The sequence below is a fragment of the Lepidochelys kempii genome, chromosome 8, assembly GCF_965140265.1.
Source record: "Lepidochelys kempii isolate rLepKem1 chromosome 8, rLepKem1.hap2, whole genome shotgun sequence".
Classification (NCBI taxonomy): Eukaryota; Metazoa; Chordata; order Testudines; family Cheloniidae; genus Lepidochelys; species Lepidochelys kempii.
This window is the reverse complement of record NC_133263.1, coordinates 20423944-20495751: the sequence shown is the minus strand read 5'-3', so window position 1 is coordinate 20495751 and position 71808 is coordinate 20423944. Positions and strand designations below refer to the sequence as shown.

At 44.1% G+C, this 71808-nt stretch overlaps 2 protein-coding genes across 2 annotated transcripts; both read right to left on the bottom strand.

Annotated features, from left to right (window-relative positions):
* Nucleotides 1-10740: 10740 nt before the first annotated feature.
* Nucleotides 10741-13389, bottom strand: NKX2-5 (NK2 homeobox 5). Its single transcript, XM_073358159.1, has 2 exons — nt 13089-13389; nt 10741-11348 (listed from the first exon to the last, which is right to left on the bottom strand). The coding sequence occupies exons 1-2, from the start codon at nt 13387-13389 to the stop codon at nt 10741-10743; spliced, it is 909 nt and encodes a 302-aa protein (XP_073214260.1).
* A 41872-nt stretch (nt 13390-55261) lies between these two features.
* On the bottom strand, nt 55262-70682 carry STC2 (stanniocalcin 2). Its single transcript, XM_073355777.1, has 4 exons — nt 70279-70682; nt 67697-67839; nt 64466-64677; nt 55262-58924 (listed from the first exon to the last, which is right to left on the bottom strand). The coding sequence occupies exons 1-4, from the start codon at nt 70544-70546 to the stop codon at nt 58531-58533; spliced, it is 1017 nt and encodes a 338-aa protein (XP_073211878.1). The 5' UTR covers nt 70547-70682; the 3' UTR covers nt 55262-58530.
* Between the last annotated feature and the right edge of the window lie 1126 nt (nt 70683-71808).

Genomic DNA, 71808 nt, shown 5'->3' with positions numbered 1-71808 from the left:
TCAACAAACATCAAAATTAGTTTTCCATGCAGTGCAAGCTAGTTATAGTGAATCCAGTTTTTCCCAGAACAGCTTCACTCTTTGCAGTGACCACTAGAGCCAAGACTGTAGATTGCATGTTGGTGCAAAACTAGAGGTGGGCCCTGAATTAAAGTTCTGGGGCCAAACTTCCCTTGCTTTTGAAAAAGTCAGATCTGCATCTAAACTTCACTTCTCAGGACCACTTGATCTCTTTGTATCATAGATTCATAGATTATAAGGCCAGAAGAGACCATTATAATCATCTAGTCTGACCTCCTGTATATCACAGGCCAAACCATCTTTCCCCTTTCTGTTCTCTCGTCACTTACCTGTTTACAGGGGACTTGTAGTGTGACAATATAGAGGCCTACTGGTCCACATTTAGGACTGTCCTCACCACAACCTAGATTTGATTCCTGGCCTAACCTGAAACTAGGCAGGCTGGGTAAGAAGCCTTTTCTGTCAAATTATCTTATGTATTGTGATGGGGAGGGGCATCCACACTTGCCCAACATTAGTGTAACTAGATACAGAGCTTGAATGTGACCAAGTCCAACCTATTGGATGTTGTTGACAGCAGCACCAAAGAAATGTTATCATCCAAGAAAGCTTAAAGTGGCTGTGTGTATTCCACGTTTGCGTGTAAGGGGCAATGTAAGCTCCCCATTCTCACTTTTTTCCACATCACAGAGGTTTGTATTCAAAATTGTTACTTAAGCTGGGGTCCTGTAACCTGTATGTAAAATAAAAACGAGATCTGAAACAGACAAATATTCCCTCCTGAAATACACATGCTCAGTGGTTAATGCAGGAGCTTAGGAGCTAGGACTTCTGGGTTCTATTCTTGGCTCTCTTGCAGAGTAGCTTTGAGTAAGTCCCTTAGCTTCTCTGTGCCTCACTTTCCCCATGTGTAAAAGGGTGATAACAATAGTACTTCTCTACCTTGCACAGACGCTGGGGTGCTTCATAGTTCACTAATGTTTGTCTGGTGCTTTAAGATCCTAGAGTCAGAGGAGGGGGAGAAATGCAGAGTATTATTGTTTTCCATTTGGATCTGAAATACAGCGGTTAAACTGTTCTATGTTTGGTGGACATGGCCATGGGGAATTATGCATTTGCAGATGACCTTACAATGCACTACAGATTGCTGCCTTGTAGGCTGATTTCAGTATATGTAATCTGGACATGAAATGCCAAAAGTCATCCATCATCCCCTGTTTTGACCTTGTAACACTGCCTGTCCTGTGCAAGGCCAGCAGTTAGAATGTAAGCTAATGAAGACAGCAGGACATGAAAGGGCTTTTCATTAGCTGATCAAAGGGCAGAAAGTAGTGTTTTTATAGCCAGAATATTGAGACAAATAAGACCAAAAACTGTGATTGGGATTGAGGAAGAAAAATAGATCATTTGAAAACGAACCTAAAATTGTCGCTTTAGTTTGTATCCTACAGTGTGGTGTTTTTGTATTGTGTGTTGTTAAATAGTTGATGTGTTTCACCCAAGAAATGGCTGCATTCCATTGCTGGATGAAGTCATCCTTGTGTGTGTATATATATATATAGGGAGGCAGTTGTGCTTAGCAATTAAAGCAGGGAACTTCATTGGGAAACTAGCTCTATTCCTTACTGATTCTTTGTGTAACCTGAGGCAAGGCACTTAGGTCCAAATCTTCAAAAGGGGAAGATTTGGAAACCTCATTTTTTGGATGGACAAATGAAGACATCTTGGACTTGATTTTCTGTGGTTCTGAGCACCCATGGCTCCCACTGACTTAACTGAAAGCTGCGTACATGCATCTCAAGGCAGAATTTAGCCCATAGATCATAAATCAGTGTGTTGAATACCCTGTGATTGTTTGATGAAAGGAGCTGTAGAAATACCACTTTCAATTGTAGAAATTGGACACACATTTTCAAAGTTACAATTAGGCAAAACGGTTTGTTTTTATATGACTTTAAAAGGCCTGTCCAAATAGGTGTGTCTACCCCTCACATCTGCACACAGCTTAACTACTGAAGTCAACAGGGCTTCTGCACAAGGAATGGCTGCAGGGTTGGACCTTTTATTTACTGCCCTACCACTCGCAATTTTTATATATGAATTCAGACTTGAAACCCTCAGAGCACCTTCATAACTGGAAGACGAGTTTCAAACAGAGCTAGACAGACCCAAATAGATCCCAGAGGGACTGTAGAAAAATTCTCTCTTTGCCCAACAGCCAGAAATAAATAGTTAAAACCGAAAATAAAGCCTCACCCAGAAGGATTCCACAGACTGGTGTAAGCATGTCTGTCTGCTTGTCTTTCACTGACTTCCTCTCTGATCCAGAACACATTCTGTCCACTGTTGGTATGAGAATCTTCTCTGCAGCCCCTCCTACCTGGAACGACTCCCTATATATTTTCACTTCATCAGTTCTTCATCTTGTTTCAAATCTCAGATGAAATCTCGGCATCTCTTATTGCTCTGTAGCACTTCATTTTTCTTCCCCTCTTCTATCATATAATTGTCTGATGCTGTAAGCCTTCTATCTGTGGATTGATTCCAATGGGAGTTCTGGGTGCAAAGGGCTTTCAGGATCAGGAGCTAATTTCAGAACTATTATTTACCTCTGCAAACTATTTTGGGATCTTGTTTGTAAGAAAGCCAATATACAAAATAAGGCCCAGATCCTGCAGTTACTAACAAGCGTAATTTTATGCACATGAGTAGTCCCATTGACTTCAGTTGGACTACCCATGTGCATGCACAAAGTTAGGTGTTTGTATACCTCTGTGCAGGATCTGGGCCTAAGTGTGCATGTAAGGCCAGCAGCTGCACAATGTACTGACTAATCCACTGAACCCAAGTCAGGAAGAATCAAGTCCTGCTTTTGTTACTCACACAAGTAGTGTCACTGACATCAATCATAGGACTATCATCATAAGCTAGATGGTAGGATTTGGCTGTAATGTTTTGTTAGTATTTTACAGCTTTCTGGCAACTTATTTGACTGAAAGGTTTTGATAGCCTGTTTCTGAAACCTTCCTGATGACAGACTCACAGACTGGGCAGTGCACATGTTTGTACACTGCAGCCTCCTCAGACTGCAAAGGGCACTTTGAAAATTGCTGTTATCTTTTGCAGATAATAAGAGGTATATAAAATACTGGCCAGGAAGATGGGATTTGGGGCCAGTTTCTAGGAACTGGTACTGGTACTTCTTCAAAGCTAATGCTGAAACATACAAAGGATAATGCAATCTGTTTAGGAAACATCTGCTGTACTAAAATAAACCATGGTATATTCTTGGGGCAGCAGCATGCATTTCTAACTACTATTCCCAAATAGGTAGAAGGTCTAGAAAGAGTTTCTGAGCATCACATTTTAAAAATTTTATAAGTACTGTAAGTTGTTAAACTGATTAGTTGGATCTAGGACAAAAATCACTCAGATGTATTTCTAAATTCCATTTCTCTTAATAATTAATACTTAGCACTCACTGCACTTTTCTTCATTCAAAGCACTTTTCAAACATAGTTTCTTGTCCAGTTTGCTAGCATCTGCCTTTAGCAGTCTATAGCACCTTCCACCCAAAGATCTGAGTGTTTCACAGAAATTAATTCAACTTCACAACATCCCCATGAGATTAGTAAATATTATCCCCATAAATGAGGCCTCGAGTGCTGAAATGACTTAGGCCACACAGCAAGGTCTTGATCCTGACCACACTTGCACACATGTTTAACTTTACACTCATGGGCAGTTCTATTCAGCTCGATGGGACTTCTCAGATGTGTATGGTTAAGCAAATGAGTAAGTTTTGCAGAAGTCATGTGGATGAACCCCATGACCACAGAATTCAGTGGAGCTCCACCTGGAAGATACAAAGGTCTGCCCTCACTGATCCAATTGCAGGCTTGGGACCTATGTCTGTAGCAATGCTGGGAAAACTGCCCAGAGCTCCTGAATCCCAGTCCTGTGCTTTCGCCAATGCTCCTTTGGTGGAACCAAACAAATGTTACTTTAAGCAGGGATGGCTTAACAACTATTTCTCACTGGAGCTGGTGCATCAATTGCATCAATGTAGAGCTGTTTTGTTTCTCTGAAGTTTTGTTCTTTTTCTGGACCTCCATAGCTTTTCTCTTTACTCAGTGTCTTGGAAATAGTTTATTTTCTGTCTCATCCCCCTTCTTACTGTGTGTAAGTCCAAGACCCACCAACATAATTCCACTCACACATGGTTTTCAGTTCCAGGATCTCTTTTGGCATGCCAAAGATACACAGGTGGCCAAAATCAGGAAAAATGACCTAAAATTTGCCTTACCGGATTAGACCGTTGGTCCATCAAGTCTAGTACGCTGTCACTGACAACAGCCAATAGTAGGCAAACACCTGATAGAGTGAGACCAGCAAAAATTGGCCAGCTGCAGGGGCTGTTCTCACCTAAAAGTCAACCAAAAATGTGCTGGAAATGTCAGGGATATTTTAAAGCTGTCCCTTATGATAGGGGAGATGGTTCTTAGTGCAGCTTTCACCATATCTAGAATCAGCAGTAACAGTTTAATCTATTTTACAGTTGGTGCCTCTGATCTGTAAAATAAAATACATTTCCTTGTACTGCTGTCCGATTACATTTCTCAGGGCTAGTGCCGAAGCTGCAGTGCAAAAGAAAATAAATGAGTTTGGCTGATCCTCAGAGAGCTTCTTGGTGCATGGGAGGAGGGAACTGCATAGGACAACATGTCACCTATCAATTTGAACAAGCTGTAGCAATACTGTGATCTGCATGAGGACTGGAGCTGTTTGCAGTCAAACAATAAAGGATTTTTGACCGAAGATAATCGGTGAGGCTAGTTAACAATATTCAGATTCCTTTCCCTGTGGAAAAAGGAAGTGAGGTAGGAGAATGGATTGGAGATGCCCTTTGGATGATTGGTCCTGTACCTGATGAGTCTGTCATTCAATGGAGCCTGCTCTGATTGTGAGGATGCAGGACTTTACATTTTTATGAGAGGCTGCTAGTGGCTGCCAAATAGAATATACTGTTGCATTAAATAGTATTCAATGTTCTCATGCTGGGACACTTTGCAAAAATTTGGTTGACTTGATTAATTTTCACATATACACTACTAGTGTTCAGTCTCTGCTAGGAGGCCTCCATCTCCCTCTGTTTCTAAACTGAGCAGGAGAGAGAAAAGAAACACTGATATCTGAGTAACTGAGGGAGAATGTTCTGATTCTTGTTTGTGTTGGGGGAAACTGTTTTAATCCCTGGGGCCTGATTCTCCCTTGTCCTACACCTTGGTTAGTAATTTCCACGAGTAGAAACTTATTAGAAAATGCTACCCAGATCAAAATGGCAGCATTTCAGTTTATACTGGTGTACATGATTAACCAAGGTGTAAAACAATGGAGACTCTAGTCCCAGTCTGCAAGCACTTTGCCTTTCTCACTCAGAGATATTTGCAAGATTCTCTTAAAGATGTTACTCCTTTTAAACAATCCTGATTAGAATAATTGATTATATTCATTAGGCATTGCTTATTATCAGTACTGTTTGCTGTATTTTAGTTGGGGTGTTCAAGAACACTAAGCTATTTTACTTAATTTTTGCCAGGACCATGGCTCCTTGTATTGTGTTACAGGTATGCGGGGCAAAAAACCCAGGAATTACAGTTCTTCCAACAGAGTAACTTTCCACACAGGGTGCAGGGAGTTACAGGACTTAAGGAATAAAATCCTGATTTATAACACAGTTTGAAAACTGCATGGCTATTATTTGGGGAGAACTGCAAAAGGCAAGTGATTTGGTACCCTACAGAGTGTTTATAATGCAGCCTCCTGTCATTCCTTATTTAACATGTTACTTTAACAATTGGGTGAATTCCAGCTCTTTTATATAAAGCCCTCACCTTATAGCTCACTTGTCCTATGAAGTCAAGTAATGCTGAGCAATATTTACTCCAGTTGATTTCGAATTGAGAAGTGGATGCTCAGGGCCCCTGAAAATCTGGCCTAAAGTGTACAGTTAAGGAGGAGTGGGGATCTCAAATCCAAACTGCAGTCAGTATTCCTTTGCTGGACTCCCTGCCCTGCCTGGAGCCCACAGGATTACTATAGTATCTGGAGTGTGGAAGGTCTCAATGGAAACCCTATTGCCCCACACTCTACTCTAAAATAGTGTATTATAGGTACAGGTGACTGTTATAATATCCTATGGATGTAAAATGATGCTGGCTCTGACAGATAAATCAGTTTATCTACATAAATTCAGATTTTCAAAGCTGACAAGTCATTACAAGGAATGGGAATTGGGTGTCGAAATACCCTAATCAACTTTGAGAAATGCCACCATAGTCTTTGTAACAGTGCAGAGCCATCCAGTCAGATTGGTTCCCCGTGTCATTCCGCTGGCTGCAGAGGATTGATAGCAGAGATGAATTTGGCCTGGACCTACCCAAAATAGAAGCAAGGTGTCTTAGCCTCTGGGTAGGTGGTGGGGGCAGTGAACACTCTCTCCTGGTATTTTTCTCCTGGTCCCTGCAGTCTAAGAAGGAATTAAATTTAAGAAGGGATCCCCATAATCAAACCCTGCAGTTTAACAAGGAATCCCTGTTATCAAAGTCCCACACTATGCCTCACTCTGCGGATCCCTGATCTGCTGCCAGGTTTAGGCTGGAGTACAGGACGCTGTTCCAGCCAGCTGCAGTTGTGTCCTCTGCCTAAATCGCTTTCTGAACCAGCTCCAAGGCTCTGGTTGCTTTTCCAAGTCCCTGTCTTATCCTGCTCTGCATCTGTTTGTGATGCAATTCCCACAGGAACTGGGAAGTATGGAGAGGAGGGGAGAATGTGAGAGGCCTCCTAGGCAGAGCCTCTAGTAATACATGGCACGCTGGCTCCTGCATTGATCCCTCTGAGCCATGAGCTGAGTGTAGCGCAAGAAATCAGTCCCAAACACTGGGCCGAGAGTCGACTTTGTACTGTAGAGTTGGAGACGGGGTTTAACTAGGTAGTAGTAGACATCTGCCCCTGAAAAATTCACATGGGATTACAAGCGCTGCCAAGAAAGCATGAGACAGGAGCAATCCCACCACAGCCCCAATGTATGTGAAGGACATTACTGCCAAGAGCACTGCTGCAGTGAGAATCCCATCATGACCTGTTGCTCTGGGAAGCCTCTTCTTCCCCTTACTCTTTTTGGACCATTTTTCTTGCCCTCAGATATTAGTGTGCTGGATCCTGAGAGACCAGTGTCAGATTCTGTGGGCATGGCTCAGTCTTCACTTGGCCGAATTTCCACTGCCTTTCCCCTGGGTTAAGCAGCTCACCACTTGCCCTTAATATAAATGTTGAGGATTTCCCTGTCTAAATGGGACTCCGATCCTGGGCAAATTCTGCCTTGGCTGCAGAAGGCGCAGAGGCCCTGGGTTCGCTGCATGTGTGTATTCACACACTCCTGGAAGTAAAGCAGGGAGCATGTGTTTGACTGGGGATACACAAAGGAAGCACCCAGTGACCTCTTTGCAATGTAATCCTCTTTCATTAAACTACTGCTCCTTACTGGAGAAAACTCGCTTGAAGTTCACAGGAGTTTTGCCAGGGTAAAGACCTCAGGAGTTGTAACCCTGATCAAACGCTCTGATGTGAATGTTCAGGGTTAGCGAACTGCAGCAAGGGGGATCCTTGTCCCTGCCCGGAGAGAAGCATCATTTGCTTTTTCCAACCAGAAGTATAGGAATTGTATTGTGCCGATCAGCTCCCGAATAAGCCAGTCATTCTTAGCTTCTCCGCACTGCCTCCTCTTTACAGGATATTTTAAAGATGATGGCTCTCAGCTTTTTCTGTGCGGGATTCCGAAATCATTGTGCCTCCGTCTGGGTCAATCCCTCCAAAATATGTAAACAGAATTATGTTTTAAAGATCGAGTGAGTCCGACAGACGGTTTCCAACGGGGAGAAACCCCCTGGGGCCTAGACAGGTGAATGCACTGTAGACCACCAGGGGCTCGAGCTGCAGCCCTGATTGCAAATAGAAACCATCCCCCGACCTCCTTATCTCTGCAATCCTACCTGCTGAGGTGTGGGTGGGGGGAGGGTCGGTCCCGTTCTGGGGGTGAGGGGAATTAGTGACGGCAGAAGATCTCCATGTATTGGCAGCCTTTCATCCTGTGTCCCAGGGCCACAGCCACCCTGTCTCCATCCCTGTTTACTGATGGGGCAGATATGGTGAGCCCGGGAGAGAGGCTGCAGGTTCCCCTAATTGCCTTATCGACAACCAGCACAATCTCAGACACTTAGAGGATGTTTTGACTGCGCTGAATTACAAGGTTTGTTGTTTCTCACTCCAATAATTGACATTTGATAGCGACTACTGTAAAAACGCCCGGTTGGATCGAGCATCTGCTCGTCCGATACGTGTGGCCCGCGCTCACCTCCACAGCTGGGGGAAGAAGCCTCCCTACTGGGAAGACTTCTGCTCGCTGGCCACGGAAGTCAAAGGCGAGCGAACTGCTGGGATCCGTTCTTTAATGCTTGTTTTAACAAGACAGCGCTTTTAATGCACAATCGATAGCTGCTGCTGGGACCCACTCCTGATGTTAACCCAGTGTGAATTTTTGTGCCGTCCCCACCCCTTCTGTAAAGCTCACGTCCGTGTCCTGAAAAGAAATTGAGTTTCAACTAGGAGAGAGAGGGGTGAAAAAGCGGAATTGGCAGTGAATGGAAACGGACTAGACGACAAGAATGGAAACATTACTAGGGATTGTGTCAGTGTCTAATTTAGATACTATTAAAATCTCACTGGGACTTGCTGCGTATTATTTTTAATTCGTGTCTTCGCTGAATACCATACCCCGAGCTGTCTGCTCTGGTCATATTTTATAAAACAGACGTTTTGACTTAAAATCTCTCTCTCATTCCCGCGTGCATAAACCATGTTTCGGAACTCCAAACGGCTTCACCTAGAGATCGTCTGCGGGCCAAAGATACAATCATGACAATCGTCAAACAGTGATTAGAACTAGAAAGCCACCTACGTAAATGCGGAAGCTGTTAGCACTTTGGATAGAGTCAATCGCCCCGGAATGAGAAGGGTTTTTAAATGTTGATATAAATAAGTCTGAGGTGTGATTTCTCCCAGAATGGGTATTGTATATAACGAGTTCTTGTTTCAAACGGAGACTTAAAAATTGAATAGTGAAGTTAGCGGAATTTCTGCAGGTCCGGGAATTTATACGAAGCAAAAATGTAACTGTTTTGGTTTTCACGCGGAACAAGTTACAAATGACAGACTTTTTTTAAATATTCCCATCTGATGAAATCAGGGAGTAAAATGCGAGAGACCCAAAGCAAGTGAAATACAATCTTTCACCCCAGCCCCCAAATAATGAGCATGAACCCCTCTACTGGTATTGTCTCCTGTGTCGCTGTAAACCTAGACGCAGACTTAAGACGGGTAAAGTAAAAATGCTGCAAGGGGGATGCTGCCCGGGATACTACTGCGCTATGAGCTGAATCCGGCTGGCTTCACTCATCTATTTACTTTACTGAGATATTCCCGAGAGCTTCACTGGGCGAATCTGACCCAGTGAATTAACTGAGGGCAAATAGGCATCAGTCTCCTGCACCGGTGTGGCCCTGCCCGGGCGCAGTGTAGAGAAATGCCTTTTCCCTCTGCACACCCCAGAAGCACTAGGCTAGCAAAGGGAGTAATAATGGCTAGAATGAAAGCAAAGAAGCCGCAGCAACATTAAGCCACTCTCTTTAATGACAAGTCACCGAGTTCCATCAGCTTGCACAGCAAAGGGAGACATACAAACTGGCGGCTGGACAAGGAACAGACAGTGCATTTAAATACTAAATCACGTTTTAGTGCATAACCCTAGGGGGATCTGGCATGTAACAGCATCAGAATTCCTTCATTTCGGGGCTTTGTCTTTAGCCTTTGTGTGCTGGTGAGATCTATATACACGATATACTCTCCCACCCTGTCTCTGGGGCAAGGAAAGTTACATCTTAAATAAAATAGCAGACCCGCATGGCTTTCACCAAAAGGCAGCGTTTGAAGATCTAGGACTAACGATACACTTAGCTTTAAGGACTCTTCAAAATCTAGTGTCCATACAGGAAGTGCAAAATGAAACATGACTTCTGATTTTTAAAATAAACCGAAGAGTTTGCAGCGGCGGTATTGTTCTAACTCTTCTTGAAGGAGCCATTTCTGTAGCGTAAAACGGCCCAATGTTGGGTAGGCGATCGGAACTCAGCTCTTAGGGCTTCCTTTTCTGAGAAGCTAGGAGGGAGCTGTGTGTAGCTTTACATGGGACAGGTAATGTGCTCTCCAAAGCACCTGGGTCTGGTAATTTTAATATAAACCCCCACATCTAATAGAGTGTGTGTGTGCTTTAATTTACATGGGGTAGAATAATCTGTACAAAGAACTTTCAAAACTTCCAACTGGAGATGTTGACAAGCATGCTGGTGAATTTGAGGAGGACGCTACATTAACCTTCAAGAGGCCCATTCCCTTCCAGTCCTCCCAGCAGTTTGAAAATATATCGAGACACTTGCTTGTTTGCTTCTCGGAGGGGTCCCAGGCAGGGGTGAAGCCTGTCCTTTCCCTTAGCCTCAAGTCCAACATCTTGATGTTCCGTCCATTGATCAGTTTACAGTCCATGTGAAACGTTGTCCCCATTTTAGTGTTGCACTGAGGCCTAGAATAGGGATGGGTGAAGTAAGTCTACCAGGCTCTGATCCCATGCAACGTGGAAATCCCTGCGTTACCCTGCGGAATCGGTGTTTGCACTGAATTCAAGTCCCCTACGCTGAAGTTCATGAAATTGTTGCCGGCTGCAGCAGGCTGCATGGTCTGCATGGAAGGGTAGTTGCAATTGTAGTTGGCATTGCAGGCTGAGCTGTTGTAATTAGTGTAAGCAGGGTAGGCGTTGTAGCTATAGGGGTTAATGCTGACATTGTAGGGTGAACTGTAGGGGGAAGATTCCCCTAAGCAGGGCTTCCCATCTCTCACCAGAACAGGCACTGCTATCCTCCTCGGTGGAGGGATCCCGACCATTTCTAGGGTCTGATCCTGTCTCTGCCTTTTGCATTTATACCTTCTATTCTGGAACCAAATTTTAACCTGGGTGGAGGTGAGCTTTAGGACGTTCGCTAAATGGTCTCTCTCGGGGGCTGAGAGATACTTCTGTTGCTTGAACCTTCTCTCCAGTTCATAGACTTGAGCTTGAGAGAAGAGGACGCGAGGTTTTCTCCTCTTCCTTTGTCTGGGGCGCTCTGGATCCTCCAAACCCCCTTTCTCCTGTTCCAGGGTCTTGTGAAGGGAGCACAGTTCTGAAGCAAAACAAAGAAACCAGCACACAATAATCAGTGTATGTGAATCATTGTAAGCCGTGTAAATGAGTGTCACAGACTTTCCACTAAACTAAACTCTGCTTCTGTTTGAGCTACAGACTCCAATTAGCTTTCAACCCCGTTCGTTGCGCTGGAGTTTCTCCAGGATGTTACTTCCATTGTAAAGTTCTTAAACTATATTATTAAATGTTACTACATTTACTAAAGCTCCATAGTAAATGAAAAATTAGATTAATGCGTAATTACTTTAAAAAAAACAAGGAGTCCGGTGGCACCTAACAGATCTGAATAAGTGTTTGTTTGTTTTTTACTCACGAAAGCTTGTGCCCAAATAGATCTGTTAGTCTTTAAAATGCCACCGGACTCCTTGTTGTTTTTGTGGATACAGACTAACACGGCTACCCCCTAAGACTTAAAAATCGGAAGGACGATTTCAATCTTTAATCTCTTTAGTACAAAGAGTCGATTCGTTTTGTACTGTATTTGTAGCGAGTATCCACCGACCGCATTGAAATCGGCTCAGCTGTTTGTTAATTGCAGTCAAAATCCTACGGGCCTTAAATGTAAACCGTGTAACTATGGGTGTCTCTTACGGATACTGTGAACATTAAAGAGCGGGGAATGGCTATGATTCTTTCAGCAGAAATTTTTTTGGGGTGAGTGATAGATTTTGGAATTATTCTCCTGAATTAGTTGCCAGTTTGCAATTCACTTGGAGTCCACTGGCTGATCGTTGTTTTCCGTTTGCCAGATAGTTCACTTTCGCTCGCAATTTATAACATAGTTTCATTTTTGCTGTTGTACCAAAATTCTTCCTGTAAACGAGTTTGGAAACAAGTTACAGGTAATAGGAAACTTCTCTCCTCTTCGCTCCTCTTCCTGCTCCCCCACCCCAAAACCACAACCCTCTCCAGTCCCCGGGGTGCTCGAAGGATTCAGCTAGCCTGCAAACAGGAGATGCTGAGCTCCTGGAGATCATAGTCTGGAAGGCTCTATAGAGATGAAAAGGGGGATAATATTTGTCGTGTACTATCTCCTAGTCTCTCCTTCCAGTAACATTCCCTGTAAACAAGTGACCATCTTACAAGCAGCAAGACACTGCCCAGAGTTCGGTCAAAATGGCCTTTCCACGGGGATGGGTCTGGAATCGCTGAAATAACCGGTCCTGTTTCTCGGAAAGATCAAAACGATAGAGTATTTTCTCGGGTACTATTTAATAATTGCTCTACCTACTTGTACGTCTCTATTTCCGTTCTTGGAGCTATTATGTAAGTAACCTGCTTTAATTTAATTCAAACAGAATCACTAACAAACATTGCTATCAGCTGGGTTGATAAAGGAGACAACTCCCCCCCCCCATCACTCTGGGCTGAGGGGCGTCCAGGGGTCTGGCCTTTTTCCTCAGTTACAGGGAGTGGAAGCCGTTGAGTGATCTCTTTCCCTCCCGTAACTTTCCTCTCCTTTTTAGCAGCTTGGGTCTGATGACCGGTAAGGATGGCGGGGAAAGAAAAGTAGACAGAGATTGTTTCGAGGCACGGGGAAGACGATCTTCCCCCTTTATCTTATCAGTGCATCTAAAAATCCTCCAGCGCCCCAAGAAACGGGCTCACCTCTAGATAACAAACCCCAACCAGCTGCCACTGAAGGCCTGGGGTTGTACTTTCCAAAGAGACCCCCTCGGTGGTTTTTAAAACACTCCTCGGAGTGCTGCCCTTTTACCTTTCTTGTCCACTTTAGGGTCCTTGGCCGAGTCCACTTCCATGTAGGGTTTAACATAGAAGGAGCTGGGGAAGGTGGTGGAGTTTTTGGAAGGGTGAGTCTGAGTCAGCTCCTCACTGAGTTCAGGAAGGGCTGTTGCCTCTGCAGTGTAAGTCTCCTGTTTGAAGGTTGACAGCATGCAGGAGGAGGAGGAGGAGGACAGAGTGGAGAGCTCCATCGAAGCCAGGCCAGTCTGATGCTGTTCCAGATTCAAAATATCCTTGACAGAAAAGGGCGTAGTAGTCACGGGACTAGGAAACATTGTGGGGGCAAGTGAGGCAGCGACCAGAGCCCAGCTTCATGTAAAGGTGAATTGGAAACAACCAACCTGCTGCGGTAGAGACCCCTGAGCTCTCCAAAGGGGCGCATAGCATTCCAGCATTAGCCTTGACGTGTGGACTGGAGTCAGGTAGAACCAGACCATAAAGGAAAAGAAGGAGGGACTAGGCAGTTTTTGGGTGACTTTAGCTTTCTATTGGCTAACTGAGCAGTGATGGAATGAAAGATGCAAAGTTCCATGTCACCTAATATAGTAATACAACTCAAAAACATCCCCAGGCATTTAAAGGGGCGGCATTGTATTTACCCAGCTTTCCCCCGCAGGGTTTGTTGATCTTAAAAAAAAAAAAAAATCCGAAAGGCCTCATGTGGACAAACCCCCTATTTGATGCCATCTATCATACAGTCAGATTAAATAAACAGGCCTGGAGGAAACCATCAAGCAAATATGTGCTGGATTCAATTTTAAAAAATGGAAGTTTCTCTTTTAGTATCCTGCACTGTGTGATCCAAATGATAACGGAGGAGCCCATTCATTGGGGCACATTTAAGGGGAGATTTACGTCTGTGATTGAAGAAGAAATCGATGAGATTCTGATGAGGCATAATATCTACAACGCCAATGTATGGTGTATAGCAAAGTAGTCAAATAGCCCACACGTGGTTCTTTTTCATCTGTTTGATTGTAACTCTGTTCAGGACAAAAAACTATCAAGACTCTGTTCTTCCTGTAAAAATTATCGCTTTTAATAGATCTCTTTCAAGGTTTGTCACCCAGCGTCCTGCAATGCAGCGGACTCGGGGTCAATATTAGTAACCTAGCGCATTTAAAGAGAGGGTTAAGAAATAAATAAGCAATAATGTGCAAGTTTGGGGTGATTGTAGAGATCAGAGGCAAGATATATGTGATGCAAAAGCACTAAATACAGCAGCAGTTAAGGAAAACGCTCTGTTCGCTAAAACAAACAACAGCTCAGTAGCGAAAAAGTGAAGTACGGGCTCTTTGCAAATACAAATTGGAAAATTAATCTCTATTATCTGCCTCAGAGAGTAAATATCTGAATCCCAGTCTCGGGGCCTGGCTTTCGATAAGTGGAAGGCTATGACTGTGAATAACTGCAGCTCCTTGTATTCAAGGACCAGAAGTGGGAGCTCATTAATTTCATGCACTTATGGCAACTAAAATAAACCGCAGCAGCAAATCCCTCCGAAGGACTCGGCTGTGGGAGGGGGCGTTGCGATGCTTTCAGTTAAAAACAACAACAAAACAAAAACACCCCCCCCCACACACACACACAACCCAAAAACATTTAAGTAACTTCTTGGGGAAAGTAGTTGGTGTGTGGAATCCCCAGCCTTGCGTGGGGAGAAGAGCAGGCTCTAAAAGGCAACTGGAAAGCAGCTCTTCCCAGGCACATCTCCCTAATGATCTCTTAAGTCAACCCAGGGTGATAAGAGATAAGGAAAGGGACTCGTGGCTCCATGTGGAAAAGTGGAGCGGAAAAGAGTCTTCGGGTGATACGGTGAGTTCGCCTGGCCTTTGACATGTCCTTCCTGGGCAGGGATACTAGTGAAGGGGGGTGGCCAGTCTTTTTTTTTTTTTTTCCTAAGGCAGGGTCAGGATTTTTGGGAGGCGGAGAGGGGTAATGCATGAGATCTTGTGCAGCAGGAGAGCCATTTTGAATATGTCCATCTATGCCTTCGTGCCAGGGCGCCGATTGCAGCCATGTGTAAGAGGGGAGCAGGGCCGGGTTTTTATTCCGATTGGCAGTAGAAAGAGAAGAGGCGTTTGTTTGGGGCGTATGGAAGCCTAGCTCCCCGGCCTGACATAGCGTCGCCCCTTCTCCAGTAATGGCCCCTCGGCAGCGCTAATTCGCCTGGCACTGCTTGTCGCGGAACTGCCCCGCATGGCCCACCCGGTGCTAAGATGGACTTCCCCGGCGCTTCAGGCTTTGCCTTGGAATTGAGCGCTACTGGGCGGGCCCTTTGGGTTGGGCAGCGGGTGCTTGGCCATGGGGGAAAGGCGGGCTCTGATCAGAGCCAGAAAGAAAGAGCAGCACGACGAACCAGCCCCAGTTGCACGCGAACACGTGCGGCCTAACAGCCTTACCCAGAAGCACCTGCCCCTGTTTAAAAAATGAATTCCCCCTCTTGCGAACTAGACTCCGGGGCAAGGAGCATATTGTTGCTCTCTTGTGTGAACTGCCACCTTTATCCGAAGAGCCTAATTTCTTCTCTTTCCCACTGGGGATCTGAATTCTGACATTTACCTATCATTTACCAGCCCCTCCGCCCTTTCCCCTTGTCTCTAGTGGCTTCAGATGGGTTTGTATTTTCCAAGGCGGAAATGTAATTTTCTCTCGAATGAGAAAAACAATTAACTCGCTCTGGCCTGCAGTGAGTGTATCGACTCTCCCAGGCTGGGGAGAAGCTCCCAGAGCGTGGAGTTCGCTTTATCTCCTAAGTCGCTGCTATCCGAGGAAGTTGCAACATCCGATTCAATTAAAATTCTTGCTGCAAACGATTGCTAGTGTCCTGGTACCTTTTCGTTGGTGAATCCGAGTTGGAGTTTGCGATGACAGAGTAAGAGATTAGAGTGTACAGAGAGGCCCGAAATATTGCATTTTAATGGAGGGAAACGCAGCCATTACAGCTCGCTTATTTTCAGCTATTCTTTTCAGACAATGGTGGGCGCTTCTCTAGTAAATCAATGTAGAAGGAATTAAGAGCAACTCTAGACGCCTACATAGGTTGGTTGCATCTAGAATTTCTAAACTCCACTCTTCAGGCTGCCCTGGCCTCTCTAGTCCATCTGATGTGGCGTGTGGGTGTGTAAAATAAATGCTACTTCGTTGGATAGCAGTGTGGGAGAGAATGCAAACTCCGCATTTAGGGAGCTTCTACCCAAACATATGTACATACACCTGACTAACATTTAAAAATATGTAGAGGGACATAAAGTATAGGAACACAGGAATTGTCATGACTAGTCTAGTATCCTGTCCTATGTCTGTACAGTTTAGCGGGGGGGAAATATCGAAGTTTCCCTGCCTCTCTCTCTCTCTCTCTTTCTTATGCTTCTTAGCTTCAGAATACAGGATGCTAGGTCAGTGCAAAGTTCCCCTCCCGCACTGTCCCATGTCAGGATGAAACATTTTGTCTTTGCTGGCGCTTCCGTTTCCTTTTCCATGTATAGAATGCTCTTCAAGGGAGATTTCTCTCTGTGTCCAGCTCCCCAGCTCTACGTGGGGTATGTTCATGCCCCCTTTCTCCCCCCTTTCTAGGCCTTATTTGTTTAGATTGCAAGATCTTTGGGGCAGGGACTGTCTCTTGCAGTGTGTTCCTGCAGTGCCTAGCCCAATGGCGCTCTGATCTCGGCTAGGCTCAGCTGGGTGCTACCACCGTCTTTTCAGGGCCAGAGGTTCGCTGAACAAACTTTTCCCTAGCATCGGAGCGCATGTTGTCCTTGCTATGAGCTTGCAGCCTCCGTCGGTCTTCACTTCATGCCGAGTCTGTATCTAGTGCGGCCTGTGTGTACATTGAGATGAAAGCTGCCTGCATATAAATATTATTAATTGGAAACCGTAGGGTTCCTAGCGGGACCGAATCACACCCTCCCTCCCAATCGATAGGGCCCCGGCTGCAGAGGTAGATGTGATTAATTGAAAGATAAGCCGGAGCTCTCATTTGGAATGTCATTAATGCTTTACGGAGACATTGGCTGGAGACAGACAGCGTTATCCTCCGCTTTATCTTCAACAATGCATCCCTTTTAATACTGCAGTTTAGAAACAAATGGGGGCTTTCGGCTCAGCCCTTCCCTGCCTGTTTATATTTTTGGAAGAATCACAAAGAGTGGGAGTCCCGGGCTCGGCCCCCTGATAAATGAACATTAGCACTTTTTAAAACTACTGTATCAACAAAAAGAGCTGCAGGGCCGCAATAATTGGTGAAAAAGCAAACACTCCGTAAAGAGAGGCCGGGTCTGCTCTGTGTCCGGCTGATTGATGAATAAGCCACTGACATACAGCAGCTCATGGACTTTCCGGGTCGGGGCTCATCACCCTCTTCCCCTATATTCCCCCATCCCGCTGAAATAATTACCCTCAGTCCACTCAACATGCAAGAGGCAGAATGGGAGGGGTGTGTTGCGGGGGCATAAGGGAGAAGGGGAGCCAACGCACCCAGCCTTGTTCCCGAGTCCCAGGAGAGCTCCCCTCATGTAGATGGGAAGCAAAGCCGAGTTAGTGGCTTAGCCGTGATCTCAACCTGGCAAGCGGGGCTGGACCTTCTGCTAGCCTCCTGGCAATCAGTCCTTCAGTAAGAAAACATTTCAGAGCCACTCTGCCTTAGCAAAAGAAGCTCTGATACAGTATCGTGTAGAACAGGCGGTGACCTATGCCAAACAGGAACCCCTGCCTCAAGGCAAGGCCTTAACAGGATAAACCTGGCATAAGCAAGTACAATGCGGAACACAGAAGTGGGTATGCCATTGGGGTTTCTGCAGTATTCTCTTTTAGCGATATCTGCTGTGTCCATCCGCCCAGTATTTAGGCACCAAACAGCATTGGAAGTGGCATTAATATACCCATAAGAGTTCCTATTCTCTAGCACTCAGCTGCTTTTTACCCTGATTCTGGTTCTGGTCTTTCTTCACTTTCGGCCAATATTTCAGACATTATCTTTGTTGTTGTTCCACTTGAAGGATCAGGTCCTGAGTTACCTATCTCTGCTTTCAGTAGGAGTTAGGGGGCTTAAGGAATGCAGGCTGTGATTCAAAAATGATTGATCTAAAATCAGTTTCCTTATTCACAGGGGTATTCAGTTCAGCCTAAGGAGATGGCACTAATTGCCACAGACCCCAATGTTTTTACTGCATCCTCCTTATTTCGCACAAATTAGCTTTGTTTTTACTCTTGTTCAGCTTTATGGCATCTGCTTACTCTGTAAAAAGCAGACAATGGACAACATCAGGGCAGTCACCCTGATTATACCTAATCCAGATTCCTTAATAGGGAAGTCAGGGCCTGATTCTGATCTCAAGTATACAGGTTTTATCACTGTCACTATTAACTTCAATTGAGTTACTTCTGATACAGGCTGGTAAACATGCCAACAGAATCAGGCCCTATATATGTATATACAAAGAGAATAACTAAAAACACAGAATCTCATAAATATCCTGTAGCAACTTCTCATTCCAAGTCCAGCAGAAAGCAGCCATACAGAATCAACTCTTTAACATTGGGGGCGGGGGGGGGGAATGAGTAAAACAAAAAACAAAAAAATACCAAACCAAAACCCAACATAATATATGGGCACTCCTTGATGAGTCAAAGCTGCCCTTTATCCGGACCTTGATATAAACAGGAGTCAGACCTTCATTCCTTATAGTACATATAGGTAACGTTCACACTTGTTCATTTGCAGACCGTCTGTTTGCGGCATAGAACGATTTCTAGGTTTGATTTTAAATACAATCGATTTTTAAAAGCTTTGCTTTTAACTTTTTTTACTTCAGTCAGTTTAGGAAATAAACATTTCTCTCACTCTTTTAAGGTGTTGAAACCTCTCATTTTAGACAGTTGATTTTATTTTGTTTTTAATCCCAACAGGTGAAAATGTCTAACTCACACCCCCCCCCCCCGCCTTTGGATTTGCTGCTATCTGTTGGAGGACTCTGTTTAAACGCTGCGGGTTTGACACCTTGTCAATAATTGAGTGCTAACACTTAAGGTGCGGTACATTTATTAAGAGCTAGTATTCCAGAAATAGGCTATTAGGGTTTCCTTGAGTAAACTTTTGCAAATCTCCTAGTTACCCCCTTGTTGGCTGCAGAAGCTACTGGATAAGTTGTCCTGGGGTCTGTATAGATCACTTCTGGCTTCCTGACTTTGTCATTAGTTCTCTGCTTTATACAGTTAAAGAGATTTTTAAACATAACTCCCCAGGGGAACAAACATTGTAAAGAGCTTGATATAAAATAATAATAGTTTTACAATTCTAACTTAAATTATCATGTATGTGTGTCTTTCATTACTATTAGTTTAATATTCAATTGGCAACTGAGACAGATAGGTGGGGTGGTCTGAAGTCTGATCAGGGACTGGGAATTAGGAGCACTTGGGGTCTGTTACCAGCTGACTCTAGGCAAGACTCTTAACTTCTCTGCCTCTGTAAAATGAGGATATTGTAATTTCATTATGAGGATTTATTGGTGAATGTGTCTACAATTTTGTGAATATGTGAAGTGCTATATGTGTTAATTTTAGTGTCTAGAAGCCCAATTCTACAAACTCAAACGGTGAGGGTAGGACCCATTAAAGGGAGCGGTGGAAGTTCAGCCCCTTTGCAGAGCAGACCACTTATCTAGGCATCTAAATCTGAAGTTAGGTGTTTAGCTTTAAGCAGCTGATCTTGAAAAGTTGGCCTTGAATCTTAGAACCAGGGAAGAGAGAGATTTGGGGAGGGCATTTTTGGGCTTCCAATGCAGGCTTACAACAGAGATATTAACATGTATAAATCCTTAAGCTTTATGTTGCTAACTTTCTGTTCTTGACACTAAGACAGTGGTGGTTTCTTGCCTGCTTCTAGATCTCTGTAGAGGAAAATGGAGCTGTCCAAGCAGGTCATCCTTGCAGCCTGTCTAGGAGAGACTCCTTTCCTTCTACATTTTTAAACTATCCATTTTGCTTTAATGTTTTCTAATAAGATACCCTTTTCTGGGATGACCAGCTCACTACTTTTAGTGAGGGCTTGTGAATGGTTGTGAATTCTAAAGGCTCTTTCCCTTTAGGGTCTTATCCAGCTTCTATTCAAGAAAATTGGAACATTGTCATTGTCTTCAAAGGCAGCAGGATCCCTCCTCTGATTATGAGCTGTGGTGTGGATCCCTTTGTCCAGGGCTGCCACCTCCCATTCACTTTTGCACATGCTACAATAGTGCACACTCTGGAATTCTTCCATGGACTTATCTGCACCAGGGGTTAGATCACCTAACTACATGACCCAGGTGGGAAATTTTTCACATCAGCCCCTAGCAACAACTAGGTCTGTCTAATTTTTAAGTGTAGACCAGGCTTAAGCCACAATAGAGCTGTAATCTCCTTAGCTACAAACTACAGGGCTTGCACAATTAATTCGGACAGCTACTGGCTGGGGTAGCTGATGGCTTAGTCAGCTGATGGTTTAATTATAAAAGAGTAAAAATCATTATCATCAGACATCATCATTACTAAGTATTATTTAGATTGTAAGGTCCATGGGTCAGGAATGGTCTCCTTGATCTGTGTTTGTACAGAGCCTAGCACAGTGGCATCTGGGTCCATGACCAGGGCTCCCAGGCCTACCACAATATTACATTGTGAACACTCATAATCATTGGATCTCAGAATCCCTATGTAGAAACACATTTCACAGCTGCACCATGACAGACTAGTTAATGGTAATGATTCATCCCCCATCCATGTGCTCTCATCTGCAAATTATAATCTACAAATAATAGAGGTCAGGCCCTCCATTCAAGGCACAACATGAAAACATACAAAACAGCAATGTGCATGTGGTGCATCTGGACAGCTGAAGCAGAACATAAAATAGGGAACTTTGTAGGTCCCCAGGGCCCTATCCTTACAGTATGGATAGAGCACAAAAGTGGCCATGAGATTCCTTGGTATGTTTTTTTTCTCTCAGTGGCTTCATCAGACTTACTAGGTTAATAAATCCCATTGTGATTGTTACTAACTGGGTACTCAACCTGGGATCAGATCATCATGTTGCCCTGTCCTGCTTTGTGCATCACTGTGGTGCTGAAGTTGACCACAGTGCCCGTGATAGGTGAGGCAGGAAGGGGCCAGCTCACCCTCCCATAGCTGTGTGCATTGCATTGCATTGCAAACAGTAACAGAAACTTATTTTTCTTGGTGAAAGGAAATACAGCTGGGAGTGGGTCAGTTGAGCTAAAGGCCTCGTTTTTAAATGCCATTCTTCTGACTGTATTTGCACTTCAGTGGCCTGTTGTGTTGAGAATGAGGGTGGGGACGGAAGGGTCTTTTAAACATGTCTTCCTGCATTTTTTTCCAGTGAAGACCCAATATGGCACTTGCCCATCCCTGTGTTTAACAATTATTTCAATGCACCCTTTATTTCTGCTTTTTCCTCCTTGACCATTGGCAGCTTATTAAAAAGTAATTATCAGCCATGTTTCACATGGAAACACACAAAGGAGAGAAGAAATAGTTATTCCTGGGACCAATAAAATCCAATAAAGGAGGTGACTTTCATAATAACTGAATTAAAATGGGAAGGGCTGCAACGGTTTGAAAGAAAAGTTCAACTTCTAGGATACACCTGTTTCTATGGATGCACAGGAAAAATGGTTGGAAATAAAATACCTCACAAAGCCCCTTAGAGGAGAAAGCTATAGATCCAGCAGGCTGTAGGGTTATGAGGAGGTTTGCAAGACAAACTCCTCCCCTCCTCTCCCCTTCCCTTCCTAAGGGGCCTGATCTAACTCCCATGCCATGGAAAGATTCCCATTAGGCTTCAGTGAGAATTGGTTCAGGCGCTTGGCTGGGAAGCCTGACGTCTGTGCAAGGATTTCAGGGTGTTTGCAGCTTGTCTGTCCACACGATGTTTTCCAGAGGAGATAAAGGTTTGACTTTTTGGATACTTCCTTCTGGCCGTGCAAATCCGATCAGCCTTGCGATGTCACAGTGTGTGCTTTCCACTGTGACGAGACAAGGGAGGGGCTGAGCTCAGCTCCAGACGCAGGGGTCAGTGCGATGAGTTTACAGTTATTAGCACAAGAAACAGCTGGTGGGTTCGAGGCCACCGGCCGCCCAAACCCAGGGGAACAGCCCAGGTAGATAAGTAAGATGGCTCAGGGTCCCCCATCCGCTGGACCCACATGATTAACAACAACAGAAACAAGATCTGCAAACAACACACTTGTAGGGCAGGGAAACCAACCCGCGCAGGGACAAGTGTGAGGTTTATAGCCACGTCGAACACAAACTGTCGATTAGTCTCTGTTAATCCAGATCTGTTCTCCTCCTAAAAGTTACTTCCCACCCGGGAAGATAAAGCACCCGATACCATTTCTTAAATAACTACCTCTCCCCACCCCCCCTTCCCGGAGTTATCAGTGCCAGGGAGTGAGATCCGCTGGGGTAGGTCATGTTATCTCTTGTCTTCGCTGCTGTCCCCGGACGCTGCCCTGTCACGGGAGACGCCACCCGCATTAGGACCCAGACTGGAACCTTTCTGTCCTCAGTCACTCACAAAATCCCACGCCCGCCACCAGGAGAGCCCTCTCCCGAGGGTATTAGCTAGGCTGGGGCTGAGAGGGGAGGGGGGAAATCCGGGCGGACAGTTACACGGATGTCTATCCTTCGAAATATTTTTGCCTGGGTTGGGGTCTCTCTCCACCCATTCCCTCCGCGCGTCTCCACAGCAGTGGGGAAAGCGAGCGGTCCCATGGCCCAATACGTAACAGAGAACCGGCTGCCCAGGAGCAGTGGGAAAGCGGCTGCCGAAGGAATAGCGAAAATCAGGTCTGCGGTACACATTACAAACAGGCACTGAACCCTGCAACTCTGCTTCCCCCAGCAGGACTCAGTAAGAGCGGTGGGGAAGGCTAAAATGTAGGGATTTCATAGGGATTTCACCTCCCTCTGCATATTTGCGTGTGGGATATATTTATATACCGTGCTAGTCCCTCTGGACGGAGAATAAATATCCCCGCCACCCATTATTAATGGTTACCCTGGCAATTATAATTAATTGTCCCTAGATCAATTTCTCCTGCCATCCAGTCGTCCCAGGTTCCGACCACTGAATTCTGATCAAAATGTAGCCAGAAAAGCGTGTGTGGAAATTCTTGGTTTTGTCAACAAAGGCGCCTCGTATTGAAGTGATCTGTTATTGAGTCTCTGCAGTGTTTTGTGCAGTAAATACAGGTGTCCATTTCACCAATGTGCCAACGCAAATATGTGTTTGTATATTTCGTATTGCATCTCAAGCCAGTTGATTGTGTGTGTGCATATGAAGAATCTAGTTTCCGCGTGTTGGTTTTTGTTTTGGGCTTTTGGGGAGGAGTTCAGCATTTGAACTTAGACTTTCCGATCCATTTTTGAAGAGCTCTGTGCTTTCCCGTGTTGTTTGTTTATTTGATGAACTGCAATTTACACACCCGGAGGGTGGTGACACTATCGAGGGTGGGAAGAGCCATCAAATCGGTTTATTAGCCCCAGACTTAAATCCGATGTCCTTGAAAATCCCCCCCTTGAGTGGAAAAAATCCGGCGCTAAGGATGCCACTAATGAAAATTAGTTGAAAATTAAAAGCGTTTTCCAGGGAAGACTAAAAATACCCGAACTTTGAAGGCCCAAGGAAGCAGCACCAGATCCTTAGCTAGTGTAAATCGGCCATCGATTTCCATGGAGCTAGGCTGATTTGGAGCCGCTGAGAATCTGTGGTTTTGTGTGCACCCGAGTGCCGGTTCCTTTAGACGAATTGGACTGAGAGGAAAGTCAGCGAGTTGGATCTTTGGGTATCGCCCTTTTAATTCGGCTAGAAAGATCAAAGGTGTTTAGGCTCGAACTGACGATTGGGGTATTTTTCTCTCCCCTCACCCGGAACCCCACATTTGCAAACAGGGTTAGCAAAGAGGATTATTTTATTTTTATTGGGGGAGGGGGGGCAGGAAAACAAATGATTGAAACGGAGCCCACTAGAAAGTGTGTAAACTAAATACACCGGGATGGGGGAACATGCCTCCAATGTCTGCAACCGAACGGCAAAACTAAAGCAGCCAGCCACTGCTTGGATCGACTTGGCTGGTGTGAAACTGACCAGAGCTTTTAAGCGTCCCTGTTAACTCAAATAATAAACACTGGGCTGGGAACGGGTCCGACCACCAGAACTGGGGCCTGGACAGAGCTGCCTCCCCTGCATAAGAAAGGGTCAAATAAACAATAAACGCGACGGGGGAAAGTCCGTATAGAGAGAAACACCTGCCCTTTCGCCCAGCCAGGCGTTATAATGCTTGCAATTAGCGCGTCACCTTTGAAATCCAGAGGCGTTTTCCTGTGCATTTGGCAGGAGCAGTGAAGCGGTTACTGTTTGTAAAAGGTTTCGAAGAGGAGATAGCAGGAGAGATTATTTATTTAATTTGGACAAAGATTGAGGCATATTCTCGGTGAAGAGAACCGCACAAGCATTCAGGTTTTGATGCTTTTTGATTTAGAAGAGAGGCAAAGCCCCGAATTATCCTCAGAGACGTATTTTCTTGAGTTCAGTAACCCAATTAGAAAGAAAACGGTTAGAAGAGAGACGCTTCCAAAAATAAATGTTTCGGGGGAAAGTTTTTCAAGCAATCGGATTAATAGGAATATACTTTAATAAAAACCCTTGCACCCGGGGCTCAGTGAGGGTAAAAGGAGAGTGGAAGGATAAAGGTGATTTTAAGAGCTTATTAACGAGAGAACTGGGGGAGGGGAGAGGAGAACCTGCGAAAAGCCGTGTAGATCGTTGGATTTTCTACAGGGCAGAATTTCCCAGTGACTGGGATTTTCGGCGAGTTTCTTTTTAAGATGCAGAAACGAAGTTCATACAAATAAAAATCAGATCTATAGTTAGTTAAAATTGCTGTATTAATTATTTGTCTGGCTTTTTCCGTGATGGATACGGACATACAAAATCAGTACCTGGAGAAAAGAGACCGCTGGACGGCAATTGCCCTCCCAGAGCCCCAACAGGAACAGCGATCAACTCCGCAGGGCAAACGCTGCCTTCCCACAACTTGGTTCATGCCCAGCCGCCCCCATTTAATAGAATAAGCGTCTCGAGCGATCCTTTTGGCCATCTATAAAAATTTTAAAAATCACCAGCACTCTATAAACCTGGCAACATTTAAAAAAATCTAAATAAAACACAGCAAAATGTCTGAAAAGTTGACACACCTTAATTTGTCTTTGATTAATAAGCCTTCTTTTAAACAGAAACGCAAGCTCCTAACTTTGTTAGCAAGATTGTTTTCCTTGGGTTTGGGGATTTCGTGACGGGGTTTTTGTTTTTAATTAAAAAGATTCTCCTGTGACTAAAACTAAAGCAACTGGGTGAGCACTTGGCAAAAGGGCACCGTGCAGATTTGGGGGAAGGTTTATTGTCTAGGACAGGAGGGGGAAAAGTTTAATGAGGGCCACATCAGACGCATATCCAAGTTAAACTCCCATTAAAGCCAATGGGGCGCGTTGTGCCATCGGTTTTGAAACAGGAGTTCCCATTGACAGCAGTGGTGCACACTATTTGCTTAATGCCTTTAGTCTACGTTCTCGGTGATTGTGAAGTGAAGTCAGTGGGAGTTTTCTCGAGTAAGGGCTGCGGAATTTGGCTCTGCAGAGACGGAGTTGGGTTGAATGCCTACAGACTGCTGGCAGCGGTCTGCACTGACCCCTGGGGTTTGAGTGTGTTACATAAACAGGGACAGAAGAAACCTGGCATTGCCTCCATAAGCAAATAACTTCGCCTCCTGGCACAAAAGAGGGGCTTTTGTCTAAACCAGCGTGAGAGGACGCTGGAGCCGATGGACCAGGGAGTCGTGACCTTTACACCGATTCACACCCGAATGCTGATCCAGAGGGGAACACGAGTCTGGAAGGGATGGACTGTCCCTTGGGCACAGTGGGCGCTAGAGCTGGGGGATCCTGGTACATTTAACCCTTTGCCGCCCCCCGCCCCCGCGGAGCTGTTGTAACCCACTAGTAAGCCTGGAACCCCAAGAGACGTTGGCAAATGTCGCCTTTTACGGCGTGTCTCGGGAGTCTTGCGTGTTGTTGCCCGTTTGTTTTTAGCAACCCACCGGCTTCCATGCCTGGGACTGCAGGCTGTCAGGGCTGCCCGCGTTATCGGTGCGGTGGTAATTAGGGGTTAGTGGAGGGCGATAAGGAGCCTGGCCGGTGCTGTGCGCTGCAGCGGCCCTGCAGCCCGTCCGTTTCCAGCAGTACCACTCACCCCCCGGGCACAGCCGCCTCGGGGGGTTTCTCCGCAGTGGGACGCGGGGGCGCGTCTGCCGCTGATTTCACGGCGCCTGTCACCCTTTGACATGGCTGACATGTGGTGTCCCCAGCATGATCCGCCAGGACAAAGGCTCGGGGCGCTGGCAGCGGAAGTGCAGGAGCCGGGAAACTGAGCCAGGTCTCAGCATCAGCCTGAGCTTGGTGCAGGATTCCCCTAACCCTTTAAAGTGTTGAACGCGGTGTCTGAAGGGATGGGGGCGGGGGGCGGGGGGCGGGGGGCAGGCACTTTTCCAGGGATAGCTTTTCCCCCGGTGACTGGGACTTTCCACACCCTTTCTGTCTTCTTTAAGATACAGACGTGCTCAAGCACCCTGCTGAATTGGGGCCAGAGGAAGAGGGGAGGGGGAGTTAGAAAAGCCTATCTAAATCCTATTCATTTGTGGCTCACCTAAGCAAATGCACGTAAAGTTCTATACGTGTTAATATTACCGACCTATTAAATCATTTCCCTTTGCAAAACTGCCACTGACTTCAGTTGGAAGCAGAAGCAAACTCACCATGTCTATAGTTCTGGCATCAACCCTCCCCCCAGAAATACAGATAGGCCCTTTGAAGTGAATCCCTGCTGTAGGAATGAATTTCTATTGTCCCAAAAGGGAACTACACATGTGTACAGAAACACAAACACACGTATAGGCTCCTACGGCTACAGCGAGATGGAAAATTAAATTCAGAAGACAGCTGGAGCCAGTGTGTTCTGGAGGACTGGGCGTCGGGAGCTCTGGAAATTTAGTGTTGGCTTTGGCACAGACTTGTGTGACCTCCGTAAATCGTTTCAGTTCGCCGTGCCTCAGTTTCCCAACCTGTAAAAGGGTTATAAGGACTAATTTGTTTGTCCAGAGTTTTGAAGAAGCGACGTGCTGGGTGAGACCACAGCAAATGGCTTTCATCAGAGGAAGATTTTTTTTTTTTTCCATTTTGGAGGACAGGGCAGCCTGTTTAATTTCTCTTTCTGGCTATGTGATTTTTCCACTGCGGGCTGAAGTAAGAACCAACTATTGAGGAGCTAGCGGCCAGGCGGGAATATTCCCTACTGGGTTCTGATGTTTTCAAGTCTTAAATAGAAGCAACAAAACTCCTTTTATTTTAATTTCTTCCGGATTAATCGGAGCCTTTCTAGCTAGTCTCACAGTCTGATGAAGGTGATTGTCCTGGATCAGGAAGAGGCGTTCGGCTACGTTTGGAACCCTTGGCACAGTTTAAGCATCTCTGAGATGAATGATAACGTTAGGGTTGCAGAGAGTTAATCTGAAAAGGAGCAGCGCTCTAGCTCGCTCTCTGATCTCTGTTGTTTTTTGTTCATGGTCCATCTTGGTTTTAATGTCCAGCCCTAATTAGAACTGAAGAGGATATTTCCTCTCCCAGCGCTTCTCTGGGCAAAGAGGCACCAACAGATTTTCCAATAACGATGAAAACATCTGGACAGATCTTTAACTCTCATGCACTGAGCTGCTTCCTCGGAGACGACCTCCCTCCCACCCCTTTGGTCAGCTATTACTGTCCCCCGCCCCCCACCCGGGCGTTGTGAATCGCTAGGGAGGGGTTGGTATCATAGAATCACAAAATCATATCTTGTTTGGGTATTAATGACCCTTCCTTTCTGCGCAGGGGAAACCTTCTAAAAATGCTGCACAGTTGCTAACTTTAACATTGGGTGCCCTAGTGAAGATGGGCCACTGGCTACTGTTGACCTGGCCTGACCAGGGTTAGATGACATAGAGGTAAAAACACTTGAAACCAGCCTACAGGGGTGCTCCTGCAGGTATTAGCCTGGGTGGAGTTGCACTACAGCAGAGGTGAGAGACTTGCCCCAAAACCTCTGTGTAGAGGCAACCTCTGAGGCTGCAGAGTGGGAGGGGAAGTAAGTTCTAATTGTGGGGGTGGCTTTTAATGAGGTGGTCAACTGTAAAATAGACTGAAGTGGTCAAACTCCTTTTGCACAGTCCTCTGAGGGAACAACTTTGTGTCACAGCCAAGCTAGGTTGTATTTGAACTACCAGCCTAGGAGAGAAAATATCTATAGCCCACCCACCCTCCTTGTTCCTGTCCTCTCTTGGTTTTTCTCCAATGTGCTGATACAAGCAGAAATTACAGGAAACTATAAAAGTAAATGTTAGTTGCTATAATGCATCTAGGCTTTTTATTTTATGTGGTGAAAGTGAGAGGTGGTGGACATATCCAGTGCTCCAAGAGCCAGGGTCTTGGAATTCAGATGCTGACCCCTATGTGTGTGTCTGTCTGTCCCTCTGTCTGTCTCTCTCTCTAATGACAAAAGAGAAGGCACCTTGGTAAAAGTGTGACTTTAGTTTTGGCATATCCGGACATTTAAAATACAGATTTGCTACTTAAGACAAAATCATCAAGGAAGAGGAAAACACATGCAAATATTGGCTCTGATTCAGCAGATACTGAAGTAGGGGCCCAGTTTTAAGCATTCCTGTATCGTCCTGTTGAAGTCACATGGGTTAGTAAAGGTAGGCATATACTTCAGCACTTTGCTGAATTGGGTCCAGAACAAGCCTCCAGAATCTGCCTACATGCTGAAGGCTCATAGTCTATCTGTGATTTTTTTTTCTTAAAAAGAAGAAGTAAAACTAAGCCATTCTTGCAAAATAAATAAATAAATAAATAAGATTGAAAAGCAACATTTGGAAAAAATGAAAAATTCTTTGTGTCACAAGGAAACAAGTGCTCTTTATCCCATTAAAGATTCAGTCAGCTGAAGCCACTGTCAGAGCAGCCCAAGATGCATCCAGCTCTGTGTCTCAGAATTTTCAATATTTGAAAAGGAAAGGCAAGGAAATCTTATGTCTAAAATGTGATTTTACTTAGTTCCCAATAAGAGAGAAACAAAGCGAACAGCAAATCCCTAAATGCTTCTAGAGAAAAAATGTGCTTAACCACATTTCCAAACTTTCTGTCTGTCTTTCGGTTTTTGACATATAATATCTACCCTGGCAGCCAATGGGTCATATTCTAACCTCTATCATTGCTCTCATTGATGACAAAGCCCAGCACACAGCCCCATAAAAATAATATTCACAAAATAAGCACCTGATCCTGCAGTCCTTACTCTGGCAAAACTCCCCACTGAAGTTGAGGGGAGTTTTGCCTGAATAAGGAATGGAAGATCAAGTCCAGGGAAAATGGGATACATCTATAATATTACATTCAAGATGGGCATGGATGTAAAAATCACTGCTGATCTCTCTATCTGCACCAATTCTGAGATTCTAGGGAACCATTGTTGGTACAGCTTTCAAACTTTAATAGAGGTCTAACAAAGAGATATTTTAGCCATTTGCTTAGAGCAGGAAGTCTCTCTCTCATTCTGATTCCTAATGCATTTATTCTGAAAGATTTGTTAGCATTTTCTGGATTAAAACTCCAGTGGGATAAAATGTCCTGAAATACAGACTTACATCCTCCACTCTGATGTGAGTAACTGATGTTGGCTCTGTGTACATTTTCACGATAAACCCCAGCAACTCTGGAATAAATCTTCATTTCATACTCGACATCTGAAATGACTGGTGGGTTGGAGCCAATCTGAATTGATTTTATAATACACTCAAAAATTATGTTCAAATGAATATTAAGGTTGCAGAATCAAGCACTCGAAAGTTAGGAAGTTCTAGAATTAAGGTTGCCCATGAAACCTTAATTTATCCCTTTTGTGTATTTGCATTGTGATACAATCTCTAATTACATGGTCATATACTGAATGTTGTCCTGGTGATTTGTAATACTTAGACACAGGGGACATTTAAGATTCTCTCTGAATTTCCTTTGCTCTTGTTGGCTTAAGTCAGATACTGCATATTATAAGAGCCAAGCTGGTGGTGTGCTGTACATACAGTCAATTTGGGTGCCCCTGATTTATCTGATGATGCAGGAGCAGCCAGGCACTTTGCTTCTTGTTACTAGGGGTCTCTCTCTTGTTCATGCATGTTTATAATTTAAATGTAAGTGACATGCTAAATCCCTGAAGATGTGAGATCATCACTCAGCTGCCTCTCTGGACATCCTGCCTGTCCACAAATTGAATGAGTACTGGAAGGGCCTGGGATTAAAGGCAGAAGCAATCAAAAACATGTTTTGGCTGTAAATGACACTCTGACCCACGCCATGGAAACAGGACTGGGCAGAGAAAACAAGCAAGGAGAGCCAGGGTGGAACACCAATGAGGAGATGCCACACAACTGAGTCAAAAGCCAGGTCATCTATTGCTAATGTTTGAAGTGGAATTTGAACAGTTAATTTTGCCTGATGTAATGACTTTATAATTTAGGAAACAACTAAATCTCTCTGATTGACTGAGAGGGTTTTCCTGCCCATGCTCAGTTCTTATTAGTCCTTATTATGTCTAATTTCCACTTCAGAATAATTAAGACCCTCCAGATCTTCTTAGAGTGAAGATTCCATTTATAGATCCTTCAGCCTACTACACTGCCAAGAATGGCAGGCCTATCATGTCTGCTTGCTTCAGGGTTAACTCTGTAAATACCTGCATGTACTGCCATTTTAGGGCTAGTGTCAAATATGCAGATACTTTTTCGTAATGGAGACAGTAGTCCATTAGGAACTGGACTGAGGCCACTACCTCATTTCATCTAGTCCATCAAAAAGATGTCAGATGGGACCAACTCTGGTTACTTATCAACCTGGGCTGGATTTGAACTGGATTGCAATCTAGAGGTTGAAGACTCCCTATCCCATCACTGATATAGCTCCACCACCACAACTCCTTTGTGTTCTTGTTTCTGTGCTTAGTTTTTGAAACAAGAATAACTGAGATTTCTGAAAGATGGAGCTGAAGGAGGTTCCCTCAGCTTATCTAGGCTGTGTTGTAAGCATGAGGCTCTGCCCAAGGAACACAGCGTAATATATTTTATATAATATATGCCTGTGTGTAAATTTAGAGTTGACAACTCCCTCACACAATTGCAGAGCTCAAGGACTATCCTAACAGATGGCAGCTGGCTGGTGGGGTATTTATAATCCATTGCTGACTGGAATGGATATGAATCTGTCATCCTTCATGCTACTGGGACACCATGCAGCTAAGGACTGATGATGCTAGTGGCTATTTGCGATCTTTTTTGGCAGTAGCTTAACATGCAGTTCTCAGCTGCTGAACGAATCTCGTTCACTGTGAAAGGTTGTTGCCAAGATAAAATGCTGCCCAGCTCTTCCTCTTCCCCCACCACAACAGGATATCTGAAATTTGACATGGCCAGCAGGCTGTAGACCAACTGTGGCCAAAGCATCGCCTGCAGGTCCAGTGTAGTTGGTAAAGTTCTACAGTGCAACCCACAGCTTCTTACCTCTTGTAATGCAGAGGTGTAACTTGTGCAGAGTACTCGTCTCAGCATGCAGTTGTCTGTGTTGATCTGCACATCCATATTGAAGCAACGGGTTGGGGAATGCCTGGAATGGTTGGGATTTATTCTGTTTAAAGCAAATTTAATGCAACTCTCTGGCTCCTGGCATGTTACCACAGAACCCCCCAGCTGGGCAAAGTTTGTCTGACACCTCCACTCCAGCAGTCCACCGCTCTGTGTTGTATTTTGCCCTTGAGAAAGGTTAATCTGGTATCAAAACAAAGCCGGCCAGAAAGGCAGTCTCTGAAATGGATGCCTGGGTTTCAGTGTGACATGGGAATCCACTGGGAGGTGGAAGGCTGCTTTGGGTCAGGATTTCAAAGATCATTGAAAGGATGCTCTGGTTTCTGGGGAGGGGCCTCAGTGCTTTGGCTTAAAGCCTTCAACAAAATTTTGAAGAAATGTTTGGGCAAGAGTTGCCTTATTTTCTTTTTTGGAACTGAATATGATTCTCAGGAAGGTGAGGGCCTAAGAGTCCTGGCTGGTACCAGGTATGGTGTGCAAAAAGGCTTCCCCCACCTCAGCACTTGGAGATGCTGTGTGGGCTAGTTAATGCCTATAATATCTGTCTGGTTTTGAATGGCTAGGATGTATCTAGGTTTCTAGATATGGTTGCTCATCACTGTGGTATCCGAGTGCTCGGCTTACTCTGATTTTACTTTAGAGACTCAGCAGCCTCAGCCTGGCTTCTTTCCATCTGACTTGGCTGCTTTTAACGTCTCCCTGAGAATGAATGTTATTTGTGTGACAACAGTGATGCTCTTGGCACATGTGGCCTGTGCCTATTGGAGGTTTACCCATTCGAGCCTAGCAGAAGGATAAGCTAATCACATTGGATTTCTCCTCTCAAACAAACTAAACCAAAGCACCAGAACTAGCCGACCTCCCTCCCGCACCAAAATGAATCCTCTTCTCTTTGCCAGTTGTCTGTATTTTGATTAATTTTTTAACCCAATGTCTACATGAATTCAGACCCTCAGTTTTCCACCTGATTAACATGAATGTCCTGTTATCTGAATGGTCCTCTGTGTTATACTTTGGCTTTTGTATGAGTTAAACATTGTGATTTATATCAGCAGAATTCCCCTATATGTTCTCTGGGCTCTCTGTGTGCATCCTACATGCTAGCATAGCTGAGACACCAGCTAGCTGATTTGCCATAATTAGAACTAGATTTCAAGAGATGCCTAAACTGATAACTCCTCCTGGCATTTTGCACCCACATCTAAGGCAGCAGTCTGCTGACCAAATGGTGTATCCTGTTAACACACAGTGGCTAACGGAAAAAGAAATGCACCCTAACAGCTAAAATCCAGTGTTCCCAGTGTGTCTCCTTTTGTTATTTTGCTCTTTGTGACTGCATAGAACAAAGCCTGTGCCTGCAAATCTGTGGATGTGTTGCAGAGAAAGGTCCCAGCATACTGTACCTATTGAGGAATCTGTGATGCAATGTGATGGCATATGTGACAGTGTGAGGGAAAGAGTGATTGCTGGGTAAAGCCTCAAGGAGTGCGATTAGATTACAGCCTGTCTGGCAGGGAGACAAAATGAGCTACTATTAATTTTGGAGGAGGGAGTAGCCTTTATTTACTCTTTGGCAGTAGATACTCATGTCTGCTGCAAAAGGCAGCAGCAAACATTTGAGAAGTGGTCAGAAAGCCAGCTCAACAGCCTGCTTGCTTTCTTGATGGCTAGGTCTGACAGCCGTTTATATATATGAGTAGGTCTGCCGGAGTTAAGGGGAAAACGGAAAATTGAAACAATGAACAATTCCCCTTCAAAGGAGGAAATTTAAATAGGGAGAAAGATTTACCCTGAAAAAACACAACAGCTGTATCTGTAGCTAAAATCTACACATCCCTCTACTGGTGATGTTAGCTAGTGCGAGCAGATCCAGCAGCTGCCCGAAAATGCAAAGCTTGGTCTCTCCAATTTAACACTCTGTGATTTTGCTGTCGTTATCTGGATTGTAGGTTTAGCTGACACATTTTCACACCCCGTATATAACCATTGCTACAGTATGATGCTCCCAAGTGGGGAAGCAGCACCTTGGCTCTGGATGCACGTTACTCAGCTGACCACCAGATAACATAAAGGACTCTTACCTAGTGTAGTTGGGGCAGTGACAGGACAGTAGCAAGGCTTTTGGTCTCAGCTCATCATATGTCTAGAGTCATTGTGAAAAATCATGCAGTATTGTTAAAAATCACACAGTTCTTCCCTCTGTGTCATCAATAGGACGGAAGCCCTAGTATTTAAGGAACTAGGATAGGATTGAGGAGAGCTGGATTCAGTTTCCAGTTCTGACACAGACTTGGGCAAATCACTTCTCCTCTCTGTATCTCAGTTCCTCATCTGTAAAATGGGGATAACAATACTTTCTTTGGGTGTCTTGTCTATTCAGGTTGCAAGGTCTTTGGAGCAGGGAATGTCTCTTTGTGTGTGTTTGTACAGTGCCTAGCACAATGGACCCCTGATCATGTGATACAGTTAATAAATAATACAGCTGGTCAAAAACTTTCAAAATTTCAACACATCTGTTTGGCAAATTTTTTCAGTATTTTTCCTGAAAATTTCTCACTGGTTTCCAACAGTTACAGAGCGGTGAAAATTTTTAAAAATTCAAAACATAAACAAAAAATTTTCATGATAAATTTTGCCCACTCTCTAAACTGGTTGAAAACCAGCAACATATTTTCATGAAAAACAATGATTTTTCCCCCCTCTCAAAATTCCATTTTTTACTAGCTCTAACAAGCAATAATAAAAATTGAGATTATAACACCCGAGAGGAGCTTTAAAATATAGTTAAATTTTCACTATTTTTGCTGTTTGTTATTGCATTTCACTCAACCTTGCTACGGCAAATAGATTCCCCTTCCACTCCATACACACTAGCACAGTGCTGCAATGTTTTGGATAGAGATACTTGTTTAAATCCAAACAATAAAAGCCCAGATGTTTCCATTGTAATTAATAGAAATATTTTCCGTGATAATTTGGTTTAAATATTACATTTTGTAAACTTTTCCCCCTGCCCAGCCTACATCTTGGACCTAAAAAAAAAGGGCAGGTCGTGAGATTGCTTCATTGAGACCCCCTGGAGAAATAGCGAGAGGCTTGTCGTGTTCTCCAGAGAGACTCTGACTGTCCCTTCTCTAATCTTCTGAAATGTTGCAGTCTAGAAGCCCTAGCCACACCCCCTATGTACTGTATCTCAGCATTTATCCTCTGTTTTGCTGCCTACCAATATGCTTGTCATTTGTGCCTCCAGGCCAGACAGAAATGTCCAGTTTTCAAAATTCTCCCCCTAATGCCTTGAGATGTTTAAAGGAAAACATCAGGAATTTAACATGAACTTTCAAAACAGTTTTTGGAATGATCTGTCTCACTGTTATGGGTTGGACTCACAGTGAACCCAGACAAAATGGAACAAAGACTTCAGGAAAGGCCCGCAATTCTTGTTTGTGAGTCACTCTTCTGTCATGTGACTAGATTCTTGGTTTAGCTGTGTCTCTCTAGATTCTCATATTTGTTGCATTTCAGGAGCACTTGCATTACACTGCAGTTTTTCTGCAGTTTTCACTCTGCAGTGAAGCTCTCCTTCCCCCAGGAGCTGCCATACTCTCTCTTCTCAAAAAGAAAAGGAGGACTTGTGGCACCTTAGAGACTAACCAATTTATTTGAGCATAAGCTTTTGTGAGCTACAGCTCACTTCATCAGATGCTGTAGCTCACGAAAGCTTATGCTCAAATACATTTGTTAGTCTCTAAGGTGCCACAAGTACTCCTTTTCTTTTTGCGGATACAGACTAACACGGCTGCTACTCTGAAACCTCTCTTCTCAAAGTTACCTCTGCAGACCTGCTCACCCCTGCTAGCCTGAGAAGCCAGACTAAAGCACTGAAATTGCACCCACTAACTTCACTGAGGGTCCAGACCCTAGGACTTTGCATTGAAACTTCAGTCTGGTTTGATGGTACTGATTTAAGGCAAGCTTCATATCTCTAATTATGAGTAAAGTAAGAGTAGCTAATGTGAGTAATTAACTCTGCAAGTGTGAGACTGTCTGAACAGGGATGAAAACCTTCAGGCAAGTCTTTTTCATTTGATGCATTGCATGTGCACACAGAAAACTTTATCTTGACCCAAACCATACTTCACAAGTCCTCTTAGCAGCTGGATTTGGCTTCATGAATATGAACGTATCAGACAAGAACCACATTCTGCATTCCTAAAGTCACATTAACTGCTGGAGACTTTGGCACAAAATATCCCCAAACAGAAACTAGAGCAAAGGCTCCGTTCCAGGAGTTTTATCGCCAGATGGCTATTTTGAGCAAAAGGAAAAGAGCAAAATGTCCAATATGGTTCTACTTTGAAAAGTAAGTTAGTAAAAATGACATTGTGGGCTGCTATGTAAATGGTTGGTATTTTCAAAATGGTATAGGAGATTTAGTTATGCAGCTTCCATTTAGGTTAATATTTACAGTGTTGGTCCCACTGGGATATTAGTGGATATTGTTTCTTTAATGTAAATTAATGGAATAAATGTGTCTAAATCCCCCATACTCTTTGAAAATTTGAGCCAGTGTGTCTCAATGACTCTGATCAGATCTGTTCCGTTTACAAGGGAAAAGATGATTGTTCGAACTGGCAGCCCCATGCGACTGGGATTTGACAGTCAGTGAAGTTACAACAACGATTGATTTGTCCCAAAGAGCTTTTCCTGCTGTCCTATATGCAGGATAGAGTTAGGCAGGAAATGGTTTTCCTGTCCCATCAGAAGTTTCAAGATTTAGAAAAAAATTATCTGAAATTTTGAAAACTTCCACAAATTGAAAATCTGAAAAAAAAAATTAGATTGGGTCAAAATGTTTTGTTTTCATAATTTTATAACTTTTTATTTTGATTTTTGACCTTTAATTTTTTAAAACTTTTTTTACTATAAATAAACTTAAATTTCAAAATGAAAAGTCATTTCCACCTGAAAAACGGCACTTTTTTGTTTTGAAAATGTCAAAATGGGACTTTTCGATAATTTTAAAACTTTTTTTTCCAATTTTTTTTTCACGTGGCAAATTAATAAAAAACGATCTTTTCTTGAAACAGTTTCCATGTTGACAAACTGGCATATTCCAATGAAAAGATGTTTTGTCTAAAATTTCCCAGCTAGTTCTAATGCAAGGTCCACTGCCGGACTTGATCCTGACTTCTGATATTCAGGATTCCAATTAGACAGCTACAATCCACATTACCTGCAAGTCTTACACAAAGTATCTTTTTATGCAAGAATCTCAAGATGATTTCATAAGCTAGGAATCCCCCCATACGCACTTTTAGGCATTGACTGCACCCTTTGTCTTCTTAAATTCCCTCTGTAATTTCAACTGGATACAGTGTGTTTTCACTTTCTGTCCTAAACTCTTGTATGTGACTAAACCACTGCTATGTTCTACCCCAGCACGGCCTGCATTTTAATGATGGGTGTCTTGATGTCTGGATGTGTATGATTCATAGCATGCTTTGGGTTCCTTTGGGGTGAAAGCCTTGAGATAAATGTAAGATGTAATTGTTGGCTTTGTCCTGATCATGGAAGTGGTGGGGTAAAGAAATGGGTCCATCCTTTCATGGCGTGATCTCTCCCCTCCCCTCCAGTCACCCTTGCAGAATCCACTCTGTGGGTATTTTGGAGCATTCAAGAAAGGGGTTGTGTGAGAAGACAGCTGCTCAGTGCAGTGTTGTTATTATTATTATTTTATTATTATTTTATTTGAATTGCAGTAGCACTTAGGAACCCCACTCATGGACCAAAACTCCACTGTGCTAGGTGATGTGCAAACACAGACCAGAAAGATGGCCCTGACCCAAAGAGCTTAGATCCTCTCCACACACCACATCCACATGCCAACCTTAGCAAGCACGAACTTAAGCAAGTTCCTCACTGCAGTGTGTGCTGCATCCTTGAGCACTGTTTCTAGGGGCAGTGGCCAGTGGGGCTGTCCCTGGTAGCACAGCCTCAAATGAATGGCAAATCTCCTAACACTTCTGCAGTGGGAAGGGATAGGTGGCAAATCGTCCCCTACCCTCAGGGACAAATAAGAAAATTGTGGGTCCAAACTCTATTTCCCACTGCCTATTGAGGAATAATTCACATAGCAGAGCATCAACCTGCAATTATTAACAACCACCTCTCTGAACTATTCAGGAGAAGAGTTGGCCAGGTTCAGAAGGTGACAACTTTCCTAGAAGAATGGTGGCTGAGATATGCGGCCTTGAAGCAGAATGATTGTAATAGGGCCTTTCTGGTGCCTGGCACCCATAGCCATTTGTCAGAGGCAGAGAGAGATTTTGCTGTTTCCCTCAGTGATCTCTCAATGCTTTAAGTGAATTTCTCTCTCCTCCCTTCCCCACCTTGCCTGACACGGTGTCTCTCTCCACCTGAAGATGAATGGGTTGGATCCTAAAGAATGTGGAATACTATTTGGGAAAAGAAGCGGTGGTGGCGTTTTCCCTTTCCAGCCTGTATGTTTCTTTCTATAGAAATGTGTGGTGCAATGTTGCCTTCAAGTGAAAACAGAGGAGTACTGCAGGGTGGGGAGAGCCAGAAACTTTGAGCATCAGAATTGATAGTAGCAGACCTGGGAACTATTCTTAGAACTAAAAGGAGGACAGGCAAAGCTCTGAGCAGGAGAGGGAGCCAGTGAACATAAGCAAAATGAGGATCAACAATACTGTTGATACAAGTGATCAACTTGATGATCACTTTAGATAAGCTATTACCAGCAGGACAGTGGGGTGGGAGGAGGTATTGTTTCATATTCTCTGTGTGTATATAAAGTCTGCTGCAGTTTCCACGATATGCATCCGATGAAGTGAGCTGTAGCTCACGAAAGCTCATGCTCAAATAAATTGGTTAGTCTCTAAGGTGCCACAAGTACTCCTTTTCTTTTTGCGAATACAGACTAACACGGCTGTTACTCTGAATACTGACACACTAGCTCTGGCATCTCTTTGCAGTCCTAATAATCTCCACACCATTTGAGGCCTCTAGAGACCTCTCACAGAACAGACTGAGATTAGAAGCAATTTGGACTCCTCTCCAATCACTTACCTATGTATCTGATCGAGGGCTTTCTGTGAAGGGTTGGGGTTGCCAGGATGAGATCAAGCCTATTTTATTGTCCCATCCTCTCCCTACCCAGACTCACAACTGACAAAGTGAGATGTGGTGACTCTGCGCATCTTTTCTGTGGCTAACCTCACAGATTTTTACTGAGAGTATTTTTCTTTTTTGCTAACACTGGTGATTTACAGCAGAGAGGAAGAAAACATATCCTGAATACAGAGTAACAAGAATTACAAGAGCTCTTCTTCCAGTTACAACTGCACGTCGTCGCCCATCGTTCTTCTAAGCCAGGTATTTAAAACCAGCTCAGTAGTAAGAACTATTTATTTTTTTCTGGCAGAATCATTTCTCTCTTTAAAAAATGTGACCTGCCTTGGAACTAATACGACAAAAAGAAGTGTCAGGGTCTGTGAAGATAAATTCAAGCAAACTTTATCTTATTAAAGGCACAATTGTGAAGTTAAAATTTAGTCATTTAAAAACATGAGTTAAAAGTTATTTCAGGTCCTACACATGTCCCTGAGTCTTCTGGCTAGTTTTTATGGTTTTGCAATCATATTTCCCTATTTTTTAAAAATGTAGTTTTCTCTCCCTTGTTGCTGTGTGAAAAGCCCACACAAATAAGAGGGAAAACTGATTGACACTACAGGAGAAACAGTGAAACTGACTATGCATGAAATGCTGTCAAATGTACAGAGCAAATAAATTGAAAAAACAGAGAAACATCTTTTTTTCCCCTCTAATCTCTTTCAGTCCTGCAATCTCAGGTGCTATTTGTAACAATAGGCAATAAAAGCATTCACACAGAAGTGAGATTTATAAATCCGGTGTGGTCCTTTTTAAAAGGTGATTTATTTTTGTCATGGTTACAGCCAGGAGTTGGCTGTCCCCTCTGCACCTGATTTGCGTGGGGGGAGAGTGCTGGAAGATTTTGGCAGCTGGGAAGACGGTTTGTCCTCGCAGATGTGGGAACACTGTAGGGAGCAAATGGGAGACATGTCCCTCAGTCCTGGCTTCTTAATGTCCTGTTGATGTCTCCGCCATTGCATGTCTCCCTCATGCATTCATACTTGTTTTCTCCCCTCCATATCCCCTCCAGCTTTTTTGTAGGCAGATGTACCCATATGTGGGAAGTGATTGGATGCTGTGGAGTAGGTTGGGGGCAAATGTCACACGGATGGTGCAAGTGCAAATGTTGATAGCTGTCTAGGTTTGGTTGGAGGAGCCAGAGAGCTTTCCCGTGTGGATGTGGAAGGGTTGTGGCAAGCTGGAAAGTTGGGTAGTGGACACAGTTATGAGGGATGGGGCTGCTAAGTTTTGCAAATTGTTACAAGTTGGGCTGAATCCCAGAGCTGACCTCACAGCTGACTTGTCTCTAGACCTGAATTCTCTAGCAGTCGTCAAATAACTGCAATCATCACCCATTCACATTACATCATTTTGTTTCATTTCAATTACCATTCAAGCTGTGATGTCCCTTAGATGCACATCTCCATGTTTCTTCCTATTCTGGAAGGTGCTTTCCTCCATACTGCTGCAAGATGGCGTTGCAGAACAGGGAAAGGAGTCCTGTCCCTGAAGATGGACCGGCCTCAGAGATACTTTTATGCAGTAGATGTTCTAGCAATAAGATGGGTTCCCTACAGCAATCAGCAAGTGACTGTGCCAGTCATTGAGGGGGAAAGGAAAGGAAAAGAAAGGAAAGCAATGTAACCAAATGATGTGCATGCGATCTGTAATCAGATCGCTTGCTGGACATTGAGGGCTGCATTCAGACCTGGTGTAAGGGCATAGCCCCTCTGGAAGACAGTGGGCCAGATTCAACCCTGATATAAGGCAGGGGGTAAATTACATGTCTGCTGTAAGCTGGTAAGAAAATGGGTGTACCAGGCAGACCTAGGTAATGGAAAATGAGTATGGGGGACAACCCAGACATACTGCAGAGCCCTGTTCTAGATGGATTATATCTATTGCTGATAGAGACTTGAGGTTGTTGTGTCAATGCAGTGTGGAATTGACTTATGTAACACACACCCATCAGTCAAATGAATGCTTGGTGTTGAGGGCTTTCTTCTGCTGTGTTGCATTTTCCTTGTGTTAGTTGCTCTTTCGGCCATTTCCTACCTTTTGCCCCCTTAGCTTGTAAGTCTGACTGGTTTCATTCAGCTTACACCTAATTTCTGATCCATTTACACCACCTTTTACACTGTTGCTGGATTTGCCCCACAGAGCCCTACCGTGGACATATTCAGCACCCAGAACCACCGTAAAGCGGCAGGGGAGGCACGGTTGGACAGCACCATGGAGAACCCCTCAGGGAGTAATGAGAAAGGAGCTAGTGAAGCTGGAGATGGTTACAAGCTGCATCTCAGTCCTCACTGATCATATCTCCTGTTCTGGACAAAGTTGGCAGATCCTCACTGCTGGCCATGAAGCTCCAGCATTATCATGCTCCTCTTAGCAGTTCTTCTCAGTACCTCGCAACAGGGACAGGGTGCAGCTGCTCTGGCCTAACCATTCATGAGCATGTTTTGCCCAGGCTGTGTCTGCCTGGATCTTGGCAGATTGCTTATACGCTAACACTGTTGTTTTTAAAATCCTCTAGTGGTGTTAGCCTTGGCTAGGTTCAAGACCATGTCCTTGATCCTCATTCTGATAGGTATCTTTACCCATGTACCACTTGCCTGAGAGAGATCCTGTGACCTTGTCTTTGCTGTGCAGGGTGTGAGATTCCTTCCCCTGAGATCTCAGTCCGTCTCTCCCCACTGCTAAAAATCATTTGAAACCATTCCCCCACACACTCCACTATGTGTTTTTCCTAAATGACCTAGTGGGGAGACAGTGTGGCCCAGTGGCTAGGGCACTAGTGTGGGAGTCAGGAAACCTAGGTTTTATTCCTGGGTCTGACATTGCCCTGCTGTGTGACTTTGGGCAAATCCCTTCCCCTCTCTGTGCCTCAGTTTCCTCTCCCGCCCTTTGTCTGTCGTGCCTGTTGAGATTGTGAGCAATTTGGGGCTGGCTCTTCTATGTGTTTGTACAGGGCCTAGCACAGTGAAGCCTCAATCTTGCTTGGGGACTATAGGAGCTATACAGTAATGATAACAATAATGTTCCTGTTTTTAGTGGATCAGACCTCCACATCTCTTCCCCATTACATTTGTGTTAATTGTATATTTGAATGAAGGTGGATTTTTATGCTATTGCTTTCGTATATATTTCAGAATGGTTTTCATGTTGCACCTGCCCCGAGCAGCTTGGCTAGAGGAGTGCGGCGATGGTGGGGGACACTTTGGTAGTACAAGTGCTGCTATTATACTCTCCTCTCCCATCCTTTCTTACTCCTCCATTCATTACGGGAGAGTCGTCAGTGCCCAGAGCAACCATCTCTCTGAGCGGCACCCTGCACGCAGGCCCCCTGCGGAAGGAAGGCATGTTGCCTCTGCTGTATCATTTCCTCCACTCCCTGTGGAGCCTGCAAAAGGCCCATGGGCGGTGTGCGGGGCATGGAGGTCTGTCTCCTACCACCCCACAAGTATCCTGCTCAGAAGTGAAGACTGATGGATTCAGCACTAACTTTGTGCGGCCATTCCTCACTTATAAACTCCCCAGAGAGGGGATTTTAGGGCCAATAGGAGGCCCCTGTTGGGGCAGCTCCTATCCTGTCTTCCTTTTATTATTTCCTCTCTTATCTACCACCACAGTTCCCTCCCTTTTCTTCTCCCAGTTATTTCTGTTTACATGCTCTTCGTTCTCCCTTGCCCCCCTTCATTTCTCTCCTCCTCCTCCCTTTCGTTTGCAGTTATTCTGTCCCTTCCTTCCCCCTTTCTCTTTCTCTTTCTCTCTCCCTCTCTCTAGTTGCTGGATATTATGAGCAGTGACAGCAGCCTCTCTGAGCTGGAATCTGGGGAGATAACAACATTGCCATGAGAAACAGTCTGTGCAACTACAATTAGCAGCCTCACTGTTATCTTTCACCTGGACAGAACTGCCTTATCACTGCAACTTCGTGGAAAATTCAGGGTCCCAGATACCGATTGCAGATACCATGACTCTGGCATTCTCGTCCGCTTTTCAAGCTGCTGGAATCTCTCTTTGGCTCCCCTCTCCATACGATTAGCGTTGCATCCCTCTTGTGCTGCTGTCAGATGTAAAGCAGGCGTTGAAGCTTTCCAAAAGGGGGATGGTGGAGGCAGAGGCTCTAGGTGAGCTAAGGAGAGATGCCATGTTTACCTGGTGTCAGCAACAACATGAGTGTATGAATCAAAGACTGTTTAACCCCATACATTTCTGAAGCTCAAAACCAGAATTAAAATGACATGTCAGTCCCTGTGGCTGCTTTATCTTTGGGCCTCTCTATTGGGTTTCCAGTTAGGGTCAGTTGTGCTTGTTTACTGCTGGACTGGGACAACCCCCTAGCAATTCTTTACACAGAGGCCACTGAAAAGCTATCAGCTAGTAATCTGAATTCGATGAGTTTACTTCCAAGTCTTTTTTCTTCTCCTCTGAGAGTGACCTTTAACAACTATTCCTCAGACCTGGACTAATTGCCATTGCTCTCCAGGGCACCCTGTCCCTGGCAAGCCCCACCTATCTCAGGACAAGGAGACCCAGACTGACTGAGTGCATCATGCTAGATGGAGCCTAATCCAGCCCCTTTTATCTTTCTCCTTCTTTTGGATGCATTTCCCCTCTGTGTTTGCTCTTTAAATACAACTCTACCCTGGGAACAAACCCTGATTCCAAACATCCCTGAACTTTGAAGAAGTTTGAATTCAGATCTAAACTCCACAGGTTGGGTCATCTCTATCCAAGCCTACTACGGGGCCACCGTTTCCACAGATGACTTCCTTTCAACATTTCATCCATTTCAATTCTTTCCTTCATGTACATCCATTGCTCCTCTCATACATTTGAATCTAATTATTTACGGCCATGGTTACTGTCATTAGATGCCTAACTAACCAGTTTTCACCCATGTATTAGGTAGAAAGACATCTAAATGAACCCAGTGGAACCTGCACACAACTAACTGGAAGAGTAAAACTACTCCTGCAGTTATTGGGTGCAAAAGGAGGCAGAGAATTAAAGACATGGCCCTTAAAAGGTGGATCCATTCTGTAAAAGTGGCCTTGTGGATTGCCACATAGGGCTAATTTACACTTAATAATTGGATTGACCTAGCTTCCTTGCTCAGGGCTGTGAAAAATTTCACACCTTGAGCACCGTAGTTAGGTTAGCCGTGTCTACACCGTAGTTACTGGTGTAGACACGGCTAAGTCAATGGAAAAATTCTGTGGACCTAGCTACCACCTCTGGGAGGGGTGGATAAACTACATTGTGGGAAAAACCGTTGATATAGGAAGTGTCTACAGAATGATGCTACAGCGGCACGGCTGCAGTGCTGTAACTGTGTCTGTGTAGGGCCATAGATTCTCTCTTTCTCTGATTCCTGTTCAAATTTGCTAATTTCACAAGTAAAAAGATGTTTGAAGGGCAGTTTTATCTAGTGAATAGACTTCTGGAGTCTCTTCGCCTGTGTTTCTCCTTCCACTTTTTGTCCATTTGATCTGTTTAGACTGTAAGTCCTATGGGGCAGGAGCTGTCTCTTACTGTGTGATTGTTCCGAATTTGGCACGGTACGGCTCCAATCCCAGTTGGGGTCTTTTGGCACTACTGTAATATTACTGTTGCTAGTAGTGTTTTATCTAATTGCCAGCTTTGTAAATTCAGCCTGAGACCATAGAGTCAGGCTGTGTTTTCCCAGCTCATGCGTCATCAACCATAATAAAGACTGTGCTGCCTTCCATGACGTCTGTCAATTGCATTACCGTCAGTGGGGTTCCACAGGTGTCACTGAGGGCATCATTTGAGGACAGTGCAATTACACCGGTGACTCTGCAATTGGAACTCAATTCTCTTGCTGATGTATGAATGGAATCCAGCACCCTCTCCCAGGACTTGTGTGTGGGTTCTGCAGGCCTGATAGTAGTAAAAACCTACTTTGTTCACAGCGTGAATATAACTCACTCTGAATACATACGGGCAGTAGAGCAGCTGAGCAAAAGGCTGCAATTTTTACCGAGTCACTTTTAGAGTAGAACCGCACTTGTATCTTTCACTAAAGTGGATGGTCCGCTCCTGGAGACAGTCCCAAACGAGCACTGCCCCTGCTGTTGGTTGCCTCACTCCAAATTATACTTTTAAGGTGTCTGCTCACTCGGTGCTTTCTGTTTCCCCCCTAAGTAAGCTTCAGCTGCAATAGTGGGTCTATAATTGCTTGCCATATCTCATGACCCCTTTTCTGAGGGATGCTGTTAGTTTCACCTACTTTCCTGTCCTTGGGAGTTGAATCTGTCAGCAGAGAAAGCCTAAAAATACTCTCATTTCCTTTACAACTCAGGGATGCATGTTGCCTGAATGTGGGGTTTGTCCAACATAGGAGTGCCCAGTCTTTTCAACACAGCCAGTGCTGTTCTCTGCACTACCCCTGTGCCATCCTGCCAGGAAATCTGATCCTCTCCTTAGGGAGCTCCACTTTGAATCCTTATTAAAAACAGAAGAAAAGATAGCTGGATCTTCAAAAGAAACCCGGTTTGATCAACTCCCAATGTTTGGATGCTTGTCTGATCTTTTCATGTGTGCGCAAATTTGGCTAGAAATTTCACAAAAGAGGATTTGACCATCCTAGTGGTCAAATGGGTCTTTCAGTGGATTTCCTCTTTCTGATGAATCTGAAAATACCATAAGAACAACTTTTCTAACTAAGCCACTGAGATGGCCCTCTGCTTAAGTTGCATCATCATATTCTTTTGCTGTGCCCTGGTCCTTCCTGATTCCAACACGACCTATTTTTTGTCACCCCACTTATTTGTTACATTTGTTCTAAAACTCGATTGGAGGCTCTTCAAAGCAGTTTAAGGTGCCTGGCACAACTCTAGATAGTGTAAAAATCAATAATAATAGTCGTTTCTTCCCCCCCCCACAGTCCCGGCCAGAATTGAGAAATTCAGAGGGGCATTCATTTTTCTCCACTAGCCAGCTCCCATCCTATGCAGTGTGACATTTGGCGTGTTTTGTTGCTTCTCTAATTACCGTTTTGCCTGATTTAGATAGATATCTAGATATCACAGAATCACAGAAATGTTTGTCTAGAAGGAACCTTGAGAGGTCATCTAGTCCAGCCCCCTATGCTGAGGCAGGACTAAGTATGCCTAGACCATCCCTGACAAATGTTTGTCTAACCTATTCTTGAAAACCTCCAGTGACAGGGATTATACAATCTCTCTTGGAAATCTATTCCAGTACTTAACTATCCTTATAGTTTGAAATCTCCCTCGCTGCACCATTCTGCTCATCAGACTGTTTTCAGTTTACTAGCTCCAAACATCCCTGAATTCTGAACCCAGAGCAGGATCCAGATTTTGAAAAGAGCTCCATCTTCAAGGGGTTCCCGCCCCCCAAAAACAGATCCAGGCATCCCTGAACTGTGGGTTGCTTGAAATCTGGACCAGAATTTTGCAGCAGGCTCATCTCCATCTTCTAACCTCATATCAAGTATTTAAAACCTGATGCCAGTGTGATCATCCCAGAACCTTAGATGGACCCTAAGCAAAACCATAAAGCTGGATCCTGATATCCCATTACTAGCAATAGACATTTTACCATAGACTTCAATGAAATCAGGATTAGGCCTTTGTTTATCTTCCACGGCTCATTACTTAATGTTACATTCCAGAATGTGCCAGTTTTTCACTGCTCCCTGTAACGCTGATAATCAACCAGTACTCTCTCCATGAAAACATTTTCCCCTTTCTGAGAGTGAGGAGTTATTGAGCTTGCCACCCTCACCTGCCTCTGTTCCTTTGAAAGGCCTCTCTCAGCAGTGCCGACTTTTCTCCAGCTGCTTTGGCGATCTCTAGAATGCTCCAAGAACTGCCGAGCAGCCTCGATTGCTCTGAATCTTCTGTGCTAGCCAAAGTCTTTCTCATTGGCCTCTCCAGAGTTGTTGTCACATACACCCCCTTCCTGCATTATATTTTCACCCTTCCTCCTGCTTTGGTTCATGCACTCCTTTTGAACCAACACATACACATGCTAGAGCCATGGAAAAAAGATACAACAATTGTTGTTCTGAAGAACGTTGATAAATGAAGTCATTCTGAGTGTCCAGACCAGTCATCGGCAACACAACAGATTAATTTAATCCTTTCCCTTCCCTTATACTGGGGCACAAGCAGCGTCCAGTTCATCTGTTCAGGAAGTCAGACACATGTTATGAAATTGTCCATTAGCTCTTATGCATTTATTATTTTGCAATGAGAGCCACAAATCCAACACACAGAATAAACTATCCCTTCCTAAACATCCAAGCCCCTATTTGCAAAAGTGGCGTGTAATTTTGGGTGCTTCATTTGTCTGGTTGCCCAATATTAGTACCCACGGTCTGATTTCCAGAGGTGCTAAACATCCTCCACCCCTGTTGGCTTCAATAATGGCACTTAGCAGCTCTGAAAAATCAATTGGCTAAAGTTGGGCGCCCAAATTGAGTGAACACTTCTGAAAATCTGGGCCCAAAGGTTTAGCAAAGACCTTCAAATATAAAGCCAGGGGCCCAAATTCATCACAGTCACTTTTTGCTCTGCACTGATACAATTGTGAGCTGATGTGTGTGCAAACCTTGATTTGCATGCACACCTACCTATACAATGACTATGAAAATGAGGGTTTGTGAGTGTGCACCAGAGATGTACATGTATGCAAGTGTCTGCAATGTGACCATGCACACTTTAGAAAATCTGGGCCTGTATAGTTATCCTACAGACAGTGATAGTAAGCTCTTTAGAGCAGGGACTGTCTCTCACTATCTGTTTGTACAGTGCTTATCACCATGGGGCCCCGAGCTGGCAGGTCTCTAGATGCTACCACAACAATAAATAAATAAAACAAATAAAATAATAATCTTTTGAAGCAACCTAACAGCAGTAACTTGCAGCCCCCCTACAATTGTCTTTCTATTGATTTTCATTTCAATTTAACAAACTGCAGAGCGTGCCTTATTCTTTTTTACTTCATTAAACGGACAATCAGTTTAACACAGGACTCCTGAATGTGAGCTCCTGTAGGCCTTTCCCAGCCTCCCACTGCCTGGCAGCTTCTCCTAAAGTCTCACTCCCTGCACTTCGCTGCTGCATTTATATCCTGGAGAGACAGAGTCCTTGAAATCTGAGCAGGAATCACGAGGGAGAGGCTGACTGACAGATGTGCTTCAGCATGAGCATGGGACAGGGAGGAGCACTTAAAATGTTCTTAGATACAAAATGAAGATTACTTGAGAGATGGGGAATCTAATAATCTTGGTTCCAGTGCTTTCATTAGCATGATACTCCTTATTCTTTCCATTGATCTCAGCTAGAGTTGCACTGGGCCTGTGTACACCACAAGGGGAGTTTGCTGTAACACTGTTTGATCTTTGCTGCGTAGACCAAGCTAGACCTTGTTTCACCCATACTAGGGAACCATGTTACCGCCCCGATCTTTGCAGCCTGTCTTATCACAGATACCGATTGCAACATAGCATCAGAGTTCCTTACACTTCCCACAGCAACAGTGCCCTATGGCACTATTTTTCCAGCACTGGAAGAACACCAAGTTTTTTTTTTCTAAGTTATTCTCTGTCAGAGCCATTGCCCTCTCTGCACTGAGGCCTTCAGAGCACACTTTCATAAGGCTCCCTCTGTTCTTAAAGAATTCCTAAATAAACTCCAAACCACATTTTTACAAGCAAGAAAAGGTTATAATTCAAGGCCACAGCTGGCAGCTTCCTAGGAGATAGGAATTCTATCTTCGCCATAATTTCTCTTGTCTTTAAACTCCTGAGTCACTGTTTTTCATTCTTGATCAAGAAGTCATGAGGTTTTGATTTGGAAATGGCATTTTACGCTGGCATGGATGTCTTTCACGAGGGAAAATGTACAGAAAAAAATAGATCAAAGTATATTGTTAACTATTAGCATAAGGACAGGTTTCAGAGTAGCAGCCGTGTTAGTCTGTATCCGCAAAAAGAACAGGAGGACTTGTGGCACCTTAGAGACTAACCAATTTATTGGAGCATAAGCTTTCATGCACTACAGCCCACTTCATCGGACGCATAGAATGGAACATATAGTAAGAAGATATATATATATACACATACATACAGAGAACATGAAAAGGTGGAGTAAGAGGCTAATTAATTTCTCCTGCTGCTAATAGCTCATCTTAATTAATTAGCCTCTTACTCCACCTTTTCATGTTCTCTGTATGTGTGTATATATATATCTTCTTACTATATGTTCCATTCTATGCATCCAGTGAAGTGGGCTGTAGTGCACGAAAGCTTATGCTCAAATACATTTGTTAGTCTCTAAGGTGCCACAAGTACTCCTGTTTTTATTAGCCGTAAGAAAGGGCATATTGGGTCAGACCAATAGCCCATCCTGCCCTGTATCCTGTCTTCCGACGGTGACCAGTGTCAGATGCTTCAGAGAGAATGAACGGAACAGGGCAGTTATCAAGTGATCCATCCCTGATCATCCACTCCCAGTTTCTGGCAGTTGTAGGTTTAGGGACACCCAGAGCATGGGGTTGCATCCCTGATCATCTTGGCCATTGATAGACCTGTCCTACATGAATTTTTATAATTCTTTTTTGAATCCAGTTATTCTTTTGGCCTTCACAGCATCCTCTGGCAATGAGTTCCACAGGTTAACTGTGCATTGTGGGAAGAAGTACTTCCTTGCGTTTCTTTTAAACCTCCTGCCTATTAATTTCATTGGGTTACCCCTGGTTCTTGTGTTATGTGAAGGGGTAAATAACACTTCCCTATTCACTTTCTCCACACTATTCATGATTTTATAGACCTCAATCATATCCCCTCCAAGTCATCTCTTTTCTAAACTGAACAGTCCTAGTCTTTTTAATTTCTCCTCATATGGAAGCTGTTCCATACCCCTAATCAGTTTTGTTGACCTTCTCTGTACTTTTTCCAATTCTAATATATCTTTTTTGAGAAGGGGCAACCAGAACAGCATGCAGTATTCAAGGTTAATAATAATAATTATTAATTGTATTGTGGTAGCACCAAGGGACCAGGACCCGATTCAGCTACTTGCTATACAAGCATAGAACAACAAAAAAAGACAGTCCCTGCCCTAAAGACCATAATGTTGTTTCGCTGTGAAACATAGGGACAGATGTTTCTCCACCTCCCACCCCGCCCCCCACACAAATGGAAACAAAATCTTTGTTTTTAAATTAAGTTAATGCTGGGAAAAGATGGCATTTAGTGCTACCAATGGTGCTCTGTAATTGAAGCTTGTGCATTGGTCAGGTGAGCATGGATAACAGCAGCACAAGGAAAGGAGTACTTGTGGCACCTTAGAGACTAACAAATTTATTTGAGCATAATAACTAGCCCTGCAAGTTGTTCTGCATGGTCTTATGTCCCCTGAGATTGCTTGAAAGCTGAAGATCTGACGGGCTTTGTCCCTGCCAGCCATTCCATTTCTAACTGGCAAGCACGATGGAAGCCATGATGGCAGCTGGAATTTCAAGTGGAAATTCAATGGAATTTTCATTTCTGATAGCACCTGGCATGAGGTAGCTTTTAATACACACAGGCAGATGGTTTTCCAGCAGTTTTCAACTCCTTCTCAACATAAAAAGATCATTGAGATCAACACATCAGACATGATCCAATAGAAATGTTCCACAATTACTTCCAACCTTATTACATACTTCAAGAATCCCATTGGTTTCCCAATATCTTACCCCTGTATAGCCGTACAGGCTTCACAGTGGGCTTGCTCTAATTCCACTCATACCATGGTTCCAGCTGTAGAACAGTAGAAGTAAAAAGGCAGTGAGCATTGTCTCTTACCATTGTGTCCCGATACTTACCAGGAATATTCAGGAATGAACAAACTCTCTGTAACCTTTGGTTTACCATTGCTGCATGTGTTTGCAACTAAAATGACTACTGTCACCACTGTGGCAGAGGCAGATTGACAGCAATTGTCTTTTATTGTGTGGCCATTGAATCATGTCTGCTATAGCCAAGTGCAGATACCATGTAAATACCTTGGAAATCAGGGGTGGGTAAACTACGGTTTACAGGCCGGATCCGGCCTGCCTGCCATTTTAATCCAGCCCTTGAGCTCCCACTAAGGAGCGGGGTGTGGGGCTTGCCCCACTCTGGTTCTCCAGCTGGGAAGTAGGGTCAGGGGCCACTCCATGCGGCTCCTGGAATCAGCGGCATGGCCCCCTTTCGGCTCCTATGTTTAGAGGCAGCTAGGGGCTCTGCTCTGCACACTGCCCCTGCCCCAAGTGCTGCCTCCGCCGCTCCCATTGGCCGGGAATCGTGGCCAATGGAAGCTGCAGGGCTGGTGCCTGCAGATGGGGCAGCGCGCAGAGCTGCCTGGCCGCTCCTCCACGTAGGAGCTGGAGAAGGGACATGCCGCTGCTTCCAGGAACTGCTTGAGGCAAGCTCAAGCTGCACCCCTGAGCCTCCCCTCACGCCCCAAACCCCTGCTCCAGCCCTGATCCCCCTCCCGCCCTCTGAACCCCTTGGTCCCAGCCCGGAGCATCCTCCTACACCCCAAACTCCTCATCCCCAGCCCTACCCCAGAGGCCGCACCCCCAGCTGGAGCCCTCACCCCCTGCAGCACCCCACGCCCCGCCCCAGCCCGGAGCTCCCTCCCACACCCTGAACTCCTCATTTCTGGCCTCACCCTGGATCCCGCATCCCCAGCCAGAGCCCTCACCCCCTCCTGCAACCCAACTCCAATTTTGTGAGTATTTATGGCCCACCATACAATTTTTATTCCCAGATGTGGCCCTCGGGCCAAAACGCTTGCCCACCCCTGTTGTAAATACTTTGATAGACCCAGCGGGACTCTCATTTTTTCCTGGAAGGGATGCTCCTAAGTTACAATATGTGTTTTTCCCTTCTAACTGCAGTGTGAAAAGAGAGAGGCACAGGCTGAGGCCAGTCTCTCAGAAGATGAGCAGATTCAAATGGAAACTACAACGGAACAATTTGCTGGGAAAATTGGCTATGTATTTGAATTCAAAACAAATTTCAGTTCAACTGTATTTGCTTTCTGCAAATATTCGAGCACTCGAGCTTTTCTAGCATGAAAACTCCTAAACCATGACTTTTTTTTAGTTCCAATATTCACCAACGCAAATGTTGGTTAGGCAGCATGGTCCCTGGAAATGGACAGGGTACTGGGCTAGGAGTCAGAAAAGCTGGGTTCTATGACTGACTCTGCCACTGATCTGCTGTGGCACTTTGTACAAGTCACTTCATCTCGGTTTCCTATTTACCTGTCTTGTCTGTTTAGAGTGTAAATTCATTGGGGGAAGGTCTGTTTCTTGCTATGTGTTTGTATAGCACCTAGCACAATGAGACACTGATCTTATTTGGACCTCTAGGTGGTAGTGTAATATAAATAAAAATAGTAAAAATCATAATATGTGCTGAACACCACGGAGTAGGTTGAAAATTTGCCAGTCAAATATAAAACTAATCATTTTGCACTGTGTTGTTTGGTTCCGTAAGTCCTCCAATCAGGAAAAAGGAACACTATAATATGACTTGTATAATGTCTATTTAGAGTGGCATCAATTCTGGTTGTATATTCAATTGCAAACTGCAGGTTACTTGCAGAACTATTTGCTCAAGATAGTCACAAATTTAATATGAAAGTGAGAAGTTTATGATCTGCCTAGGCAGTTTCTTAACTGGAAAAATAAGATGAAATTCCTGGAATAAATTATTTGTTTTGACTGACATACATGATGCTATAGTGGCTGTAATCCTGCCTTATTAGAAAGTGAGCTGCAAGGAGCTCAAGCAGTTATTGTCCATACCTCCCAGCAAGTCATTACAGACTCTCTTCAATGCAAGGGTGTAGGAAGTGGGTGTGTTGTGGTGTAGCTAGTGAGGTTTACACAGAGCAAATCTATAAGGGTTACAACCAAGTAGGAGGCAAGAAGGTGGCTAAATCTACTGCTCCCTCTCCCTCATTCATAGTAGGAGGTGACCATAGGCCAGTTACGTGGTGAGGTTGCTCTGAAGTTCATTTAGATCTGGATACCTGTCTCTCTGTGCCTTTGTACATTTTATGACAGCACAACCCGTTGTTACTCAGGCTTTACTGTGTTTTATAAGACTGGACCCCCTCAGGAATTGCCAGGATTACATCACCCATCACTGACATGTAGCCACGCTGGGAGTGGAATGCGATTCAACAGCACTATGCTTCAGGACATGAAAAATAACTTTACTAGCTGAAATTTTAGGGAGAATGGTAGTTGGCAGAATGTAATTACCTGAGCTGGATTTTGGCCACGACTGACCCAACTCTTGCAATGAATGCAGTGAGATCTTTAACAATCAGGAGCGGCCAGCATCTCCGTTTTACATCTTATCTGTACGCCTCCTGGTGCAAACTGTAGGTTGGCATGGGGCCATTTCCTGTGACAGCTGGTAAGATGCACTTTCCCTTTGCACAGTGGTTAAAGATAATCAACGGCAGGATTATGCACAGGCTGTTGCTAGGTGGCAATGCACCTTAAACAAAGAAATATTACAGGTCATGGATTCCTTCAAATCACATGTAAGCTTGTGAAGTCCATCTTATCCAAAGGCTTAAATTGGATTAGTTATTTTTAAACCTCACAGAAGGAGCATTAAAAATGTGCTTTTAATGCAAGCAGCCATAAACAATTCCTGCCTTAGGGCCTGGGTTTGCTCTTTCGGAATTCTCCCCCTTCCCCACCCCCTGCCCCATAAATAATCCTAGCTGAAGAAGGAAAAAAATAGTTTCCAGGCCTGGCCTCCAGTTCAAGTCACCAGCCTGGCTTTTTCCACATCTCAGCTATAGAGACCATTCAAACTGGGGTTTGCTTGCTTGCTTGCTTTAAATCCTGGGATTTAGCTGCTCTGCTTTGCTCAGGGACCAGCAGATTTCTAAGATTTCATTTACAGCTGCACATTCAGATTGTTGCTGAAATGACTGTAATAGAGCAACTCACATTGGGCTTGCATCTGTATACAAATCCTCAGCAATTGTCACATCTTTAAGCAACGTGTCCCATATTTAAGACACGTGGGTTAATTTAGCAGTCATAAAAATGAAGAACTAAGCAGAATGGACTGGAGACAATGCAGGCAGCTTCCCTACACCCTGTTACCCAGCTCTGCCAATGCACCTCAATCCTGACTGCAGCACCAGTCTTGGGTTCCTCTATACAACTTTGGCAACATAACTAAATGCTAATCTGCATCCATCCTGCAGGTCCATTGAGCTTCATCCAGCAGTTAATTCTGTTGAGCAAAACGTGCCAGGGATGTCAAATTGTGGAATGGTTTTTTGATCTAAGTTACTGAGGACTAGGATAAAACCCAACAAGCCTCATGTACCCATTTGATTGCAGCTAGTCTTTGACCCCAAGGCTCCAGAGGTGAAAGATGAATCTGTGAGCACCAATGCATCTCCATACCTGCTTCTCACCCTTCAAGATGAACAGTTTAAAAACATAACTAAGACTGAGCAGGACTCTTTTATCTATACAGTGGTATCACATGTACCTAATTAGCACAACCCTGGAGCCCTTAGGCAAAACTGCCACTGAAATCAATGGGAGCTTAGTTTAAGGACTCCAGAATCAGGCCCTTTATATAATACAATGATGGAGTCAAGATCTGCTGTTTGGCTTTCTCTACTGCAAAAGAGTAAACAAAGAGCCATCTCCTGGCCCCACTCTGAGAGTGTAAAGGGGCCAGAAAACTGGCTTAAAGAGCCAGCTGAAGAGTCCCTCGCTTGCATAGGGAACCCCCAGGTTGCATACCGCTGTTGCAGTCATGTCTACTTCATCTGCTCCTGCTCCCCCGACATAAAGATGTGTTCAGGGAGTAGGAGGGAGGTGGCTGGAGCAAATGGCCCTAGGGCACCCTTCGAGCTGGTGCAAACTAGAACATCCCTGAGGCTGTTCTAACTTGCTCCAGGGTCAAATTAGCCCTCAGGATTGGGGGAAAGGGCTAGCAGGAAATCACTTCCCTCTCCCTTGCTCAGGTAAGTCGAGTGCAGCTCAGGCATACCTGAGGGTCTAGCCCACAGAATGTATCTATGTTGTTTAAAAGCCCAGCTTCAAAGTGGCTTCTTATCTCTTACCAACATAGCTAGAACTGTGTTTAAAAAATAAAAGTAGGAATCTCAGCAAGACTTATTCAAAACATTTATTAGTGTTCCAGGAAAAATAATAGCAGTGTGAAAAGATACAGAGCTTTACCTAAATCCATATGCAATGTTTACAAGCTTATTCAGCTGTAAATTCTACATGAGATAGAACTAGTATGTTTTTCTCCCAGAGAACTGGAATTTAAGGACAGTTTTTTAATTATTATGTTTCAGAACTTCATTTTTAAAGGTAGGACAGTGTTTTTGTGGGGTGATGGGTTATTTATATATTTTCCAGTAGGCATTTTACTTTTTTCAGTTTCTCTTATGGGTGGTTTTTTTCCAGATGCAAAGCTTAAGAGAAACATCCAGACCTTGTTTTTTAAGCTAAATCTCCTTCGCAAGCAGCAGGTTTGGGAGGACTGGTGATCAAAGTATCATAGGGTCTCTAAGGGGACAGTAGATTTCTTTTAAAATTGATTTTACAAAGAATTAAGGCTATGTAGATGTCTTGATAACATACTCTCAGGTAAACACACCCTACTTATTAGACATGAAAGAAGGTTTAACAATAAATAAATGATTTTTGCTGTCAATAACATTATGGAACTGTATAAAATTATATTTACGTTGCTTTAAACAACAACAAAAACATACTAGTGGCATGAATATATACAACACAGGTCATGACATACATTTAAATTACCATAGCCAGCAGTGTTTGGTTTTTAAATGGAGACACTATAATAAATAGAAATGTTAAATATTTACAATAATAGCATATGTGGAATCAGTAGATGAACACAGAAAATCTTCACACACAGAGGAAAAAATGTTATGCCATATACAAAATCCCCTGCCCCCTTGAAACAATAAAGAAATTAACAAGATGGAGGAATATATACTTTTCCTCATGCAGAATGAATGAATAAAAGTAAATTGTATGTATGCTGAGGTGATATGTTGACTAAGACATTCAAGAGTGTATATATATCGCTATATGTTTGGTTCTCATAGATGAATGAGACCTTTAATGAGAGAGAGAGAGAGAGAGAGAGAGACCTTAATGGAGTTAGGCAAGAATATTAACTTGATAGCAAGTCCTTTTTGCTGTCATGGTTCGGTTCTCTTTTTGGTTTCAGCTTGTCCTTTACTATGCCTATGCATCATCATGGGGTAGTGGGATGCTCCTGAGGAGGTCACAGTGAGGGAGACCAAAAACTTTCCTATTGCATCACCAGCAGCAAGACACTTTGTTTTGGGATAGGGAGGGTGTCCTTCAAAGCAAACCATTGGAAGTGGTATATGTGCATGGACATTAGCTAGGGAACTACAGTCCCTCTGAGTTGCACCCTCTGTGTGTATGAGCCACGGGCCACCATTGCCATGATTGGATTGGTCATCTTGTCCACATACTGGAAGGAACTTGCCCACTCCTCAAGGGCTCTTGGCTTGATCCTAGATTCCCTGAGGTCAGATGAGAGTTTTGTCAGAGACTTCAATGGGAGTAGGATCGGGGTCTTTTTTGGTCAAGAGGTTGATGGCTGCATAACGGTGTAACTCTTCAGGTTAATGGTTGTTCTTTGCTCCCTCCCAACCAAGGAGATTTACCCACATGTCTTCTATTAAGAGTAATGCCCAAGATTCTGCTAAGGGATATATGCACAAATCTCCCACTGAAGATACTGGGAGCCGCATACACATATCCAGAAGCAGAATTTGACTCGGTGGGAGTTATGGCTAAATCCCCTGTGTTGCTAATCACCTCCACTTCCACCAAGTGACAAAGATGTAGGTCAGTTCCCTGTGCTAGTTCAGTCTGTACCAAACTGCCTTCCCACCACTGGTGATTTGACTCCAGGCCTCCTGAAGCAAAAGGCCAGTGCTCAGATCCTTGGTGTGATACGGTCTTGCAAGAAAGATCATCCTTCCCCAACAGAGGTTACTAAAGTTCCCACCCCTGCCTGCCTTTAGATACGATAACCAATGTTTTAAGAATAACATCCTAGGATACGTAATTGCAGCAGTGCAAATTGAGGGTCACATTTGTATATGGGGATAAGAAAGGATGCACCCTAGCATCTCACCCTAACTTTAAATCACTCAGGAAGATTAAGCTCTCCAAACCCATCTTATCACTCTGCATTCCACTCACTCTGTAGGGTTTGGAGGTCACTACCCAGTATGCTAGTTTATAAAAAAAAAAAAAAAAGTTAACGATCTCTCACTATCCCATAGTCATTATGCTAGTTTATAAAAAAAAAAAAAAAAGTTAACGATCTCTCACTATCCCATAGTCATTTTTGGCACTTTGATAAATCATGACCTGTGGCCAGATTTAGAACACTGAGTCTCTAGAGCCCTGCAAACTCCATAATGCTGCTTCCAAAGACAATAAAAGGGACAGATCTTCAACAGGCCTCCAAAATACTCCCTAAGCCCACAAAGCTTAAGGACACATCAACTGTTTGTGCCTAAGCCCAACATTTTGGGTTGCCCACAGGTGGGGAAAATGCTGCAGAAAATGCTCCTCTGTGAGCACAGCTGCAGGTTCTGAAAGAGGACATGCCTGGGGACTTTGGAGGTCTGTGGAAAATGTGTTCATTTTGATGCTAAGCAGGTCACAAAACTGGCTACTTAGGCCACTGACATTTTTGAGTAACTGGATAAATAAAGTAAAGTTAAGCAGTGGTTAAAATACATACAAGGGGGCATTTAAGTCGGGTACTGTCACCTAGACAGGAACAATGGCTCAGGACTTAAGAGAAAATGACATAGCTCAAAACAGCAATCTCCCCGTGCAATAAACTGGACATTTATTTACTTAGAGTGTCACAACAGCCCACTCTGAACTCTTACATTCACAGCCCTGGGCAGAGAAGATCCCTTTGGGATTCTGCCATCTGCTTGGAGACTGCCCCCTAAGCATAGCGGAGCTGTGACTGGCCAAAATAAAATCTGGCTGAGCCCTCCCCACATCCCTTTCCCCAACCAAAAGACAATCAAATTGAAAACAATATCCACTTGTTCTGTTGTTTTTAAAAGCGGGGGGGAGGGGGGGAGGATTTAAACATTTTGTCTCACCCATTGGTTATGTAAGTGTCAAATTCTCTGGAGACAATCAATAACCCAGAACCACTGCTCTCCTCTACTAATCTATACACTATCACTGAAGTCCACATATCCCACAATGCCCTGTGCTTGACATCACCCCTCTGAATGGTAAAGGTTTTGGAATGTCCATAGCTAAGAAGATGGACTCAATGGAGGAAGTTTTGGTGTAGGGGGAGGGTTGAGTTGGTGCCTCCTTTCACCTTCGGATGTCGGAGAAATCGGACAGTTCTTCTGCCCGCTCAATGATCCCGTGTGCCCCTTTGGGGCTGTAAGCTCCAGCTTTAACCCGGGGGTGTGTGTTCAAGTGAGCCCTGCCACCTCTCTCTCCTTTGGCAGCTCGTGAGCTCTCCCTGTGGTCAGACTCTGGGTGGACTAGTATGTCCCCACGGCTGGTAGAGGCTTTGGTGGCTTCACCTGTCTTCCTCTCAGGACCCAGTGTGGAGTCGCTGTGCACGACTGAGGTGCAGAAGCTCAGGATGGAGCAGAGGCTTCCCCAGTTCTGTTCACACTGGGTCTGGATGCTTCTGGTGATAGCCTTTTTCACTTCGTCCCCGCACGTGAGGAGGATGTTCACCAGGTCGACATATGGCCTGGAAGTAAATCAAACAGCAGAAGGGGAAGTTAAAAGAGAATCATGTCGCAAGATGCAAGTAGGTTACACATCAGCAAGTGGGTGTGAGGTCACTGTGCCTCATTCTCCTCTTGCTTACTCCAGAGCATCTGCATGGGCAGACTGTGTTTGCCAGCTAGTGGCCAGATGCTATAGAAGACTTAAATGCAGTACAGCCGTTCCCTCACCTGGCAGCCATGCTTTATATCCTACATGTTACTACAACTGAGACTTGAGTCCTTTGGCAGCATCTCCACCAAGTGAACAATAATGTCCCCCCACACAGACCTGGAAGTTGCATTAGGCATGGCTGCTACAGAGACATGGCTAGTTGGGTTAAGACAGGCAACAGATGCAGAATGTTGAATTGTCTACCGGATAGAACAAGGGGGTAGGAGTCAGGAGACCCAGGTTGCTGCATGTTTGGAGTCAATAGTGCTAATGTATTTAAGCACAAAAAAGTGGATGATTACATGGTGTCTAATCAGTCAGTTGCATGATTGGGAACAGCTCACCCATTTGAGGAGTCAAGATGAACTTTGTACCCACTCCCTGTTCTCCCTCCTATCCCCCCCCCGGAACCCGAGTTGATATGGGCTGGAGGGTTGCGTTGATTTGAGGGGTGATGCTTTTGGCTGCCACAAGCACAAAGATTTATTTTTAAATTGAAAATAAATAACATACATGTAGCAGAGGCAGAACTGTCACCAACTGTCCCAGAGATGGACTGCCTCCAGTCCTGCATTTACTCGGGCTATGTCTACACTACAGCTACACTGCGGTAGCACTTCTGGTGAAGACACTCTATGCCGACGGGAGAGAGCTCTCCCATTGGCTTAATAACTCCTGCCTCTGGGAGAAGCTGTAGCTGTGTTGGCGGGAGAAGCTCTCCCACCAACGTAGCGCTGTCCACAATGTAAGTTATACCTAAGTAATTTGGAGCGTAGGCATAGCCTTAGGCTAATGGTGAAATTGTGATTTCAGAGCAGTTCGAGCCAGAAAACACCCATTATATGACTGAATCCAAACCTTGTCAGGGTAGGATACTGCTTCCTGATACTTCTCTAACAGATATTAAATCAGTCCTACACCTGGCCTCTACACACTTTATTCAATTCTACAAATTACTGTCACATGGGAGCCCATATGGGACTCAGCCTTTACTCCTGGGGACTGTAGGAGAGCAAAAGCTGGGACTGAAAACAGAATCTTCGGCTCTCTAGAATAGATGGGATGTGGGGGGCTGAAAAAGGGGGGCTTCTAACTGACCTAGTGGCGATTTATCAGAGCATCACCCTGCTTATGTTTTCAGGGATGGAAGGGGCAAGGTCTCTGGACCCTCCTCAGGGCTGGCAGCAGCAAGGAAATATCCTACAAGGAAAAAGAATAATGAAATTTCTATGTATACACCTGAGCCTCCAAGGGTGAGGAGATAATGTGAGTTTCACCACCAAAAGTCACCGAAGTTAGATGGAGAAAGCAATTAGGTCCCATCTCACCCTAGCCAGACCTGATTGTTCCCCACAGTATATTTTTTAGCGGTTTGTCCTCTTTATTTAGCTGTCCATAGCAGCTAATAACTCAGAGGGAAGCCTCCTGGACACGCCATTCACATAAAAAGGAAATATGCAAACTTGCCCTGAGCTAAGGAGATGTTTTTAGTATCATTAGATACTACAGTCGTGAGCACGGTATAAATACCTAGATAGTGTTTTCTCCAAAACCCTGTCAGCACATCTGCCGCAGACCTAATGCTCTGTGACTATGCATGTTTCATTGCGGTCATCCTTCAGTCTCCTTCCTTCCATCTCCCTCTTAGTCGTCAGCTGAGATAAGGGACCTTAAAAATTAGCCAATTCCCTTCCCATGTGGCCCATCAAGTTCCTAAAATATGTAGCTGATTACAAAAAATTGACTTGCAAAGTCATGCCATTTAATTGTAACACTAGTAGTTACTCATATTATTGTACATAACAGTAACCAAATCTAACGCCTCAGGGCATAAACCAATCACCTGCCTAGGTCAGGGAAGAATTTCCCCACCCACATGAATAGCATTGTGCAACAGGCTAGGGGTTTCTCTGGGTTTTATCACTTTCATTTGCCTTCATCTGAAGCTTCAAGTTTCTGACTCTGCTGGAAGCGGGATCAATAGACCACTGATTTAATTCTATGTAGTCAGGAGACCTGAAGTCCACCTTGAAAGCATAGTTTGTTACCATTTTGAGTTGTCTTATCCAGACTTATTTGGTTCCATTTCTTTGCTAACGGGATCACTAAGGATCTAAACTGTTTCAGAGGAACAGCCGTGTTAGTCTGTATTCGCAAAAAGAAAAGGAGTACTTGTGGCACCTTAGAGACTAACCAATTTATTTGAGCATGAGCTTTCGTGAGCTACTTCTGATGAAGTGAGCTGTAGCTCACGAAAGCTCATGCTCAAATAAATTGGTTAGTCTCTAAGGTGCCACAAGTACTCCTTTTCTTTTTGTGATCTAAACTGTGTATCTTCACCCCCACCCAACTGAGGCAGATGGCAAGAAGATTGCCACTCTACGACAAGTGACTCAAAGCCTTTGGGTTAGCCTGAGAGCACAGGCAGAATACTGATCACACTTGGCACCCATCCGCTAACTGGGAAAACTACAGACTGACTATTTTTAATTTGAGTCACATCCTGTGGTGTTGCATTCACATGACACAACATGGCCAGTGAATAGATGATGCCCAGCTTACTTAGCAAAGTGTCAGGGAGGGCAAGTAGAACACTTGTAGGAGCACGCTGGTAAGGCAGTATCACCAAAAGATGCCAACAGAGCAGACAACAGTTCAGCTGTTAGCAGGCAGGCTGGGAGAGCCCAGAAGGGCAACACAGTTAAAAGTCTCTAGTCAAAGGAACCACCTGAATTACAACTTTAGCATCCTCAAGGGTCCCAATTCAGCCTTAGTGTAAGCAGTGGCAGCTCCATTGATTTCAGTGGTGTGCCCAGCCCACTTACACCAGGGTTGAATCTGGCACATGGAGTGGTGCTGATGTCGTCTTCGATGGAGACCAGTTGTACATAGTGCTGGGTGCCAGATGAGCCCTGTACCTGAAGCTATACACTTGAAACAGGCAAAATAGACAGGTAGGGATGAGGAGAGCTAGCAAACCAGGACAGTAGAGTGGATGAAAGTTCCAAGATTTTACTCTGTTGTTAAATTGAATGTCTGGGGATGCAACTTCTTTGAAGGAGGGAGTTTAAGGAATAAAGAATCCATCTTTGGATTCTTGACTAGGGTGGTGGTGGTGGGGTTTTTTTAGTTATTTGGAACGCAACAGGTCCCGGAAGTGCAACTGTTCTGACCATTTTCACCATTGTAATAAAAAAAATAGATCCAAACCTCCATTCCCCCAACCTTCTCCCCAAGAGGTGCCCTTACTGTCCACAAGATGCTATTTAGCTTACACATGAAGAGAAAATGGTGAAAATAATATGGCAAAAGACTGCTCATTTTGGAATAGTACAGGAGGAGGTGGTGAGAATGAGCGTCAATAATGTTTCCTGGTCTAAAGTTTTGTCTTTATCTGAAACAGGAATTGTGAAGGGACAGGACATGGTCTTTAATATGCCTGTCAAATGAGCCAGTGAGAATTTTACTGATTACTCACGGCTCTAAATGAGCTTCGCTGACCTAGCCGGAGGTGTACCCAAAAACTGAGGCCACTTTTGAGAATTCTGGCCTTACCCACTGTGTAAAGTGGGGAACATTGATTCACCTTGGCAAAGCACTCTGGTCTTACAGCACTTTTCATCTATGGAGCTAAAAAGTTTTACTTGTAGACAAGTATCCGCCAATTTACAGCCTGTTAATGCAGCTCCTGAAATGCCAGTGCTGGTGGACAATGTGATGCACTGCTTGCCCTCACTGTCCCCGAAGAAGCCTGGCATGCTGGTGCCTCCACAGCACTCTCATTCCCTACCACCATGGGGATAGAGACCAGAAATGGCAATGCAAAAACGACAGCGAGGACACCAGCCATGCTGTTGATCCTAGCTCCAGGAAGGTCCATGTCCATGGAAGGAATGTTGCTTTCAGTGGGCTGGGTTTACTTTGTTAAACTGTAATTAATGATGGAGTAAATTAGTGTCACAGCTCCACTCTCCTTAAGCGTAACCTGGAGTTTAAGGGTGGGATTTTTATCAGAACCTAAAGGAATTAGGCTGGGATTTTAAGAGTGCAACACTAACATACACTTTGAAAGTTGAACTGGTCATTTCATCGCTCTGTGCCTCAATTTCCCCACCTGTAAAATGGGAATAATGATACTGACCTCCTTGGTAAAGCACTTGGGGATCTTCTGATGAAAAGTGCTATAGACCAGCTGGGTGTTATCATCTGTCGTTGTCTATGGGTTTGGAGGGTTTGGTTATTCGATAGGGAATGAGAAATCATCGGGGTATGGTATGAAGATAGCCAGTGATAATTTTTCTGCCAGCCTGTGGCTGAGCGTCCCTGTTTCTGGGTGCAATTTCCACCTGCGGAAAAGTATTCTCTCATTTTTGCACCAGCAAATTAAGGGTGGGCACAAACCACAGTAGTCTGTGTCTGATTTGTTCCTGCAATTTAGTAGTTTAGATGTGTTATTACTAAGACTTATCCCAGCTATTCATTGCAGGTGTAAACTGTACTCTCAAAAGAGGGGAACTACTGAAAATCTAGACTCTGATGTTCCATTTTGTATGCATTTATGTGCTTAGACATTTCCTTGGCAAGCATATGGGGTGATGTGAATAGGAGTATGGGAGCTTTTCTTCATGAAGGTCTAGTCAGTTTCTCTGACTAACAGCAACAACAAGATACTTTAGGGATATGAATACTTGGGAATTTCATAAAGCAAATCAGAAATGGACTGCAATTAATCTTCATGCAAGATTATGTTGTTTGGATGAGGGGAGAGTATGACATCTGTCATTTCAGTAACAGCTGCAGATACCTGGGGACAATCTATTTATTTATAAAATAGAACTGTGGCATCAAACTATTATTACCTAGTGTAAATACCATCTTGACCACTTCACTTATGTTTTCCCTCTTTCTTCGGTCAGTTAGTTTTCTCTTTTAGAATACAAGATCTTTGGGGCACGAACTGAGCCTTCTTTTTTTTTGGAAAGTGCTTGGCACATTGTGGGTACTTCTGGAAACAAATAATGTCATAACTAAAAAAATCGATCCAACTTCAACACATTTGTTTCCCTCCCATGGTCATGTCTGTGTAAGATAATACTCATCACTTTTGTAAAATATCAACTAGTCTTTGCAGCACCTCTACGAAAAAAGAGTTATCCCCATTTGACAGATGGGAAACTGAGGCAGAATAGTTAAGTGACTTGCTCAAGGACACAATTAGATGGGATGGAACTCAGGATTTCCTGTCTCCTGGGGGAATGAATAAACAACCCAATAGATGACATATATTTTTAGGTGAAATTCTTCCCTCACCCTCACTACAATACTAGGCTCCTTGCACACTCATACTTACTCGTGTTGCAGCAGGTCTTTGAAGTGAATCATATCCACAATGACTTGGACATTCTCCTTGGCGGCAGAGCAGAGGTCGTGTTTCAGGTAGCACTCCCGCTGTAACTGGAACACCATGTCTTTAATGGCAGGGCACTTGCGACTGATGCAGCTGAATTTGTGTCTCAGGGCGTGAGCCTTACACTTCAGAGCATCTTTAATGAAGGATTTTCCCTGAGAAGATAAGAAACGGAGTAGTTCTGTATTTGCGTCCGTTAAGCACATCAGGTGATATTATGCTCAACTAGCCACTCCTCCACATGACAGTGTCAAGGGTTATTAGACTGCTAAGGCTATTTGTTAATGTCTCCCCCGTTTTATTTCTTTGCTCCTAAAGGCCATGTCAGGTTGTCCTGACCTGCCATTCTAGAAAGGCTGGATGCTGTTCCTAGGCTGGTTGTGTCTGGTTTTCTCCATGGTTTCTCCATGGTTATGTGATGCTTTCATTGCCTCCTCTCAGCACTGAGTGCCCTGCCTCTACCACAACCCCTGTCCTTGTTGGTCTAGGAGAGAAAGAAGAGGGTTCATTTCTAAACAACAGAGAGCCCAACTTAATGGACTAAATTCATTCCTGGTCTGTCACCATGGACTACATTGGGCTTACATCACTGATGAGAGTGACCGAATGTGTTTTGAGTCTCCAGGACCACAAAGGGGATATTTACAGTCAGTCATACCAAAACTACCTTTCCTTATCAGTTTGCAAAGTTCACATAGCTCTTATAGAAGCACTCCCTGTCCCCTTAAGGAAACCACTGGCTTCAGTGTTTCCTGTTTCCCTCTCCCTATCCTCACAACAAAAGAGTCCCCAAATCAGTGCTACCAGCCCACTCTCATAAGCCACCCACGATAACATCTCAATGTTTTTGTCTGCTGGAGGGAAGACATTTCAATCTGAAGGCTTCACAAGCAAATATATATGTATTAAAGACAATAAAGGCTATTTAGGCAATGTCCCTAATCATCTTCCATGCTCTCCTCATATTGCTTTACAGAGGAATATTCAAGGCATGCCCATCCCCCATCACTATCCTTTCCTCTTTCCACCATTAGATATTATTGCCAGTCCTACTGTATATGTATGTCACAATTCTCTTGGCAACTATGCTCAGCTTTTCTTCTCTTGTTGAGTGACAGCTGGATGGTAGCAATCCTGTGTTGCCCCATTTTTTATTAGCCTCAGGTTATCCTAGCTGATGGGTGATCAATGGGCCAATTTTTGCTCTCACTGATTCCAGATTTACACCTGTGTAACTCTACTGAGATCAATTGTTACACCAGATTCACACAAATCTGAGAGCAAGACACATGTGCTCCCCACTGATCGAAGTACTGTGTCAAACATCACCGCCGTCCATTCCAAGTGCCAGGTGCACTTCTTTGACCTTGCATTCAGCAACAAATACAGATAACACAGTAGACTTTAACTAAGTACTGTACAGACAGAAGAAATAATGTTTTTTTTTAAAAAAAACAGTCTCACATTTTTGCCATTGGAGAAAAAAAGGGGGATAAGGAAAAGAGAGAATCACACGTGACAAACGGTAGTCATGTCAGATAGGATTCTGGAACTTGTGGTGATAAGGCCAGTAAAAGAAACTGAAGAGAAGAGATTAAAGTCAATGGGAATTACACATGTATATTTTAGAGGACAGTTTGTTCCCATGGATCCCAGTGTTTTTGCATTGCAGTAGAAACAATCTGAATGTAAAATAGCCCCTGTTCTCTTTAAAGATATGAACATGTCCAACGGAGCAATTATTTGCTGGCTTTTATGCAATAATTTCATATATGTGTTCGGTTTTCCCATGGTTTTACTTCCATAAATTTTTTGCTTGTGGATAATATATAATGTATAAAATAAAATAATCTCTAATTATCATTCTCTGGCAGCTGCCTGGAAACTAAGGCTTAGATTTTCAAAGATGCCCAGAGGATCTGGACACACAGTTCCCATCAATTTTAATGGACATCCAGATCCTTTATGTATCTTTGCAAATCTCAGCCTAAAATCTCCAGCACAGGGGAATTTGTTTTCTGCTAGGTCTGGTCCCATGGCCCAACTAAATAGAACAGCTGGATCTGCAAGACAGTTCTGCTTTCTACTATGCTGTGTAAAGTGCCATTAGCCTACAGCTGGGTGACATCAGTAAAGTTATGCTGTAAACTGCACGCGTCAAGCCAAATGCCGCTGGCCCGTCGTAATGTTCTCTTCTCTCCACACTGAAATGGGAGAGTAGGTTTACGAGACATAATAACAGGATGCTTCAATGATGCCTAAATTGTCTGGGGAGAAAATGAAGGAGACAAACTTAATACCGCATACTGCCTAAAGAATGTATTTTATTGTCAGTGTTTGAGCCAAAGGACTATTTGAATACAGCAGCTTTTGGAGATGCCTGTGCTAGTTGTGTGTAGTTCTTGAAAATAATTTAACAAGCTCACATTGGATAAAATTTTCAGACATGCCTAAGTGACTTGAAAATGGGACTTAGGCTCCTAAGTCACTTAGATGGTTTGGAAAAGTGTATCCATCAACCCGCTTGAATTAATTTGATCAGATTTGCATAGGGAATGCTTAAGTGTGATTCTTCAGTTGAGATATAGAGATATTTTTATCATCATATATGCATATGTCACTTAAGCAATAAAATGATACATACACAATACTGACTGTGTCTCGAAGAATTTACAGTATTTCAGCCTATTGGCAGAATGCCCATTTGTGTCAATAGGATCAATCCTACAGTCCTTAATGAATGCAGCATGAGTTTTGTCTGAGTGAGGACTGCAGGATCCATTCATGGCATCATCACCATTCCATTTTTGTTATCACAGGCCCACTAGGAAAAAATTCTTAGGTGGAGGTACAGTTTGGTAGGAAACAGAATGTCTGTAGCATAAGACAACTTAAACATAATGCATATGTTATTCTGTTCTTGGGGCTTGATACAGCACCATTCAAGTCAATGGAAGTTTTTCCATTGAATTGAATGGGAGCAGAAAGAATCAAGCCCTTGGTTGTACGCATCCAATTCTCAATAAAGGAAATGGGAGTTGGGCATGTGGAAGAGCAGATCTGGTCCTTAATTAAAGACTTATTTTAAAGATGTATTTAAAAAAAATCATTAAATTAAATATAGCACCTTCTAAACATATACTTCTGGGCATTTCACCCTTTTTTTTGGGTTACCTGGGCATCAAATTTTCCAGCGTTGTGTAGGAAAGTCATGCAGATCTCATGTAAGCCTCGGATCTCACAAGAGTTGTTTTCAAAGCATTCAAACACTCCACATCCCACATCGCCAGCATTAACCAGGCAGTGCTGGATTTCAGCTAAAATGACCATTGATTATGGTTAATTTGTACAAATATTCATAGATGGGGGGGGGGGGGGAGAAGAGTTATTTTGCTAAGATCATCAGTTCAAAAGAAAAAGCACATGAGACAACAGTTCCTGTACTCACCGCATATCCACTTTTTGCAGAAATTAGGCCAACATTTTTATGCATTTTGTTATGAATATGAGATCCAAAAAGTAAATGCCAAATTCACTCCACTTACATCGTAGCCATAGTCACTTGAAAATATCTAATGTTGTTTCATTCTTTCAGAGCATATGATGGGCTAGATCTACAATTCCTACTCTCGCAAAGTCCCTCCTTAACTTAAATGGGAATTTTGCCTGAGTGAGAACTACAGGATCAGGCTAGAATTTGTTTTGTCTAGTACTCTGAACTAGTGTCTGGTGATTATCACACCACTATTTTCTGATCCTTGGGGGCCCCAATCCTGCTGTCTTTGAAGTCAATGTCAAAACTCCCACTAATTTTCAATGGGGGACAGAGCCCCTTGTTGCATGAGCCCTTTCCCCGCCACCCTCAATACTATCCAAAAATTCAGATTATTTGAATGCAACAGTCAAATAGAACTTTCAGCCACATGCATAGTGAATCTGTTATTTTTTCCTTCTAAACTTTATACAATATTGAAGCAAATAATATTGCTTCAGACATTGGACGGACACCTTCAAATAAAAATCTTAACAAGGCAGCTCCTTGCCCATCCTTAAAAAAATGTTGCCAAAAGGAAGGTGGTTGGTGAGAAGCTTAAGGATAAAGTCAAATAGGGGCAGCTTTTAGAGTAGAACTGAGGATGCTAAGAATTTGTTGTACTCATTTACGAGTGGCACCTTTAATTAAAGCTCACTTTTGGGATGTAGCCCTCTCTAAACCACAGCATGCTTTTAAAACATCTGCAGCCTTCCCCCTTGACATGTTGCCATCTGAAATCCCTCACAGCAACTTTCCTTTTAATTTTAATCCACTTAGGACAAAAAGGAGATAAAACTGTTGATGTAAAGTGCTGAGTGAGGAGACAATGTAATGTCTCTTAATAGATCACAAAAAGAAAATTAATATGTGCAAACACCCTGTAATAACGACACAGACAATGTCTTCAGAGTTTGTGTTCAGGTAGAAAGAAAGGCTATGAGATGCGGAGAGGGAGCGAAAAGACGGGGGAGGGCAGGAAAAGCCACATGGGGCTTTGCAGTTACAAAACCCAGGGGAGCTGGAAATCAGTTAATCAGTGTGACCCGGCATTCTGTTATTCCCATGTGGAAAGCTGCAGATGCAGAGGCACACAAAACGAAAAGGGGTCTCTTTGTCAAGCGTTGTGTAACTGCATCTTGGGTTTTTTTGGGTCTGGAAGCCCAGCTGTAGTGCTTCTGTTGGCATTTGGATGCAGACGGTTCTCGGATCACATGTCCTGGCTTCCAGTTTGCTGAGAATTGCACAGAGCCGTGATTCACATGTGGCAGTCCCTAATGGGCATTCGTGCATTCCGGCTCGTGTGTGTGTTTAAACAAGGCTTGCAGCATTGAGACAGTTAAAAAAAAAAAAAAAAAAAGTAAGAGAGAACGAGAAAAGTGTACAGCTTCTTCGCGCTCTTTCCATGCTTGGGAAAAGATCCAATAGAGTGCACGCCTCGGTTCTTTCTACTAGGCAGATAATACACTAGGAGGGATGAGAAGAGAAACCCCATGGCCAATTGCATCATTACTTGGTTCTCTGCGCAAGAGAAGGAGGCAGCAGCTCTAGTAATTTTCAGTCACGTTCCCCCCCCCTCCACGTTTTAACTGTGTACTTAGCATAGAGAAACCTTCTCTTTCAGACAAAATCTAAACCTCTGCTCAAACAGCATCTCCTGGATTAGAAATCGCCTGCGTCTGACCTGCTGGAGTTTCTTGTTTGCCTACAGAATGACTGGCTTATTTACAATTAAAGGACTGAACTGGACTGACTTGCAACGTGCAAGGACGGCCATGGCACTTTCCTGGTTCGGTGCCACAAGTAACTATAGTCTTAAACAAAAATCGCGTCTTCACCATTTATGATCACGTGGAATAACTTTCCAGTTGCCGCTAAATTGATATCTATAAGGATTTCATCATTGTTTAGCAGAGATTAAATGCAGCGGGCTCCTTGTCTCTGCGATTCAAAGGACAGCACGTGCTTGGCTAGCTGGCGCTTTAAAGGTAATTAGGAGTGAACACTTATTTCCTCCTGATTTATGTTTGACAGTCACACGCAAAAAAATAAATGTCATTATGCACGTCTAGTTATCCACTACTCTGTAAATACAACAGAAAGACACGTCCATTTCACTACAACTACTTCCTTATTGAACAATATGTAACATGCAGTTTGTTTGCATTTGAGTTTAATTAGACCTGCCTCTTCAAGCATTCCCCCCACTTTTTAGATCACATACCTGTATTTTGCAAAGACAGCCGCCCTTTTTGTTGAGGGGCTCTCTCTTGGGGACCTTCCGGCGGATTGGTGGCTTCTGTGCCCAAAACTGGATCAAAGCTTGCAAATACCAACGCCAGGGTCACTAATTTACTTAACAGCTCTGCACACATGGTCCTGGTTGCAACCCCACACTGGAGACCTTGGTGGGTTTCCCACCTCTGTTTCTTTTCAAAGGGTGTATAAATGGAGGCTACTGCTCTTCTTGTCATCTGCTGGCTGGATAGCATGTGATCAGGGCTGGTGCAAGTGCTGAAAGTGGCCAGAAAGGGAAAGGATGGTGCCTCAAATATCCCTGGAAGCTCTGGTGTCACTTGAATGAAGGAGTCGAGCAGGTGTTGTCCACCAGCCCGACCAATAGGAGCCCTGTCCCCCTGTGACAACACGCGTAGTGGGCGGCGCTCGTTCTAAACTACTACACGTCGCGGAACAAAATGTGAGGAAACTTGCATCAGCAGGTTGCAAACTGCACAATAATGATCCTGAGCAACCAGGAGCATGTAAACGCAGGAACAGACTGCGGTTAGAATCTTGCTTCTCGGAAGGAACAGCTCAGCCATTGCAGGTTATGAAGCAACACCAGGAGACGGAGAAAAGAGGGGATTCTGGGGTCCAGTACGTCCCCCTCATATCTATTCTTTCCTTTTGTAAAAAGCACGTTGCTTGACAAGGGATCTGGAGGAGAGTGTACACCTTGTAATGATTATTAGAATTTGGGGGGAGCCAGCCGGGAAGAGGGGGCAGGGGGTTTCCACGTGGGACGCTGGAATGGGGATACATCAAATGACAAAACTCTCCCCTCCCCCGCTCCTTCCTTAAAGCTTGACTCCCTGCACGGGTGTAGCTCCCGTAGCGGTGCACTGCAGACCTTAGTTTGACCGCTGGGTGAGACGGGCAGGGAGCCCAGCTCGGGAGGATTCCTAGTGCCCAGGGGTGGGTGCTGGGGGGTGGAATGCAAACAAATCTGGATGTGTGTAATCTTCCCATGTGTTGCTTTGTAAAAAGGAGAAGGAAGCCCCAGCGATCCTCTAGTCACTGGAAGGAGCTGATCACCCGCACAGCTTCTGGGCTGGGAACAAGAATGCAGCTTTAATCTACTTCAAACACACGTTGCCACCTTTCCAAATCTACCCACCACCACCATGCTTATCTTTGCCTTTCTCACTTTGCATTTCTTGGCTGGCTTTCTTGAATCATCACTTTGAATGGCTTGTCTGCAATGGGGTGGAACACGGCCCCCAGCCCGCCCCCTCTCGCTCGCCCCGTGAAGTCACTTGGATCTCCAGTGTCTTTTCTTACTGCGCGACTGAATAGAGACGCTTCAGTTGCGAGAGCTGATTGAAAACATTCAGAGCGTGCACTGGGTAGCGATGAAATACGTTTTCTTAGGCGCTCCCCCCTCCTCCCCGTTGGTATTTTATTTTGCATCTTCGCAGAGATTTATTGGGCCAAATTCATCCCTGGGGGTACACTCATTGGAGTGGCATGAACT

What these genes read in the sequence shown, in the direction of transcription:
- NKX2-5 (XM_073358159.1), bottom strand. Translation starts at nt 13,389, where the DNA reads ATGTTTCCTAGTCCCGTGACTACTACGCCCTTTTCTGTCAAGGATATT. An exon ending in CCCTAAAGTGGACAAGAAAG is followed by an intron (nt 11,349 to 13,088) that starts GTAAAAGGGCAG and finishes GTTTTGCTTCAG; the next exon opens with AACTGTGCTCCCTTCACAAG.
- STC2 (XM_073355777.1), bottom strand. Translation starts at nt 70,546, where the DNA reads ATGCTATCCAGCCAGCAGATGACAAGAAGAGCAGTAGCCTCCATTTAT. An exon ending in CTGGAAAATTTGATGCCCAG is followed by an intron (nt 64,678 to 67,696) that starts GTAACCCAAAAA and finishes TTATCTTCTCAG; the next exon opens with GGAAAATCCTTCATTAAAGA. An exon ending in AAAGACCTGCTGCAACACGA is followed by an intron (nt 58,925 to 64,465) that starts GTAAGTATGAGT and finishes ATTTACTTCCAG; the next exon opens with GCCATATGTCGACCTGGTGA.